General features: G+C 52.8%; 5 protein-coding genes and 1 non-coding gene across 8 annotated transcripts; 2 read left to right on the forward strand and 4 right to left on the reverse strand.

Annotated features, from left to right (window-relative positions):
• The first annotated feature begins 278 nt into the window (after positions 1–278).
• Positions 279–19,114, forward strand: PRODH (proline dehydrogenase 1). Of its 2 annotated transcripts, XM_024557455.3 has the most exons (14): positions 282–590; positions 4,469–4,677; positions 9,089–9,123; positions 9,467–9,616; positions 10,789–10,853; positions 11,045–11,161; positions 11,591–11,670; positions 12,416–12,497; positions 13,832–13,924; positions 14,016–14,162; positions 14,903–15,078; positions 16,148–16,246; positions 18,349–18,437; positions 18,533–19,114. In XM_024557455.3, exons 1-14 carry the CDS (start codon positions 318–320, stop codon positions 18,718–18,720), a joined length of 1,803 nt encoding a protein of 600 aa, XP_024413223.2. In that variant the 5' UTR covers positions 282–317; the 3' UTR covers positions 18,721–19,114. The 2 variants fall into 2 exon arrangements, with proteins under 2 accessions (XP_053784005.1, XP_024413223.2); XM_053928030.2 differs by lacking the exons at positions 18,349–18,437; positions 18,533–19,114 and adding an exon at positions 16,545–16,688 and having other exon boundaries at positions 279–590.
• Positions 17,024–26,681, reverse strand: LOC112301900 (protein DGCR6). The gene is made up of 5 exons (XM_024557463.4): positions 26,384–26,681; positions 26,150–26,310; positions 21,692–21,792; positions 20,746–20,886; positions 17,024–20,238 (listed from the first exon to the last, which is right to left on the reverse strand). The coding sequence occupies exons 1-5, from the start codon at positions 26,491–26,493 to the stop codon at positions 20,155–20,157; spliced, it is 597 nt and encodes a 198-aa protein (XP_024413231.2). The 5' UTR covers positions 26,494–26,681; the 3' UTR covers positions 17,024–20,154.
• Positions 23,420–23,522, forward strand: LOC112301964 (U6 spliceosomal RNA). Its single transcript, XR_002974519.2, has one exon. It is a non-coding gene; the product is annotated as a U6 spliceosomal RNA (small nuclear RNA).
• An 8,367-nt stretch (positions 26,682–35,048) lies between the features above and the next one.
• OR8B4 (olfactory receptor family 8 subfamily B member 4) lies at positions 35,049–38,363 on the reverse strand. The gene is made up of 2 exons (XM_024557444.3): positions 37,984–38,363; positions 35,049–37,039 (listed from the first exon to the last, which is right to left on the reverse strand). The coding sequence occupies exon 2, from the start codon at positions 37,019–37,021 to the stop codon at positions 36,092–36,094; it is 930 nt and encodes a 309-aa protein (XP_024413212.2). The 5' UTR covers positions 37,022–37,039; positions 37,984–38,363; the 3' UTR covers positions 35,049–36,091.
• Positions 38,364–42,704: 4,341 nt separating this feature from the next.
• LOC128781444 (olfactory receptor 8B8) lies at positions 42,705–50,284 on the reverse strand. Of its 2 annotated transcripts, none has more exons than XR_008427421.1 (2): positions 47,052–50,284; positions 42,705–43,907 (listed from the first exon to the last, which is right to left on the reverse strand). XR_008427421.1 is itself a non-coding variant. In XM_053929124.2 (2 exons), the coding sequence occupies exon 2, from the start codon at positions 49,539–49,541 to the stop codon at positions 48,585–48,587; it is 957 nt and encodes a 318-aa protein (XP_053785099.1). In that variant the 5' UTR covers positions 49,542–49,551; positions 50,048–50,284; the 3' UTR covers positions 46,451–48,584. The 2 variants fall into 2 exon arrangements, 1 of the variants encoding a protein (XP_053785099.1); XM_053929124.2 differs by lacking the exon at positions 42,705–43,907 and having other exon boundaries at positions 46,451–49,551; positions 50,048–50,284.
• Positions 50,285–58,453: 8,169 nt separating this feature from the next.
• On the reverse strand, positions 58,454–60,811 carry LOC112301738 (olfactory receptor 8B8). Its single transcript, XM_045192901.2, has 2 exons — positions 60,331–60,811; positions 58,454–60,189 (listed from the first exon to the last, which is right to left on the reverse strand). Exon 2 carries the CDS (start codon positions 60,177–60,179, stop codon positions 59,223–59,225), a length of 957 nt encoding a protein of 318 aa, XP_045048836.2. The 5' UTR covers positions 60,180–60,189; positions 60,331–60,811; the 3' UTR covers positions 58,454–59,222.
• Between the last annotated feature and the right edge of the window lie 5,115 nt (positions 60,812–65,926).

Genomic DNA, 65,926 nt, shown 5'->3' on the forward strand with positions numbered 1-65,926 from the left:
CCCTGGTCACAGGGTCCCTTTTGGGGTTGTGGCTACGGGCTGAGCAGCCGGGTTTCAGGCGTCAGTGGGGCAGCTCGGTGGCCAGGGTCTGCGACAGTACAGCTGGGAACGCCCTGGGGGCGGGGCCTCCACAGGAGTGGGCGAGGCTGCTAGGGCGGGGCGAGGCGGGGAGGGGCGGGGCTTCCCTCGCGAGGCCAGGGGTGCCGCCGCCAGGCGGGGCCTTCCGAGAAGAGGGCGTGGCTGGGCTCGGGGCGGGGCCTGTGGGGAGGCGCGGCGGCTTCTACTTAAGGACTCTGGGCTCCAGCAGACGCTCAGCCATGGCTCTGAAGCGCATCCTTTCCGTGGTGCGCTCCGGCACTCCCCGCCTCTCTCCGCTGTCAACGGCGCCGGCGACCCGCGAGCAGCCTGCCGCGAACCCGGGGGTCGTGCCAGGCCGCGGGGCGGCCGAGCCCGTGCGGCCGCCGGTGCCTACCGTGGACTTCGACAACACACAGGAGGCGTACCGTAGCCGGCGCAGCTGGGAGCTGGCGCGCAGCCTGCTGGTGCTGCGCCTCTGCGCCTCGCCAGTGCTGTTGGCGCACCACGAGCAGGTGCGCGAGTGGGCCGGTGGGTGGGCGGCTGCGCGGGGGCGCGTCCGGGTTCCTCTGCTGGTCCCGGGATGCGTTATGAAGTTTCAGAGTGTAAAGAAGGAGCCTCTTGAGCATCGCTTTTTGCTAGGGAAGTCAGGAAGGGAGGTGTTTCCTGCATTCTTTTTGGGGTCCCTGATTTTGCTACATCTCAGTACCAACTAAAAACAAAGAAAATTTTAATTCTTAAGCTATAGACCACTTGCAGTAATACAAAGTTGTGATGAGACATTTCAATTGAGTGCCCCCCATGTTGCCCAAAGTGAAGTCTGGTGGTATTGGAGGGTTCATAGCTCAGGACCCCCAAGTTCTCAGTGATCCAGGAGCTCCCCTAGACACGGCCACAATGAACAGACAGTGTTGGGGAAAAGCGGGAATCTGCTCAAACATCAAACTCTTAAAACTAACATGGTAACTGAAAAGTGCGAGGGCTTTGGGGAAGTAAGAAGCAGAACATTGTCTTAGCTGCTGGCACTCTGGGGTACAGAGCTGCACTTATTTCAAGGTGCGCCTGGGGGCAGTTTGCAAGGCTCCAGTTGCTGGTGCGAAGGCTCTGGAAGGCTTTTCTTGTGGTTGGTGTGGATTTCTCAGGTGGGACTGCCGAGGGCATGGTGCTGCCTCCCTCGGTCCCCGGGAAGCCTGGATCGAAGGGCACTGAGCCAACCTCAGGCTTAGCTAAGTGAAGGCCAGGCCCCAGCTGGTGGGAAGTGAGGGCGGAGGCCCAGAACGTCTTGGAGTTCGGTGGCTCTGAGGGGACTGTGAGGCCACTGGAGGTGTTGGCCTGGATCCCTCCAGAAACTGCACTGTCAGGTTTGGAGTCTGGGACTGATGGGGGGAGGGAGGGATTTGGAGGGACAAGGAGCTGAACTGGAGAAGTGGAGGCATCCAGGGGATGGCTGGGTGGAACTGGGATGAGTGGGGCAGGAGCTGTGTCTCCTGTGTACATGGAAGGGAGGGGAAGAGAAGGCTTGGAACCAGCGAGGCCAAATTTTGTCTTGGCACAGCACGGACTTTACTTCCCTGGGTTTAAAACCAGCGGTGAAGCCAGCAGAGCGGGGAGCCCTTGGCTACCGTGGGAGGGATGTGTCGTTCCTGTTCTCTCTGTGATGCCTGTTAGGGGCACCTGCTGGAGTGCGGGGACTGAGCTGTGGGTGCCTGGAAGAGGCTGGGTGGCCCACCCAGTCCTTCTCAAATCCTGCGTGTGACCTGGGGACGCCCTCAAGAAGCCCGCGATCAGTGGGAGGTGCTCTGTACGCCCCCCCACCAGGGGACCTGTTCTACCTTTGTCATTGCTGGTGGTCCCACTGGTGATGGTGGCCTTGGTGCCTGTTGCTGGGGGGAAAGGGTCAGAGGCCAGACGGACTGCATGGACTTGTGGGCCTGTCCTCCCTGACCTCTGCCCTGCAGTAAAAATTCCTCTTGCAGGAAATTTTTCCTGCCGAAGGGCGCTGTTTTCTGCAATTCCTGCCGGGGTGGAGGTCATTAGAGTCTGCTCCGAGGGGGGGTCAGAGTGCAGGGACCCAGTTTGAGCTGGAGGCAGTGGCTCAGGACTCAGAGATTAGAGAATCCAGGTCTTCCCTGACAAAGGCTTCTGTGCTTGGGTGTGAGCCACTGCAGAAGAGGGTGAAGGAAGCAATATTGCAGATGGCGGCAGCGGCCCTGCGGGAGGCAGGGAGAGAGAACCCGCTTTACCTGTGCTCTGCAGGCACCTATGTTGCACAATGAAAGCTAGAGTCTGTGTTGTTGGTGCCAGATTCCAAGTCCATGAAGGATGTCCCCACCTGGTGGGGTGGCCCTCACGCCAGGTAGCGCTGCCCAGATGGTTTCAAAGCGGCCACTTTGTTCTGGAGTTGGCTCTAAAACTGTCACCTCTGCCCGGTGTGCTGCCTGGGTGAGAGGGCGAGGGCGGCCACGCCCCCTGAGCTCTGCCTGCCCTTGGAGCGAAGCAGAGAAGGTCAGCGCGGAGCCCAGGGCAGGGTGTGGGCAGCCCAGCCCAGGGCCCTATCCCAGACTTCCTGTGTTTGTCAACACAGTGTCAGCCTTGCTCTCGCTCCTTTGGTGGGTGGTGGCCATGGCGGCTGGCTGCTTTTGCGCTACACCTGCAGAGCTCCGTAGCAGGACAGAGGCAGTTTGGTCTGCTCAGCCTAAGTACACCGTTTACCACGTGGCCCTGGCTGGGAAAGTTTGCTGGTCTACGGGGAGGCACTTCCACACCTGGTGCGTTGGAGCCAACGTGTGCACTGCAGGGTTCTTTTCCAGAGGTACCAGTGGCTATTCTGCCCTGGCTGCCCTGGGGACGGTCTTCGAGTATGTTCAAGACCAGCCTTCCTTCCTGCCAGGTGGCTGAGCCTGGGGGAGAGAGACTTGCCCTGCCCTCCCTTGATAACATTTTGTTTCCATTTCTAATCCTCTGTGTAAAAACTTTCACTTTCCTTTTCTAATCCTCCTTATAAAAACAATGAGACGCAATGAAATTAGACACGGACTGGACAGAAGCTGCAGCCAGGTAGAGGTGATGGCCTGGAAAACCTCGCCCTTGGGACGCCCTGCAGGTGCAGCCCGGAGGCACCTCCACAGAGCTTCATCCTGCATTTCCGGGCCTGTCTGCCTGCGGGCCAATGCGGGCTGCTTGGGGCTGGTTTGCAGACTCGCTCATGCTTTTGCTTAGAGTAGAAATTGTTCCTGGAAACCCTTCCCAAGACATGTTCCCCACAATAAAGGGGATCCTATTATCCCCTGGGTTTGAGAAACCTCAGGCTGGCTCTGTCTTGGAGCTGAGGTAGGGGCAGTGGGCACGTGGGGATTCCCAGACGGGTGGTGGGTGTGCCCCTCCCCAGCAGCCATCCCTCAAAGCCTCAGGCCTCTTGCCCTGACTGTCCCCAGTGCGCCAGCTCTTGGAGTCACCCCTCACTGGGGCCAGCCCCCCTCTCTGCATCTAAGTTTGCAAACACCTCCCGCTCTGTTCTCAATCACCCGTTGGAGTAACCTTGCCCCTCCCTCCTTTGGAGTCTCTCCCCCAGTAGGATGTGAGCACCTCTGTTTTGCGTGGCCTGGAATCGCACTGGGCGTGAAGCAGCTGCTTAGGACATTTGAATGATGATGGCGGAAGTTTGGGATGTGATTGGAGGGGGACGCTGGGTGGTTTGTGGGCAGTTGTTTTCCCCAGGGGCACGTTGGTCCAAGCTGCTGGTGTGCCGTGGTCCTGGATGACTGTGCTGAGTGCCCACTGGTCCCGGAGTGGCCGGTCACCTGGGTGGTCCACGCCTCTCTGCAGCCGAGCTCAGATTCCTGATTTTGCACGTGTTCATTTGTTCAACAGCTCTAGGGGAGCCAGCCCCTTACCAGGCACTGTTTTAAGAACTTGGACTAAGCAGTGAACAAACTATTGAAAAATCTGCCACTCGCCTTCTAGAAAGCTGCACCAAACCTCCTCTTCCCCAGCGTAATCTTCTGAGGCGTGGATGCAGGGAATGTTATGAACACGCCCATAGCTCTCTCAGGGAGACCCGCCATGCACTCCTTTACCCACCAAGTGGTGGTCAGGCGCCTGCTGGGGGCCGCTGGGGTCATCTGTGAGCCTGCAGGGCAGAGAGGGAAAGTGGCCACAGGGGTGGCCCCCGGGACCCGCCCCGTCACAGGAGTGGGTGACTGAGTTGCTGCAAGCAGACAGCAAGCTGCTTTGGATGGTCTCCACTGTAAAATGGGGGCCGTGAGCCAAGTTTGGCCCTGGGGAGAGTGGGTCAAGGCTTTGTGGTTGGGTGAAAGGGGTAGGGAAGCGGGGCGTCTTGCTGGGGACAGGGGAGGCTGCTGGCCCAGGACAGCTTCTTCCCTTTGCCTTTCAGCTGCTCCATCTCACCAGGAGGCTTCTGGGACAATGGCTGTTCAACAAGCTCATGAAGATGACCTTCTACGGACAGTTCGTGGCCGGCGAGGACCAGGAGTCCATCCGGCCTGTGATCCAGCATAACAGGGCGTTTGGTGTGGGCTCCATCCTGGACTACGGAGTGGAGGAGGACCTGAGCACAGAGGAGGCGGAGCGCCAGGAGATGGAGTAAGGCCTGCCTGGCATCCGCTGGTGCCCCAGAGCACCGCTGGGGGGCCGGGGGCTGGCTGAGGCCTGGGCTGGGAGGAGGCCAGGGCTGGGAGAGCTGCATCAGCCTGGTTACTCAAAGCCCTCGGGGGTTCAGCCCGGGGTGCTTGCGCGGGCGAAAGCCCCATGAGGATTACAGCCCTGTGCTTTCCCGGGAGGCCTGCTGTGTGCAAGGTCGGAGGAGCACCGAGAATAGGGTCAGCCCACTGTGCCCCATAGCGGGTCCCACCCACCGCCTGGTTTTGTACTGTCTGCACACTGAGAACGGTTTCTGTGTTTTTAAATGGTTGAAACGAATCAGAGCAAGAATAATAATTTGTGACGTGAAAACTATGTGAGATTCAGATCGCTTTTGCCCAACACGGGCAGAGTTTAGTAGCTGTGACAAACATGCAAAATGGCCCTCAAGGCCCAGAACAGGGCTACCCAGTCACATATAAACGCTGGCCCTGTCCAGCCTCGGAGGCTTCCTGCTCGGCTAAAGCATCACTTCTGGGCCTGTCCCTGCCCTACTGCCGGAGGCCACCGCCCCACCCCTGCCTGGCCCTGAGATGGTTTCCCCATATGCGGGTGGGCTCTGCCTGGTGAGTTTGCAGCCTGCTGGGCTCCGTGGAGAAGGGGAGGAACAGCCAGGAACGGCGTGGCAGGCTGGCCGGGGAGGGGGGGTCTCCCCCGGAGGCCACCACCTCGCTGCAGGGCTTGTTCCCTGGGCAGCGAGTGTGGACACACTCCCCTGAACCACCGTGCTGAGTCAGAATTAGGTCACCCTCTGCTTCCTGGACTAGTGTCCTGAGGGGAAGTACAGACAAGACCACTGAAAAACTGCCGTCTCAGGCTGTGGAGTTTGCTCTGGCCCGGGGAGGGCGGGGCAGGAGGGAAAGGTGTCACGTGAGGCTCCTGGCCTGGGAACAGAATGTCCGAGACTCACAGCAGCCAACTGGTCTGGGGAGCCCAGCTCCTGCCTAGTGATTCGCTGTCTTGGAGGCGGGGTTCTCTGGCTGAGCACCCCCTCTGTTCCCAGTGGCTTCCTGAGGACTAACTAATGAGCTCTGTGTCCCGCTATGTCTGGGTGGGGGCTGGGTGGCTTCACAATGGGACTCTCTCTGGTTTGAGAAGCCTGCTTTCCCAGGGTGGCCTGCCTGGCTTCCTTCCTGCCCTGCCTCGGACCCTGTGCCCTTGCACTGGGTGCTGCCAGTACCCTTCGTCCCAAAGGGGCGCCACTTGTGGGCTCTGGGGTGTGAGTGGCGGACCCTCCCCATCCTAACAGGGTGACCACCATTGCTGCCCGTGGTGTGTGTCAAGGACTCAGGCCCAGCTCTGCTGCCAGAGGGGCCGCGCCTGAGAGGTGGGACCAGGCTTGCAGGCGCTGGTCTGCACCATTCAGATGCCTGCCCGGCTTACTGGGTGTTCCTGGCCAGGGGTGGCTTTAAACATGCCCTTGGACCCTGCTCTCGGCAGTGACGTGGAGGCCATGGCCCCAAATGAAAGTGGCGGGTGGGGATAGCTGGGCCTGCCTCAGGCATCACTGTAAAAGGCACAGAAAGTACAGAAGCATCTGAAGGCATGATGAGTGGACCCACGGGGCCTCTCAGGGTGGGGAGCCAGAGGTGGGGGGACGGTAGCCATCTAGGGAGGCTGCGGGGTGGTGTCTCCCAGAACACGTTGGAAGGAAGAGGCCAGCAGCCGACTCTAGGAGAGGGCCCCACGGGGTGTTCCCAGCAGGCTGGGAGCTATGGGGGTGGTGAAAGGGACTGGGCTATCTTCCTGACGGTAAGCACACCTGGGGACAGTGTGCATGGCAGATGTGTCTGTCCTGTTTGTGCAGTCCCAGGGCTGGCTGGGGGCTGTCTAGGCTCTGGTCCCTGGAGTGGTGGCAGCTGCCCTGGGATGAGTGTGCACAGAATGTCACAGGTGCTGCCTGGAACCGGGCTCGGGGAGGCCTGGGAGGCAGGTGTGCCAGCAGGAGCACCCCTGTAGGCTTGGCCGAGCTCCTCCCCGCCTTGTTGCCCGACCTGTGTCGCACCAGGGAGGCCTGGAATGAGGGGGCTGGCCTGGTCCCCCCTCACTGTCTGCTTTTCTCTGAAAGGTGTTCCGCTGACACATCTCGCTGTGCAGCTGCTGAGAGCTGACCTTGGACTTGGCCAAGGGGCTGCTTGGGTCTTCCTGTCACCTGTGCAGACCCCTGGGTCGCTCTGTTCTCTCTCACCTGCCCCCTGACCGCAGGTGTACTTCGTTCCCTCTTCCAGGTCCTGGCCCATGCACAGGTGTGTGTGTGTGTGTGTACACACTCGTGTGCACAGTAGGAGTTCTCCTCCTTCTCCCCATGGCACTGTGGCCTCCACTCCCCGGGGGGACGGCTGTCTTTGTCTCCTTGTGACCCACGCACCTGACCCGAGGCTGTGCAACCCACCTGACCCCTCTGCTCAGCCCATTTCTGAATTGCTTCCCCTCGAGTCTGTGCCCAGGAGGTTCAGGGATGGAAACAGCCCCGGCCTCTGGCAGCTTTCCTGCCGCTGAGCATGCTAGGCGAGAGAAAGGGAAGAGTCCTCAGAGCCTGGTTATACCAGTCAGGCGGGATCTTGATCTGCTGGCTCAGGCCCCTGGGTGGGGACCTTTCCGCCAGGCAATGGCCCCATCTGACGGGAGGCGTGAGGCTGGAAGGCAGGTAGCTGTGTGGCTAACGCCCAAAGAATGGGGCTGTGTGTCAGGGAGCAGGCTGGGTCCACCGCCTGCCGCCCTTGCTGGCCAGACCCCTGCCTTAGTGCCCACAGTGGGCTCCCATGTCGTGCCTCCACTGTAGCGGATGGCTTTTGCCTGGTTGTACCTGGGCCACAGCTTGGAGGGCAGGGGCTGGTCTCATCGGTGCCCTTGCCCAGGGGCCTCAGGTGGGGGGTGGGGACAGGAGCTCCATGTCCCTGCAGGGAGATCGAATGTGGGACCAACATTGTCACATCCCTCACCCTCTTCTCTTCTGTTACATCAAGCACTTGCTTCTGCTTGGCATGAGGTGGCCAGAGCAGTGGCTGCTGGCCATTCTTGTCCCCAGCCTGTGGCCTCGTGGGCTGTGGTGCTTTGCGGGGAGCCCCTGGCCCCTCTGGGTCCTGACCTAGGCATTCTGTCTCATCACATCTCGGACTCAGGCCCTGGGGTTGCACAGAAGCCAGGCCTGGAGGGACGGCTCCCCGGAGGGTAGATGGGCGCCCGGGACTTGCTCTGGGGGTAACGGGGTGAAAGTTGCTGTAGCCACTTGACTCACGTGAGGCCTCCGCAGGGGCAGGTACCTCTCAGTAGCTTCTCTGGCTTTACCTGGGCCCGGAGTGCCCCTGGGGAAGCTCAGTACCCTTCCCTGGTGGGGTGTGAGCAGGCCGCAGGCGCCCCGCCACACCCCGCGGGTCTGACCGAGGGTTGGGTGGCCGTGGGACAGACACAGGGCTGTGGCTGAGCCCTCTCTGGGTGACTAACAAGGCTTTCAGTACAAATTCTGGTGACAGATGAAGCTGCGGGGGTGCCACCTCTGGGCTGGTGGCAGCAACGGGAGCGTTCTTTCATCTGAAGACCACTTGCTCGCTGTCCCACACTCCATGGCCACTGTGAGGAGGGGGGGCGGGCTAGGCAGGGCGCGGCTGAGGACGGCGGAGAGGCCAGGGTGGCCTCGCATTGGTCAGTGCCCCACTGTCCTGTCCTTACTGTCCCGTCCCCATGAGGCCTGGGGCGGGGGTTATTCAGGTCTGATGGGAGGGTTTTCAGTTTAAAAGAAAACCTCTGGTTGCTGCTAGATCATAAACGCGAGCGACAAGAATGAAGCAGGGTGCCATGTGGCTGGGCGTGGGGGCAGGAGGCCGGCCTCGGGCCCCTGTGGTTGGAGGTACCTGGATGTGGGGGTGGAGGGTGAAGCAAGGGGCCTTGCTTGCCGATTCGGGGAGTTTTGTGCGCTGGTGGCTGCCTGTGTCCGTTCCTTACCAGCCCTGCCTGGCTCCACAGCTGTCTTGTCTTCAGAGGGTGCTCCTTCCCTGACTTGCCTGGGCTGTTCAGAGAACCACCCCCGGCCCCAGAAGGTGGTCTTACTTCTCATCCATGCTCTGGAGGGGCTCCATCCATGGGGAGCCTGAGGCCTCTCTGGGGTGCAGGGCTTGGAGGCCAGGTCGCTGTGGAGGCTGCTGCCCCTCCCAGCTCACAGGAGGTGACCCTGGAGGCCCGGTAGGAGGGGTAGTGAGTCACTCTTATCTGCCCTGGCTCACCCAGCCCTCCTCACACAGCCTCCCAAGGTCAAGTTCAGGGCTCAGCCTCTGGTGTTCTCTCGCCCTGACGGTTGGTACTGTCAGTGGTGCCTGAGGTGCCATGACCCTGACCCTTGTCCTCTCCCTTCCCGCAGGTCCTGCACCTCAGCGGCAGAGCAGAGGGACAGAGGTAAGCGGCGGCCGCTGCCAACAGATGCTTTCACCTCCACCCCGCTGTCCCCCTCCCCATGGCCTGGGGTCTGGATGGGGCACAGCCAGCCTGGGGGACAAGGGGTGGTGCCGAGTTCTGACCCATGTCCCAAGGCACATCCTCATGGTCCTCGGTCAGTCTGGCTCTGCCTGCTGGTCCAGGTCTGCCATGGGCCTAGGACTCATCCAGGGAGCAGTACGGGTCCAGGGCAAGGTGTCAAACAGCGGGCAGCACAGTGTGGGGGAGCTGTAGGGCATCTTGGGTGCTAGGCCTGAGGGTGGAGCCGGGTGCAGAGCCGGGTGAGTGCTCAGGCCATTTACAGGTGCCAGTAAGAGGGAGAAGCAGTACCAGGCCCACCCGGCCTTTGGAGACCGCAGGGACGGTGTCATCAGTGCCCGCACCTACTTCTATGCCAACGAAGCCAAGTGTGACAGCCACATGGAGACGTTCCTGTGCTGCATTGAGGCTTCAGGTGGGGCCTCGCTCTTTGCTGGCTGTCCCCTGGCCAGGCCAGCCTGGGCCGACTGGCGGCAGGTGGACATGTGGCGGATGTGCGGGAGGCCGGACTGGAGCGCTCATTCATGGCTCTCTCTCTGTCTGGGCGGCCCTGGTGGTTTTGCAGAAACCTGGGGTGACCCAGCGTGGGGGTGGGGGAGACAGGGGAGCCACAGGAGAGACTTCGGTCACACTGGGGTCACTCCTGCATCCAGCGCCTCCACGAAGAACCCAGTTGCCTCCAGGAGAGGGCCTCCCACCCCTTTCCTGGGTACCAGGTGCCCGGTGTGGACCTTCGGGAAGGCTTTCGATGGGTTGGCGGCCCCCAGTTCTGTCAGAGGCAAGTCTCTGGTCGCACACGGGTGCGCCGAGGGCTGCACCGTTCAGGGAGCTGGTGCTGGATCCTCTTCAATGGAGAATTCCTCTGCACACAGCCTCGAGGCTGAGCACCTGCCCAGGGACGCGGGTAGCTGGGAGGTCACTGAGGCCTTCATGTCCTGTAGTCTTTTGAAAGCCAGCAGGTCACAGTGTCCCCTCCCCCTACTGTGCATTCTCAGCAACCCCCCTGTGATGGGAAAGTGGGGTCTGCACTTTCTGAACACTTTAAGAAAAGGGAGCGAGTGATGGTCAGGAGCAGCCTTCTGAGAGTGGCGCTGGGGAGGCCCCGTCCAGTCAGGCAGACACTTGGCTGTCCAGTGCCCAGTGCCAGGGGCATCTCGGTGCCTCCCTGCCCGCTGCGCCTGAGGACAAATAGACGGGAGGCTCCCATGGAAGCTGAGCTGCGCTCCGGAAGCCAGAGGGCAGACGCAGATGCAGTGGTTGAGCGACTCCCACGCTCCAGCCTGCTCTCCACTCTGTGTGCCTCTGTGCTGTGAGCCTGCTGGGGCAGCCGGTGCCGATGGCATGGGAGAGGAGACGGAGGCAGGGAGAGGGGTGGTCATCAGGGCTGGGTAGGAATGCGCAGGCCTCCCCACCGCCTTCCTGACCCCTGTGGCAAACGCCAATGAGCCACTGTTCCCACCACCAGGGCAGGTGCGGGGAGCAGCTGTGTGCACTGTGGTTATAAGTGAGCACAGGCTCCTGGCCCTGGACCCCCAACCCCGCCCCCACCACCAGAGCCCTAAGGGCCCTCCCTGTGGCTTCCCACAGGTGGAGCTAGTGATGACGGCTTCACAGCCATTAAGCTCACCGCGCTGGGAAGACCCCAGGTTCTGGTAAGAGTGGAGAGAGTTTGCAGGACCCTGGGCCAGTCGTGAGCAGTAAGTGAAAGCTCACGAGCCGGTACCTTGGGGCTGGGAGCCAGGTACATGGGTGGGCCGGGGCGGGGGCCAGGGGCTCTGCGGGGGTCCTGGGGGCAGGGAGCTGGGCATGCGCCTGAGATGGCAGCCCAGGCCTGCGCTTGCAGCTGCAGTTCTCGGACGTGCTGACCAAGTGGAGACGGTTCTTTCACCAAATGGCTGCCGAGCAAGGGAAGGCCGGGCTGGCCGCCATGGACACCAGGCTGGAGGTGGCAGCACTGCAGGTGGGCAGCCCTTCCCTAGTGGTGTGAGTGGGTGGACCTGGTGGGGCTGGGGAGGCGCCCTGCCTGGGAGGGACTGGCGGGGTTGTATCTGAGGTGGGCTCGCAGGGCTGCTGCAGGGCCTGCGGCCTACCCTGAAGCTGCTAGGGTTTGGCTGGGAAGGAGTCTGACCGGAGGCCGAAGACGTACTGGACAGGAGGGTGGTGGAGGGGCGGGCCCTACAGGGAGCAGGGGGCTGCAGGGACGGGCACGGGGCGTCAGGACCTGTGGGGACGGACTCCGCTGTGGGTCAGCAGCCTAGCCTGAACCGCATCCTGCTCTCACTAACGTGTAATCAGGTCCAAGTGGGTCACAATCCGACAGGCAGGAGAACTAAGTGTTAGTGAACGGGACTCGGGGTGCCAGGGGACCGACACCCTCTCACTTCTCAAGGAAAGCGTGGCAAAGATGGGCATCGCATCCAAGAAGGAGATTGAGAGCTGGTTCACCGCGGAGACCCTGGGCGTGTCCGGGTAAGTGCAGCCTCCGGCTGAGAAGGTGGGGGCGTCGGCCCCTCTTCAGCAGGATTCCAGCTGGGTCCCCGCAGCCTCTCCCAGTCCTGGTCACCCTCCTCAAGTCTGTGGGCCTTGAGGTGACGGCTCCAAGGAAGACGCACCCCTGAGATGCTCGGAGTGGGAGCTGACAGGGAACCTGGAGGCCATGGATGAGGGCCAGGGGCTTGGGCACAGGGCCAGGTGACTGTGCTGCTCGGCAGGAGTGCCAGCTGTCCCTGGGCCCCTCCCGGCAGATAGTTGAAGGGTCAGGGCAGCTGAGACCCGGAGAGCCCCTGGCTTTATCCTTAGGGTGCTGGGGGCTGGGACTGAGGTCCCCGGGGCCCCTGGGCTGACAACAGGAGGCTTCGTGCTCACACGCCATGCCTGCTTCTGCCTGCTTCTCCTGCGTCTGGCTCCCCCGCAGCCCAACATGGCCAGTGGTGGTCTCAGCACAGGCCATGCATTTTCCTAGCTGCTGCCGCCCCTGTGCAGAACATGCACATTTTTTGGTTTTCATTTTTTAAACAGAGGACGACATTTACATTTTATCTGTCTTTTGAGACTGAACACTGGGGCCGGTTCTGTGGGGATTGGGCTTGGGGGTGCTCTTTTCAGGGGATGGGCTGGTTTGGGGTCTAGGCTCCCCAACAGATCCTGGCACCGTGGGTACGGCTGCCTGGCTGGCTGGAGAAGTGGCCGTCTGCTGACCCACCGTCTCCCGCAGCACCCTGGACCTGCTGGACTGGAGCAGCCTCATCAACAGCAGGACCGAGCTCTCCAAGCACCTGGTGGTTCCTAACATGCAGGTGACACCACGCCCCTCGCCACTGAGCCCTGTCTCGGGATGTGGGGCCGGGAGGGGCAGTGTTCCCTGTTGCCTTAGCCTGCTGCCCTCCTGGGCCCCATGAGACCCCGTGGTCTAGGGGGAAGAAGACAGACCCACTAGTGCCCCACAGAGAGGGACAGAGACCCGCGAGGACAGGGGTGCCTGGGGAACCTTCACCACATCATCTGCCCTTGAATGCTGGGTCACCCCAAACCTCACTGGCCTGAAAGGGCAACACATTTTATTCCTCTTCGCGGTTCTGGGTGGCTCTCCGGTTTCCCTGCAGTTGTATTCAGAGGGTGACAGGAGTGGGGCCACTGTGGAGGGTCCCCACCCAAACAGCCAGCTGTCAGCCAGGGCTTCCTCACCACGTGGCCGCTGGGTTCCCAGCATGAGTGTCCCCAGGAGCCAGGCAGAAGCTCTGCCACCTCTTCTAGCCTAGCCCCAGAAGTCCCACAGCATCGCTTCTGCCCGATTCCGCCAGTTAAAAGTCAGTCACCAGGCAGGCCTGTGTTCACGGGGATGGATGAGACTCCACCTGCCCGTGGGAGGGGTGTCCAGGAATTTACAGCCGTGTGGAAACCACCTCCTAAGCTGGGATGCGAACAAGCAGCAGAAGCAAACGCTGCCTTCCACAAGCCTCCAGCCTTGGCCACCAAGGGCCCAGCCCCAACTCTTAGACACTGAGGACCCCTCCCCCTAGAGCGCCCGGGACAGGGTTGGTGGGCAGGAGGGGCAAGCAGAGGGCCCAGGGCTGCAGAGGCCTGCAGAGCGTGTGCTCACCGCCTCCAAGTGCCAGACCATTGCCCGTCTGCCCAGCTCTCTGAAGGCCACCACCAGGGGGTGGTGCCTCCGCCCTGTCAGTCTGTGCTGAACTGAGGCTGTCCCAATCTTCCTGTAGCCGAGGTTCTTTCTCTGAGCCCACTCCCTGCTTGGGGCTGAGACTTCCCCAGTGACTGGATGGGTCAAAGGCCGCTTCCTTAGCTGTCTGGGGCAGAAGGGGGACCCTCAGGTACTGGGGAGGCTGTGGGAGCAGATGCTTTGGGCGCAGGTCTGACTTGAGGCAGATGGCTGGCTGGCTGGGTGGGAGGTTACGCCTCCAAGTGGCCTTGTCGCTGGGGCACCAGTTGGCCTCGGGGCAGGGCACTGACCTTCATGCACAAGGAGGGGCCCAGGTGAGGGGGTCTCCCTGGTCCTGGGGACCAGGCAACAGGTATTGGTAGGCTCTGGGCCAGGGTGGGAGGGCGGGCACTGGCTTCGAGAGAGGTGTGGTCCAGGGCCCCGCTGTGGCCTGACTGCGTGCTGCCCCCCCAGACAGGGCAGCTGGAGCCTCTGCTCTCAGGGTTCACCGAGGAGGAGGAGCAGCAGATGACAAGGATGCTGCAGAGAATGGACATCCTGGCCAAGGTCGAGGGCCTGGGATGCGCCCCGGGGGCTGGGAGGCACCTGCCTCTCCTGAGCCCCCGACAAACCCTCTCTCCCACCCCTGACCTCTAAGAAAGCCTCGGAGGTGGGGGTGCGGCTGATGGTGGATGCTGAGCAGACCTACTTCCAGCCGGCTATCAGCCGCCTGACGCTGGAAATGCAGCGCAGGTTCAACATGGAGAAGCCGCTCATCTTCAACACGTACCAGTGCTACCTCAGGGTGAGGCCCGTCACCTCCCCCACTAGGGTGACTGCGTGGAGGAAAGGCTGGCCCCTGCTGTGGGCCCCTGGTCCCAGACAACAGTGTGGAAGGGGCAGGAAGATGAGGAAGGAGCTTGTTTAGGGCCCACGTGATGTGCTTTCACCCCCAGATGTCAAAGCCTTCACAAGTGACCCTTTTCTCCCATCTCTCGGTCGGGTTCCTCTGAGAAGCTGACAAAGGCTCTGGCCCTTTTCGGGAAGACGACAGGGCTAGAATCGCGCAGGTTCCTCAGTGACGCCTCAGGGCGGGGAGCCCTGTGCCAAATCGAGAATGGGCTGCCGCTGGGGGCCAGTGAGGTGTTCGGAGGCGGTGGGGTGGGGTGGGCGTGGAGGCTGTGGGGGTAGGGGTTCTCCAGGCAGGTGCCCACCCCCAAGTCAGCCTGAGGAGACTGGCATGTACCATGGCAGCCGGCACCTGGCCTATCCCCTCGCAGGACTGTCTCCAGACCGAACCGAAGAAGCTGCAGGGGGCCTCACTGTCACCATTCCATGGGGGCAGAGGTCAAAGGGCCCCCCTCACCCACACCTGCCTCCCAGATCCTGAGCACCCATAGGGCACAGGGCACCTCAGCCAGCTGCTGCTGTCCTGGTGCCCCTGGCGAACTAGGCCCCTGATGCTCTTGGGCCCAGGAAGGCCCTAGGGGGTGCTGGCTGGAGGGGGGCTGACCTAGGTACTGACTTTTGAGCTTGACTCTGCAGGATGCCTATGACAATGTCACCCTGGACGTGGAACTGGCTCGCCGTGAGGGCTGGTGTTTTGGAGCCAAGCTGGTGAGGGGAGCATACATGGCCCAGGAACGGGCCCGTGCCGCGGAGATTGGCTACGAGGACCCCATCAACCCCACGTACGAGGCCACCAACGCCATGTACCACAGGTGTGCTGGGCCTCCTTGGCTCCCAGGGCCTCGGCTACCTGGGGAGGGAGTGAGGAAGTGGTGAGGGAAAGGCCCCTCCTTGGTACTGGAGCTGAGTGGATGGACTGCCACCCACAGGGGGAGCAGCCCTGGAGGTCAGAAGCCGCTGGTAGGGGCAAGGCTTTTGCCCTGAGGCCTGAACTGATTCTTTTCTCTGCTTTTGCTTTGCCTTTTCAAACACATTAAGGGGGCTTTTTAACATAGAAAAGTCGACTGGACCAAACTAAGCTGGCCTGGGTCCCGGCAGCTCCTCCTGGTGCCCGAGTGGCCCTCCCCACACTGCACTCGCCTGCTTCTGGGACCCCCGTTGTGGTGTGCTGGGACAGGCCGACCTCAGGCCGTTCCTCTCGGAGGCTGTGCGGATGGTCATCAATTCAGAGACCCGCAGTGTCTCCTGTCATCGCCTGTCATTTGCTGGTGCGGCCCACGTGGTGGCTGACGTGGTGCTCTCACTCCCGTCCTTCCTTTTCTGGAAAAGGTGTACCTGGACCCCTGGGGTCGGCGGCAGATGACCAGCCAGTGCAGGGTGCCTGTGCTTTTGTCCCCGTGAGCCTTAGGGTGGTTTGGTGCCCTGCTGTCACAAGGGCGGTGGAGGGTGCAGCACCCTGTCTTATGTGCCCGTGGGTGACGGCACAGCCGTTGCTGCCACTGGAGCTGCCGGGTCAGACAGCAAGCACCCGCAGAGCTGTCTCTGCTGCCACAGAGGCGCTGTTCAGTGCTGCCCCAGCACAGGGAGCTCCTCCCTAAGTCTCCTGGAAGACCCTTTCCCGAAACTGAAGCTGCGTCTGTCACAGGCGCACAGGTCACTGTGCCTCAGCTCGGTCCCTCTGAACGTCTAGCCCCTTAGCTGCTCACCTTTCCTCTTACTCACAAGGCGCTGGGGGGGGACAAGTGCTCCTTGCCTCAGTCTTGTCGCCCTCGGAGGGCACCTTTGGGAGGGGTGGGCTTGCTGGACAAGCCTGGGCCTTTGCCGCTGTGGGGTACACTCCAGGCCCAGGCTCATGTGCCACCTGCCCGCCCCCCACCCCAGGTGCCTCAGTTACATCCTGGAGGAGCTGAAGCACAACGCCAAAGCCAAAGTCATGGTGGCCTCCCACAACGAGGACACGGTGCGCTTCACATTGCGCAGGTAAGTGGCCCCCCCCCCCCGCCCCCCATAGCGGTCCAGGTGCTCCCCGGTCAGGGCAGGGCTGGGGCGAGCGGCTGCTGGACACAGTGGGCGTTGGGGGGACCTCTGTGGGGCAAGCCGGAGCGGTGGCTTTGGTGCCTCCTAGGCCCCTGCCCTGCCCCACCAGGGCCGCCTGGGCATCGGCTCTACTGTAGCAAAGGCTATTTGCAGTTAATTTGGTTTTTGAAATTAAAACCTTATTGAAGTTTCAGATTCAAATAAATTTATTAGGTGACTGAAATAGCTCATTAAAATGCAGACAGTGTGAAATGTTGGAACACCTCGGGCCTCTGATGCTTGGCCTCTTCATAAGCAATCCCCCAGCCCGCCTCCCTGCCATGGAGCAAAACCGGCAGAACCCTTACAAGTCAAATACACGAATAAGGTGAAGCAAACCCTTACATATGCCATGTTCTATCTCACGTCCTAGCCCAAGCAGCCCACCCCAGCCAGAGCTTCTAGTTCTCCTGCCTCTCTCCAGCCTCTGCCTTCCTGGGGCTCAGGCCCTGCGCAGGGTCTTGCTGGCCCTCGTTTCCCCGGAGGAAAGCAAGGGCCCTGTCCCACAGCAGGAGCACCCCAAGCCCAGGACTTGCTGCTGAGTGGGGCCTCCCGAAGGAGCAGTGAAGGTGCAGGTGGGGTGAGGGTGCAGCCTGGAGAGCTGACTGGCTGTTCTAAACCCACCCAGCAACATCACCACCTGTGCTTTGCGCAGGGTGGCGCTGCTTTTTCAGTCTGAAGTTGCAACTGAAAACCACCATTTCTAACGCCAGCAGGGGCAGCCACTGCGGTTGGGAACCCGAGTGCTGGGGCTCCCTCTTGAGCATCGCTGCCGGGGTTGGGGGTCTGGCTGTTCCCGGTGGGGAGCAGAGCAGAGTCCTGGCCATCTTCCTCCCCTCATTCCTGGGGACTTCTTAGGCCCTCATTTCCCACCTTGGACGCCCCAGTCTTGTTGCTGGATGTAGGGGGGCCAGCTTTCGTGTGCAGCAAGGATGAGTTCTGGCTTCAACTATTAAAATGAACATGAGGGAGCTGCAAATTTCAAAACGTGTCTCCCCCTTAGGATTAAAAATAGTATTCTGTGGTGGAGCCTTGATCAAGGTTTGAGCCCTCGGGCGCTGGGGTCCTCCTCGGGGCAGCGCCTGTGCGGAGCCTCTGCGCCCCCGCCCAGCGGCGTGCCCGTGGGGCCGGCGGGTGGAAGGTGCCGCTCCATAGGCTTCAATTACTAAGGCAGCGGCCTGTGCCGTGCTCACCTTTACAGCTGGGGTCACGGGCCCGTCTACTCAGAGTCAGAGGCTGGCTAGGCGGAGAACTAGAAACTTCCCCCTGCCCTCTGAGGGGCTCCCTTTCTTCTGAACCTTCCCATTGAGAACACATCCGTCCTCACCATTCTGGGCACAGCAGCCCCCCACCCGATGCCATCTCCCTGCTCCAGAGGGGGCCCACCAGCACCTGAGTGGCGCTAACAGAAGCACGAGCCACATCTCGGAACTCTGTGCGCTGGGGGCCACGTTAAAAGAAAAAAATGAGGTTGATTTCAGTAATGCATTTCAATTAACCCAACACATTCAAGCCATTACCATCTACACATGCATTAGGCGTTTCTGGGAAGCGGCAAGATGCCCTGCATTCTCCTTTCACTGTCTTCACGACCCCTGTGGACCAGAGCAACCAGCAGGGGGTGACAAAGGGCCTGGCGGAGGATGGGGGGGCAGGCCCATGCACTGAAGCAAATGGCAGTGCGAGGAAGGGGCAGTGTGAGGGCTTCGAGCTGCCCTGCGCCCCCTCTCTTGGGCAAGAGCACCAGCAACAGGGGGCCAGGCCAGCAGGAGGGAAGGGGCCACACCATGACCAGGGAGTGAGCACAGCAGGAGGGGAGGCTGGCTGGGGTGGGAGGGCCCTTGGTAGGTGCAGGCTGCGGTGGGAGCAGCAGGGCATAGCTCCTGCCCAGGTTCTGCCCCTCAGGGTGGAGGGGAGAGTGTGTGGGTGGGGGTCTGAGAGTGGCAGAGGGGCTTAGTGCTAGCACAGGGCCCAGGGGGCTCACCTGCTGCCTTGCCCCGTTACAGGATGGAGGAGTTGGGCCTGCACCCTGCGGATTGCCAGGTGTACTTTGGACAGCTGCTGGGCATGTGCGACCAGATCAGCTTTCCGCTGGGTGAGCGAGCGGGCCTCTCTGGGGGAGGGATGGGGTGGGACAGTGTTGCGGGGCGGGGCAGGGCCGGGACTCAAGGCCTCCGCCTGTGCACGCAGGCCAGGCAGGCTTCCCTGTGTACAAGTACGTGCCCTACGGCCCTGTGATGGAGGTGCTGCCCTACCTGTCCCGCCGTGCCTTGGAGAACAGCAGTATCATGAAGGGTGCCAGGCGGGAGCGGCGGCTGCTATGGCAGGAGCTGAAGCGGAGGCTCCGCACAGGCAGCCTCTTCCACTCTCCAGCCTAGTGCCCATGGGCCACCGCCACCGCTACCTGCCACCAGACTTGGCCTCCGCTGGGGCAGGGGTCTGTGGGTCTGGGTGCCCCGGGCCAAGGCTGCACCAGCCCAGCCTCACATGCATTCACCTCTTGACACCTAAGACTATGAGACCTGTTCGAAGTGGGACCTGTGCGACCCCGGCCCCCACCCAGGAAGTGGGCATGCGGGTGTAGCTGAGCCTGACACCTGCCACGGCCAGAGCCGGCCAGGAACCGCCCTTTGAGTAGGCACCGCCCATCTGTCTGCCCCTCTGACACACAGCCCGCCTCCCACCAGGGTCAAACCCACAGCGCTAAGGCCCCCAGGTGGAAGGGGGCCACGCTGAGGAAGGTGGGTTGACCAGTAAACCACTATTTCTGCAGTTAAGAGACTCAGACCCCTTTCCATGGGGGCCCTCAGCAGGAGTCAGCAGCAGGGAGGGGTGGTTCCCACGGCCTGAGAAATCTCACCTCGGTCTCTGCTTCTCCTGAACTGCGTGCCCCTGGGGGCCAGGCCTGCGCCTCCCTTCGGGCGGCACCACAGACCCTGCTGTGCAGGGTGCTGGACACCCCCACCCCCACAGACAACAGCAGGGCCACCAGCCTCGGACCAAGGCAGACAGGATGTTCCCAGGGGTGGGTGCTGTCCCACCCTGGGTCTCTCCCTCCTGCAAACCCTTCCTGCTGCCCCGGGCCCATGACCCGCAGCAGGCTTTTGCTGCTCTGATAGGAGCGAGCCCATGGCTGCCCGCCCCCCCCAAACCCCCACCCCTTCAGCTGCCAGCCCCAAGGAGCAGACTAGACACGGTCCCAGTGCCCCAGGGGAAAGGTGGTGGGCGGGGCCTGGGACGTGTGAGGGAAGCCCCAGGGAGGGGCCTCTGTGGGCAGCATCCTTGGCCAGGCCCTTGCCCTGGCCATGACAGGCACCACAGAGCCGTCACACGAGCCACATGCAGGCCGTACCAAGGCACCTTTATTTCCCTGGGTCCCACAAGGTTTGGGTGGTGGTGCCTCTCCCACTTGGGGGCTGCACCCACCAAGGGTGGGGCTGAGACCAGAACAGGCACGAAGCCTGGGGTGCGGCAGAGGTCCAGACGTGCCTGGTGGAATGAGAAAGTGCCGGCACCTCCAGCCGCACCCTGTGCCCAGCCGGGGGCAGACAGCCAGCAGGCTGGGCCTGCCCCTCTACCACACAGCTCTAGCTGACATGAAGACCCAGACAAAGGTAGGTAGCAGACACAGTCAGGGTCCACCCTGCCTCTCCTCAGAGGGTGAGTGACCCCTGCTGCAGGTACCTGGGAAGGTGGTGGTCAGTTGTCAGGAAGACGAGGTCCTTAGCTTTCTGCTACTTGTGGCAACAGTAGGACAGGGTTGCCTTCCCAACCAGGACGGGCAGTGGGTAACTGGCAGGGACCCCACCTGGTCACAGGGCTGCCTTCCCCGCCTGGCAGCCCCTTTGCTGCAGCTTCCGGATGAGTTCCAACAAGTTCATCTGTAGTGTCAGCTCCTGGGATGCAGAGGGGCCACTGTGAGGCCACAGTGACACCTGGTCCCACCTGGGACAGAGGCCCCAGGCAGAAGCCTCCTTTCCCAGGGGCCCGGAAGCAGGTATCAGGGCCTAGAGTGTGCCAGGCAATGAGCCCAGAGGGCTGACTCCAGTGAAGCCTGGCACAGCCTGCCGGGATTCCACTGCGCAGCAGGGCCCACAGCTGCCCCGGGCTGGTGCACAGAGATGTATGCAGGGGAGCAGCAGCAGAGGGCCCTGCTGGGCGCATCGGAGCGGGGAAGGTGAGCACCTCCCCGGCAGCCTGTCAGCTTGCCCGCCTGTGGGCAGGGGCAGCGGGACCGGCCTCTGCACTGAGCATGGCACAGAAACCCTTCCTGCAGCCTAAGCCCTCTCCCCCCAGACTTGCCCCCACTGCACCCAGGAAACCAGCCCCAAGCCCCAGGTGGAACCTGGCCTTTGGGGATTAGCATCCCCTGGGCTGTGCCCGCACAGGCCCAGGACACTGACCTGTGGGTTGGTGGTCACATAGAAGCCAGCAACCCCTGCCTTCTCCAGTGTGCTCTGCTGGTCTGCCACCTTCCGGTCTAGCTCCAGGATGATCTTCTGGTCCATTGCCCGCTGCTCCTCCCGGATCCGGTGCTCCATTGCCTGCCATGGCGAGGGCCGCTCAGGGGCACGGCGCAGGGGCTCAGCCTGACCCATCAATGCTCCAGATACAGGGTCCTGGCTGGCCACCTCCCACCCTCCCAAAAGCTCAGGCTCCAAGACCACTGACGGCACCCTTAATGTCCCCCCACCGCTGATCACTTCCTGGGCCACAGCAAACCCTTGGGGCCTGGCTGCGCCCCCCAAAGGCTCTTCCCTCCAGGACCTCCTGCCCAGTGTCCTCCCTTGGTGCCCCAGGCCTTGCCTGGTGCCAATAGCTCAGGACCACCATGAACTAGCTAGTCGCCTGTGTCACCTCCGCTCACTATCGAGCTGGCTGCCACCTCTGGCCCTTTGTGTGCACTACTGGGGCCGCCTGAGACTCCAGCTCGGCCCCTCCTCCCTGCACGCCCAATCTTACAGCTGCCTCGGGCCCCTGCATGTCACTGCATGCACCCCCACCACACATGGCTTCTGGGTTTCACGCAGGCTTCCTGGCTGTCCCTGAGTAACCTGGGAGCAGGATGGGCCCCTGCTGACTGTCCCTGTCACTCCACCATTGCCCTTGCACCTCCAAGGTCATGCGCGCAGTGGCCCCTACTCAGCACCTGCCCTGCACAGGCCCAGGCCACCAGGGGCTGCAGTCTCAGGGAACAGGCGGAGGGGACCGCATAGTCTCTGCCTGGTCTTGGCACACCCCAACACCCCAGGTGAAAAGCCACATGCAAGAACTCAATGGGCCTCCAGCAGCCCCCGAGCCACCCTGAGCCCCTCCACCATGCCCTGTCAGCAGAGCCCGCACCCCTACCTCCTGCTCGCGCTGCTGAGCTGCCTGTAGCATGGGCAAGTTGTGGGGCCGGCAGGCCTGCTGGGCTTCCTGGTGCTTCTGCCGCAGGGCCTGCCTGAGCACTGGGTGGGACAAGACCAGGGAGTCCATCAGGAGGCAGCAGGGGCTAGAGGGAGGGGCCCGGGAACTCAGTGCCTACCCCACCTCGGCACCGGGCTGAGGCCCAGGGCAGCCAGGCCAAAGGCGCAGACATGAGGCTCCAACGGACAGCCCCACCTGAAGCCCTGTACCAGAGGCTGGGTGGTGCTCCAGGGGACTCCCAGCCACCCAGCCCCCTTAATCCCACCCTCACCCAGGGCAGGGCCTTTCTCCAGCAGTGGGGCTCCAGGGGACCCAGGATGGTGTAGGGCGCTAGAGGAGGTGAGGCAGGGCAGTGGCGAGGGCGTGGGGCCGGGGCTGCAGCCTGGACTCAAGACCCATGTGGTGGGAGACTTTGGTCTGGAGGCTTCTGGGCTCACACGGCCACAGGCCTGGGTGCAACCTGCTCCTCATCCATGGGACCTCACGGAAATGTCCAGGAGACCGCCCAGGCAAAGGTCTGGGACAGGAGGGTGAGGGGAGGGGCCCCTCCCCTGCCCAAGGGAGGGTGCTGCTCTCTGCTTAGCAGTGCCCTTCAGGTGGGCAGAGCCCCCCACAGCTCCCAGAGGGAGTAGGGTGGACCTGGACCCTGGGAAGCCCCAGGCCGGGAGGAGCTGGCAGTCTGTGTTGCTGGGACAGGGCCTCACCTGGGCCAGCAAAGCCCCATGAGCCCCACTAAATGGTGCCATTAACACAAGCACATGCCCACTGCCAGCAGCACCGAACCTGGCCCCAGAGTTCCGAAGAATGCGCAGCAAAGGGGCTACAGAGTTATCAAAACCCTCCCACCGAATGGAACTGAGCCCGGGCTCGCCTCAGTGGCATGCACACTAAAACTGGAATGATACAGAGACCAGCATGGAGTCCAACAGGACTGGGCAGAGGGGACAGGTATCACGGAATGGAAAGAAACCCATCACCAAACAGAACATACAAGAGCACGCAGCCCAAATCCCAGACCAGTAAGAGTCGAGTGGCTACAGCGCCCATGACGTGGGGTCCCTGACCCTGAGGAAACACCACGCCATCCTAGGCAGGAACCTCACATCACAGCTCTTCTCAGGGGGGCCCCTGAGGTTCCCCCGCCCATAGTTTGGCACCTGCTATGCCCACAGTCCTCTCCAGTCTCCTGCTTCTTGGCATCCCGTGCATGCCTCAACTACGACATTCATCACATTAAATGAGTTTGAAACCAAGGGCCACCCTCGAGACACAGGGACAAGAAAGACGCTTCCTAGTTGATGTGTGAGCCACGTGGAGGCAGGATTTGGGGACACACACAAATGCAGGAAAATGTCATCTCCTTCACTCTGTCTATTGAACGTTGCTACGAACCCTGGGTCAACTCCGATTCCACCGGACGGGCAACCAGAGGTGGGCAGAGAGCTGCACCTGCTGCGGGGGTGGAAGGGCCATGGCCTTAGTAATGACCGAGGAAAGCAACCACAGCCGACTGCCACCTGCTGAATCAGAGGAAAGGAAAAGCAGGAAGTCACGGGGCTCCTGCCCACTGCCAGCCGCAGCAAAACCTGCCCCAACGTTCCGCAGGAAAAATAGCTAAAGGTCTAGAGAGTTATCAAAACCTTCCCACTGAACGGAACCAAGCCCCAGGCTTGCCTCAGCAGCACGTACTAAAACTGGAACGATACAGAGAAGATCAGCGTGGCTCTCGTGCAAGGATAACATGCAAATTCATGAAGCACTCCGTGTCTCTAATAAATAAATAAATACGATGAAGTACAATTTATTAAAAAAGGAACCAGAGCTCCATGGAGAAATGGTGGGCTCCCCCTTCACAATTATTATTCTGAGTGCTTTATTTGCTCCCCAAACTATTAACCACAGTGGAGATAAGCAAATATCACCAAAACCAGAGCAAGTGCAGCTTACTGACAGCAAGAGTGAGCCACCGCCGCCTCCTGCCTTTGGCAGAGACTTGGTCAAAGGCAGAAGGAGTGGAAAAGCTACATGGCGACCAAAGGGGAAAGTCCGTCCCAATAGGAGGCTGGTTAGTCAGGGCGGGAGGGGCGCTGACTAGAAGGGGGCTGAGGTAGGGAAAGACAAGAAAAGATGAGCCTGAACCCTTCCTCTACCAGAAAGCAAGGACGTACTCAAAGAACGATGGGGACACATCAAAAAGACACGGGAGCCAGGCTGATGTTCCCTCACTGGCCACATGTGGCACGATTGGAGCATTACGCAGAATGATGAGCCCCAGCTGGGGGGCTCAGCTGACTGGAGCACCGTCCCACACACCACGAAGGCTGCGCGCTAGTGGCCAGGGCACAGACCGAGCTTGCGGGTTCCACCCCTGGTCGGGGAGCGGACAGGAAGCAACTGATCGCTGTTTCTCTCACATCCATGTTTCTCTCTCTCCCCCTTCCTCTCTCTAAAAATTTTTTAAAAAATCAATCAACATTTCCTTGGGTGAGGATTAAAAAAATGGTAATAATATGCGATATATTTTGGATCTGTATTTGTGAACGCATGAACCTTATACCCCAACAGAAACATCTACAAAGGCAGCCACCCCCAGAGGGAAGAGGTAACACTGATCCCACACAAACGCTTCCGGAAACCTGGAGAGAACACTTCCCAGCTCACCCCAGGAGGCTGGCTGCACCCTGACCCCCAGACCAGGCAAGCACACCACAAGAGAAGTACAGAGTGATGTCCACCTTGGACAGAGGCAAAAATTCCTGAGATTTGAGCAAATCCCATCCAACACAGCCAAAAAGGATATAATACATCATGACCAAGCGGGATTTATTCCAAGAATATAGTTTAGCCCAGAAATTAAAAGCTCAGTGCAATTCACCATAGTAACCAAAAAGCTATTGATCACCTCGATAGATGAATAATAAGAATCTGACAAAACCATCATCCCCTTCTGACAGAAGCACAGGAGTCCTGGGGCGGGAGTACATCGCTGCCCCCTAGAGAGCGGCCTTATTTGCCAGAAGAATTTCGGGCAGGAACGTTTACCCCGTGTACCGTCGGGCCCCACCTGCTGTCCTCTTTATGGGACACGCGGAGGGCGGAGAGACAGGTTAAACGCCAGCCCGAAGCAGCTGTCTGACAGAGCCGGAGTAGGGGCCTGCTGCAGGTGGCAGGCCCTGGAGTCTTCAAAAAGTCAATGCCGCGATAAATGCTGGGGACGGTCCCAGAAGCCGAGAGCCCGAAGTAACCCATTGCAATGCACGAACCTACACTAAACCCTTGTAAAGAACAGACGATTTGAGACAAGTGGGGTAACGTGACCATGCCTGAAGGTCAGAAGACACCCTGGAATGATTAGTTTCTCAGGAGGCTACCCACTGTGGTCACACGGGACAGCGTTACTGTCCTGGACCACTGGCTCTCAATCCCGGGCTAACGCTGACCTCCAAAGGGGTGCGAAGACACTTTTGGTTGTCATGACTCACGGAGGGAGCCCTGTCACCTAGGGACAGAAGCCAGGGATGCTTCTACACGTCCTGCTGTGCACGGGACATAGTCTCGCCATTAACAGCTGTCCAGCCACAAACACCGTCACTGCTGTGGTTGAAAAGCGTGGTCTAGAGGAATTCTGACCACGCCTGGTGAGGCCCTGTGATGCTGCAGAGACTTAGGGGTATAAAGAACTACGGCAGAATGTTAATTATTGAATCTGGCTGGAGCGCATATGGGTATTCATTATACTATTCTTCCAATGTTTCTAAATGCTTTAAGTTTTTTATAAATAAGAAGAGGAACAGTAAAATAATAAAAGTGGGAAATCTGATGGGGCAAGAAGAGGTGCCCCAAATACCTTGCAGGATACCCAGTGAGGATGCCCGAGAGGGGCCGAGGCTCAAGGGGCTTTGGCCCAGTGTGTGGCTAAGTTTTGGGGTCCAAAGGGTGCCACAGGACACAGTGAATGGGAATCCGACGCACAGCGGGCGGCGGGCTCTGCACCACAGGAGAGGAAGCTGACAAGAAAGGGCGCTGCACAGCTGTCAACACTCTGGGGCATCCCTGGGGTCGGTCAAGCGCTCTGCGGACCGCTGCCACCAGGATCTGCCGCTGGGCGTTGGGCCATCCTGCCTGGATGGGGCTGGGAGGACGGGGAAGCCCGAGGAAGAAGTTTCAAGTGTTTTGCTAAAAGGGGACCCGTGCAACTGACAAAATAAAGCTGGCTTGACCCATTTGTCACCAAAAAAGCCCTAGCAAAGCCTCCGCGCCCTTGATCTGGTCAATTTTGGGAACTCCTTCCGAACGACACCCAGGGAAGGGCTCGACCCTCAGAGACCTAGAGCTCCCAGGCCGACCTCCCGCAGGAGGAGCGTGCGTCATCCCACTCCCCAACCCCACCCCGCGCACCTCGGTGCTCGTTCTGCAGCCGCAAGCGCTGGTTGTACAGGCTCTTCTCGGTGAGATGCTGGATCTCCAACAGCCCCTGAACGATCTCGAACACGGTGCCATCCAGAAGCGCCAGGGCCAGGTCGCTGAGCGTGGTGTAGGACAGGCGCTGTTGGAAAGAGCTGCGGGCAGAGGGGCGCGGTGAGCGCTGGCAGGACCTGGAGCGGCCTCACCCGCCGCCCCGCGGCCACGTACCTGGGCAGCTCCTTGACCAGGCTCTGCAGTGCCGACAGCAGCTGATAATGCCGCTCCTGCTGCCGCGTCCCATCCGCCGCCTCCTCGAAGGCGCCCGCGTAGCGATCCATAGCCCCTTCACCCTACGAGTCGCGGACCCGAGCGACGCTCCCCGCTACGTACGTCCCGTGCACGGAGCGTCCCTCCCCCTTTTACGACAGTTCTGGGCACGGCACACCCAGCTTTCTCCGTCAGCCCAAAGCGAGGCTCGCCCCGCCCCTGGGAGGGTCTCGCATTGTCCCCGCCCCTTACCCTGCCGCCCGGCCCACGCAACCACAGGGGCGTGACTCTACAACCTAGAAATCACGAAATTTCCAAGATGATCGCAAGGATGTGTTCCCAGCCTCTGCCCCTCACCCTTCCTTCTCTAGACGGCTTATCGCCTGGCTGGGCTTTGCAGTGCGGCGGCCTCGTCCCGCGCCTGCATGCAACAGTGTGGGTGGCTTGAGAATCCTGCTGCCCCAACCCGGTGGCTCCCTGCCAAAAGTGCTTGAGTCACTAAGCCCCCTCAGCTCCACCAGTTTAAAGTGACGTGACCTTGAGCCGGTTTTGTCCCCATTGGGCTTAGTCTCCCAGTCTTCCACTCTTGGGATGCTTGTCTGGGACCCTTGTCATTCCACTCCCTCTCCTTCCCTCTACAGGTATGGCCTGTGCCTTGGAGGTGATAGGGGAATTCAATAGTTCAAGGCGGTTTTGAAGAGTTCAAGAAGAGTTCAGCTGTAGTTTCCGTCAATAGGCTTAAGGGATTAAAGCGAGTGGGAAGCTGTTTTTCCAGGAACTGGTCACAAGCAATTAGGGCTTGGTGGGTGGGTGGGGTCTGCAAGTGATGCAGATGTTATCTGAGCTATTGTGTTCCAGGGAGGGAAAGTCGGAGAAAGATACAGAATTGTTGATCAGCAGATAGAAAAATACTAGGAAAATGATCCTTGACTGCAGCTGTTATCTGATTAACCTTTTTTTGCAAACCCCATACGTACCCTTTTCTTCTTTATAACCTATGATTTGAGATGAAATGTTAAGACAGTTTTGAGGGTATGTAACCTGCTGTCTTCTCAAATCACCAGCATCTGAATAAAGTGCCCATGAAGATTCAGTCCTTGTCTCTGCTTATTGGTTCTGGTAGTGATGGGCAGCACTAATGTGGTTTCCCTGCCGTCCCCCACCCCCCTTTTCAGAGGCAGTGCCTGGCATTCAGCTGCCATCCTCACCCCTCATCCGCCTCAACCCAGCATTGTCATCGTGGAGAAGAAAACCTAGTCTAGTGCCTCATTCCAACCTTGACAATAAATTACTGGGAACCCGCAATTACGCTTTTTATAAAATATAAAAACCTACCAAAATATTGGACTGCTGAATTTTTTGCTGGGCTCATGGGAGCCGGGGGGGTGGAGGGTAGTGGAGAATTTCCTGCCTTAGAGAGAACAAGCCTTGTCATGGGACAGGGACCAGGTGGAGGGAGGTCCGCCCTCTCAGTCGGGAATGTGTGAGTTCTGGACTTTGTGCAGGAAATAATTCAAGACAGATCCAGGGATTTTGAGAGTATGTTTATTAAAGCTTGGGACAGTGAGACAGAGAACGGGCTTAGGACAGAAGAAGCAAGATCACAGTCACAGTCTAGGCTGTGCTGCCTGGACTCGGGAAAGGAAACCACAGTAACAGGAGTGAGCCTCGTTAAACCTTTTGGGTCTGTGTTTCTATTTAAAAAAATACCTAGTAGAGTTTGGGCTAAAAATTTGCTCTGAAGAAAGAAAAAGAAGTGAAAGGAACCTTGTGAGTAATGCTGGGTCTGATTCAGGGGAGACACTGTTGTACAAACACGTAACTGGTTTTTCGTTGTGCACCGTGGGTGTTTCTGAAGTTAGAAACCTTTCTCTGATGCTCGGGTGTTCACTGTATAAATGATACCTTGCTGGCTGAGCAGATTTTCTTGAAATAAGGTCAGCGGACTCACAGCACTGCCTCCCAAGGGGCAGGCAGAGAACATTTTCTATCTTTTACAAAGTGAAGAAGTTTATTTATGTTCCTGTTGCTAAAGCTGCAACTCCAGCAAAAGTGGACGCATCTGTGTTGTGGAAAATAGGCCACACGCTAGGGGGCCTTGTCCTGCATCTCCGAACAGGTTAACGCTGTTGGACTTTCACTCTCCTGGAGGTTGGCGAGGTCACAATACTCTGGACAAAAGATGGGGGAGACCCTGCAAGCTGGCTGGCCAGATGCAGAGCATAACCCTTTGGGCTGTGGACCTGGTCACTGAAGTGTTTGGTGACAAGGGGCAAGTGGTCTTTGACTGCTGTACCAGAGACCCCTGATAAGTTGCACTGATGGTTAATTAGAGATAAAGCAGGGGACCCCTAAAGCTGAGGGGAGCGCTCCATGGTTGGTGCTCACCCTCCTGCACCATGGGGAAAGTGAAACTGTTTCACTCCAACTGGTAATGAAACTCTTCCTGGGGCTCCAGGGCGTCAACAACATGGATATGTGCTGAGTTCTGCACTTAGAGGCAGCAGGAAAGGAGGGAAACGAGAGGAGGCTTGGCTCCCCTGCAGCAGGGAAGGAGTCTGCGTGTCTGCTGGACGACAAGAAGCGGACCTCACTCGGTCGCCTAATGACCACCCTATTCTCCCTGCCAGCCTGGCCACGAGCACCATGCCAATTACATGGGCTTGGAGGAAGAATCAGCAAAGGCCACGTGGGACTCATCACAAGCGGTCTTTATACCCACAGTGACACCGTGGCCCACTTGCTGCATTTCTATTATCTCCTACAGGCCCGTGGACAGTGGTAGGGGGATGCCTGCCTTTCCAGGGCCACTGAAACCAGGCCCAGCTTTATAACAGAAACACAAGTGCCCAGAAGATGAGCTGGTCACTAGACTAGTGTGCTTGGGCTGTTGTAACAAAGCACTGCACAGGCTGTGTTATTTAAACCACAGAAACTCATTTGCTCACAGGTCTGGAGGCTGTAAGCCCGAGATCAAGGTGTCTGATGGGTTTATTCTCCCGGGGCCTCTCTCCTTGGCCTGCAGATAACCACCTTCTTGCTGTGTCCTCACATGGTCATCCCTCTGTGTCCCGTGTCTGTGTCCTGATCTTTTCTTACAAGGACGCCAGCCACATTGGGTTAGATTCCTCCCTAAGGACTCATTTAAGGTAATCACGTCCTTCAAAAGCCCTGTCTCCAAATACATTCACGTGGGGTTGCTGTAATTTTCCACCAGCCTTGATCCAGGACATGGTTACACTGGGAGATGGCCGAATGGATCTCCTGTGGCCCAGACACACCATTCCTTAGCTCCACTGTTCAGCAGTCTGATATCCTGTTGGTAGGCAGGGTTAGCACTGTAACCCCCTTCTTCGCTTATTGACTCAGAGGTATGAGGAGCCCCAAATGGCCAAGTGGCAGCCTTAACTTCCTGTTCCATAGACTCATTGTGTGGCCACTCGTGGAAGCCTTTCTCCCTCTGTAAGCCAGTCCTTCAGGCAGCAGAACATAGAGTTTGCGAGAAATGGGCGTGGTGCCACTTCTCTTTCCACACTTGATTCCCAGACCCATGAAGCCTGGCTATCAGAAACAGCTCCCCAGACTGGACACGGATTCAGAGCTTGTGCAACCTTCTGGAGAACCTGGCAGCAGCTCCGCAAGGTAGTGCTCCCTGGCTGGTGCTGTAACTGAGTCTTCAGAAGCCCATTCTGCTCCTCCATGAAGCCAGCTGGTGGGGGACATGGCAAGACTAGAGGACTCCATGAGCATGGCTCCATTGCTGCGAGGTGAGTTCTTGACTAGAGACCATGCCGTGGGGAGTAGCAGGGTGGTGAATAAGGCATCCTGCAAGTCCGCGGGCAGTAACTCTGGCAGTAGCGTTGTGTGCAGGGGAGGCAAGTCCACATCCAGAGTAAGTATGTATTCCAGTAAGAATACGACGCTGCCCTTTCCATTTGGAAGGGCTCCAATGCAGTCAACCTGCCACCAGGTAGCTAGCTGGCGATCACCCCAGGGAATGATGCCATACTGGGGACTCAGTGTTGGTCTGAGCCGCGGTGGGTGAAGCCAGGTCGGCCCTGCTGAGTGGAAGTCCATGTTGCTGAGCCCATGCATGACCTCCATCCCTGCCACCGTGACCAATTTGTTCACGAGCCCATTGGGTGATGGCAGTAAGTTACGGGCTAGCATAGTGCCAGTAGTTGATAATAGTGGATTGCATATTTGAAAGTAGATCTTGAAAGTTCTCATCATAAGAAAAACAATTTTGTAACAATGATTCCGCCCTTGCAGATAGCCTCCCAGGCTCTGTCGCCGACACTGGGCCGTATGGGATCCCACTCCCACTTCCACCCGAGCTAGAGGAGAAAGCTACGTAAAGTGGCCGCCAGGTGGCGCGCGGATGCACAGGGAAGTGCCCGGCTCCCCAGGCCGGCCAGAGCACCCCATAGCGCCCTGGGGGCCTGGCCTTCTCGCGGTCCTGCCTCAGAACTAGACGGTGGGAAAGAAGACGAAGAGGCCGTGCGAATTCCCCTGCCGGCCCTATCTTATTGGCCATACTGCCAGGCCGCAGGTCCAGGAAGGGGACTTGGAAATATTTGGGGAAGTTCCGACCACCGAGGACCACTCACACCCACACTTGGGATGGGCGCTCTACACAGATTTATCCATCCAGCCTGCGCTGGTTCCCACCTCCGGGGCGGGACTAGGAAAAATTGGTGGGAGTCCCGTCCTCTGGAGACGCCCTTGCCCCCCACCCGCGGGAAGGAGCAGGTCTTGTCTCTGAAGTGGAACTTGGAAAAACTCCTTGGAGGCGCCTCCCTCCGACGACGGGAGTACCTACGGGAAGGCGTCCGGGAGCGGGAATCCTTTCTCTTTAACCTTTGGCGCCCCAGTCAGTCTCACGGGGTACCGGCTCAGGCATGCTGGGTGACCCGCCCCAGCAGCCTCATAACTTAGCCCAGAAGAACAGCGATAGAAACCCCTGGACATCTAATCTTGGCGAAGAGATGATGCGCCGACGCCCCCGGCACTGCCGGGATGATCCCGCTAGGGTCGCCGGCCTCCTGGAAGCTGACGTCTGGCACCCGGGCCACATCCCATCCACTGCGTATTTCGCTGGAGCTTGGGAGGGAAGATGCTACATAAAAGCGGCCGCCAGATGGCGCTCGACAACTGGCACGAAAGTCAGCAGGATGCATCCCATCCCTCGGGCTGGCCAGGGCGCCCTGCAGGCCACCCAGACACCGGATCTCCTCTGAGTCCACCTAGGATCGGGTCTCCCCGTCCGGGGCAGGTGGCAGGTGGCATATGGCATTCGCCACGAAGCTCCCGGCCGGCAGGGCGCGTCCCTGGCAGCAGAAGGGAAACTTGAAAACGTTTTCTAGGCTGCCGCCAGGAACAGGATAGACTCCCACGCACATCACTCCCAGGCCGGGGCTGGCCTTTTCTGGGCTCTGGAAAGGACTTGTGATTCCCCTAGACACCCAGTTCGGGCCTCCCAGAACCGCTCCCCTGCTCCAGCATGGACTTCATCAATTCCTCAGGGACTTGGAGGGACGGGGCTGTAAAACTGAAAACTCGAAAGTACTCAGAAACACTTGACCAGAGTTAAAAACAAAATTGATCTTTGCTTATACTACAAGCAAAGTCAAATGGCAACAAATGGGGAACATTTGTGCAAATACACGTGCAATATGATTATTGAGTTCAGCATTACTTATTATAACAATAGAACACTGGGGAAAAATAGTCATTAAGAGGGACAAGGTTAAGTAGATTCCAGTACATCAGTACAATGCGACACTATGAATTTGTGTTTTGGTTCATTTTTATTTTTACTCCTAAAAAAATAGATCTATAGGTACTGACATGGAAAGGTGTTGATAATGGGCTGTTAAGTGAAAAAAGTAAATTGTAGAACTTCTCTTAAAAATGAAAATATGCACTTTTCTTTAAAAAATACTTATATGGAAGGACAAAGGAATTAGAATAACAATTTTGCAAAACCAGAATAAAACCTCCCCTATTGTAACAGTTACTATGTAGCCAAGAAGTTCTGTGTGATGTTGGTGGGGGTAAAGACAGGTCGAACAATGGAAGAGCGTGGAGATCCAAACAGAAAAGCCCAGCTGAGTTTTAGCAGATGTGCAAAGCAATTAATAGGAGAAAAGATGTCTTTACATTAAATGGGAGTAGGGCCCTCAGATATCCACAGGCAAACAAAACAAAAAGCCCTTGACCTAAATAAACACCTACACCTCACAGCTCATGAATACATTAACTCCAAATGCATAACACACTTATATGTAGAATGTAAAACACTGGGAAAAAGTCTACGAGAAAAACAGGGGCTCTAGGGCCAGACAAAGGGACTTCAGACTTGACCCTCCAAATGTGATCTATCTAGAAAGAAATGAATAAATAATTTACTAAAATTGAAAACCCAGGCTCTGTGACAAATGAAATGACAAAGCGCACACTGGACGGAAATATTTGCAAACCACATATCCAGTCAAGGGGCAGTATCCAAACATATAAACCCCATCAAAATGCATCAGAGAAAACAAACAACCCTTTTACAAAACAGGTCGTGGACGTGAACAGGCGTTTCACTGAAGAGGATATACAGATGGCAAAGAAACGGATGGAAAAATTAAAAGCATAGTGAGCTAGTCTGACACACACATCAGAACCCCTTGAAGTAAATGTGTGTAAGAACAGTCCTGCGTGCTGGTGAGGATGTGGAGAAACCAGTCCCTTCACGCGCTGACGGTGGCGATGTAAGATGCTATAGCTGCTCTGGAAAACGGCATGGCATTCCAAAAAGAAAAGAAAAGCAATCAAGCAAGCAAGCAACAATAACAAAAGCACGGCATTATTACACGTCCCAGCAATGCAACCCCCGGGGCATTTATCCCAGAGAAATGAAGCCGGGCCATGCAGAGTTGACTCAGCAGGTCTGGGACGTTCAGCACTTGCACATTACAAAGAAAGGTCTGACCGGCTTGGCTCCAGAAGGAAACCTGCAAGCGCTTGGAACGTCCTACCTGGTAGGTGTCTCAGGTTAGCCAGGCCTTGGGGAGTTCAGGCCAACAATATGATATGTGGTGGGGTGGGGTGGGGTGGGGCTGGGGGTCTGCAGGCCCTGTGGCGGTGTTGGCTCGACCTCCAGGAAGTCAGCTCAGTGGAGTCCTGTGAGTCCCCCCAGGGAGTGCGGCATCACACTCTGGAGGATGCCCCACGGGGCCTGACACCACTTATGTTCACTCAAAGAGTCTCAGGCAGAAAGTTCTTAGCAGCTCTGTTTTCCACAGCTCAAACCTGGGAAACAAACCCAAAACCAAGTGGTGTAAGGGGTGAGGGGATGTTGTCTGTCTTGGAAAAGGAGAGACGTGTTTGGAGGTGCGTGCCAGGGGAAGAATAATGAACAGGTCCTGGCAGTGGGTCCTCTGTGACATGGGGAGACACGCAGTGAGAAAATGCTTCCGGAGCAGGGAACGGGGTCGCTAGGCAAACAGTGGCACAGTCCTTTCTGGTGTTATGTGCGGGGCCTGGCCAAGGTGAACAAGAAGGAGACGGAGATTTTAGAGCTGGACCTTTCGTACTACATCAGGTCTATGAGGCATCCAGGTCAGAAAAGAAAACCAGTGAGGGGGTGGGGATCTAATTCCGGATGGAGAAGAAATCTGGCGTGTATAAGCTTTGAGTTCATCATGAATGCCGTAGGAATCGGTAAAGACTAATTGGAACTGTAGAGAATCATAATCAGTTGGGAGGGTCTGTAGGAAGCTACCGGACTTTAATGGAAGCTCTCGCACTCTGCCTAATTCTCCGGTGAAAATGCTACACTGGAGAACCAAACAGGAAGAACTCTGTATTTCTAACTAAGCTCCACGGTTCCAATGTCCCCTTGCCTCAACACCCATTTCCCCCCATGTAAATACCCCTCCAGCTTGGCACGCAGGCGAGAGGGTACACGTGGCTTGCCATGTCTGCACGCCCTGGGTTGCTCCCTTTCTTTTCCCCATATAAGTCCTTTCTGGTGATGAAACCCCTTCCTTACAGTAGCCTTGGAACCCTTGAACGATCTCTCTCTTCAGTATGATGTTGCTCCTTCCACATGCGTGTCAGCAAGGCGGTAAACGTGAGGAAGCCGAACTTCCCTTTGCTGCCCGTTTCTGGTACCGAGACACACTTGGAAACTATCCAATTTTAGGGAAGAGTTGGAGAAATAGAAGCAAAGCAACGTGTATAAACTCAGTACTTTACACAAGTCTCCCCCAAATCCAAAAAAACTATGAATACTCTAGACAGAGGGTTTCCTCAAGGACACCCCACGTTCTAGCCTCTACTCAGAGAGGACCCCGTTCTTCTGACCACACCACGAGTCTTCATGCCCCTCCTCTCCACATGGGTTGGCCTAGTCCCAGGTTCACCTTCCTGCCTACGCAAGGGGCAGTTTATGGGGATGTATCCCTCAAAATCAGAGCTGTTCCACACAGAACACACAGAAGAGCAGCACCTTCGGCAGGGCAGTTCGGAGTGACCCACGGCACTCAAAATCTGGGTCCCTTCCAAGTCTCCCTGCCAGTAGGGAGTGTAGTGTGATTCCTCTTTCTTTCTGATTCTTCTGTAACGCGGGCATACGCGCGCACACACACACACACACACAGAGACGGTAAAGTCTACATTTACTATGAAGAATAGAAGGATTTCCCCAAATACCCCATAGTGTATCTTCAGAGCAGAACAGAGGCAGCAGGTGACACACTCATGTACATCCCCGGAGCTTCTTGGTTCTCCTTTTGCTTTCAGCCTTAGTATCCAGAGCCCCTAACTTGACCCACGTACAAGACTGCTTACCCCATGACTACTATCCCAAGGCCAACGAGTTCTAAAATTGGAAATGAGATATTTTAGCTTTGATGTATCTTAACATTTACATTTCAGACCAGGACCCTGGCTGGGTTGCTCAGGTGGTTGAAGCATCACCCCGGGCACCAAAAGGTTGCAGGGCACATACCTAGGTTGTGGGTTTGATGCCCAACTGGGGCAAGTACAGGGGGCAACTGGTCAATGCTTCTCTCTCACATCAATGTTTCTCTCTGTTTCTGTCTGTCTGTCTATCTCTCCCTCTAAAATCAATAAAAAAAATTTTCAGACCACATAAGGGGCTCTTGGGTGAAGCCTTCTCTTTTGTGTACATTTATATACATGAAAGAGGTGATTTATGATCTTTCCAGACAAGCAATCTCTCTGGGAACCAGGAGACAATCTCACCTATGGCCCAAGGCGACTCCCATAACTGAAGAAAACCACGTTTACTCTCGTGGGCCTTCACATCGCCACTTGTCCCACCTCCCAGCCAGATAGGTCGCTTGGAAGAACCCATTTACCAAGAAAAGGATGGAAGGCATGGGGCCTTGCCTTACTCATCTCTTGGGCCCACATTAGAGTCAAGTAAATAATAGGCACCTAATTGATGCAAATTGCATATGCAACGAACCCATTTACATAGTACAAAATATATACTATTATACATACATCCTCAAGAAGAGTATTAACAAGAGACTTCTAAGTTTTAAAGTGGAGAGAAGACCCTAGTAGAGAGAAAAATGAAAATCCCCCATCTGTAGACAAAAAGATACGATGATGCTTCCCAGCAGTTAACTGATACAAACAGAGCCATCAGAAAAGCACTCTTTTCAGGGTTTTACTCAGGGCAAGTTTAACGTCCTTATTCCTCAAGCTGTAGATCAAAGGGTTGAGCATGGGAACAACGTTGGTGTAGAAGACGGACACATACTTGCTGTGGTCCACAGACCCCGGGAGAGAGGTTGTCAGGTAGGTAAATGCCCCTGACCCAAAAAACAGAGCCACAGCAAGGACGTGGGAGCCGCATGTGCTAAAGGCTTTGGCCCTCCCCTCAGCAGAAGGAATGCGGAGGACACTGGAGAGAATCAAAGCATAAGAGATGAAGATGCTGACACTGGATGTCGCGATGACCCCTCCAACAACAACAACAAACACCAGCCTGTTGGCCCGGGGGCTGGTGCAGGAGAGCTGCAAGAGGGGGAGCACTTCGCAGAGATAATGGTCGATGACGTTGGAGTCACAGAAGCTCAGTGTCAGCATGCTTCCAGTGTGGGCCGTGGCCCCGGCGAACCCTACCACGTAGGAACTGAACATCAGCAGAGCACACACCTGGGGGGACATGGTGACCGTGTACAGCAGAGGCTTGCAGATAGCCACATAGCGGTCATAGGCCATGGCTACCAGCACGTAGCACTCAGAATTGACAAAGAAACAGAAGAAGAATAGTTGAGTCATGCACCCCATGAAAGAGATGATATTTTCGGACACAAAATCATTCAGCATTTTGGGGGTAAAGACGCAAGAATAACAGAGATCTATAAAAGACAAGTTGCAAAGGAAAAAGTACATTGGAGTGTGAAGGCTGGAATTCAGCCCAATTAGGGTGATCAAGCCCAGGTTGCCCACCACGGTAAACACATAGATCCCTAAGAACAGGAGGAACAGGGGGACACGAAGCTCTGACTGTTCCGAGAAACCCACCAAAATAAATTCGGTAACCGAGGAGCTGTTTCTCAGGGTCATTCTCTTCTGAGGGGTGCTCTGTGGAAACAAGGGATAAAATACATCGATTGATCATGGGCAGAAGCGTGGATGATAAGAGAGATGAGCAGGAGCTGGCTGCCCTCCCTTGCACCTTGCCACCACAGAACCAGCTCAAAATCGTTCTCCCCCGTTTGATGAGGTGCTCAGTTGTTATTCAGAGACCACAGACCAAAACCGCAAGTCATGCAGCTGGAACATGCGCAGATGGGAGAACTCTGGCCTCCCGCTGTACCTGGAACCAAAGTCTCCACCCCTGCTCCCTTTGAACTGAAGGACCAGGACATAACTGGAGCTTGGTCTGTTGTCCAGGAAGATCTGGTGTTGACGTCCCTTCACCACATGTGGCCAAGTTCCAAGGTCCTCCAGTGAACACTTGTCCCACCAGCACTGCTGCACACCTGTTCCCCTTAGCCCCTTAACAACCCTTTGCTTAGTCTGTCAATCAAGATGGATTTGAGGCACCACTAAGTCTCCCATCTGCTTGCTTGGTACTTTTTGATCAATAAACCCTTACTTACGTCAAACCCTGATGTTTTGATTTTTGGCCTTTGGAAGCATAGGGCACACAGACTCTGGTTCAGTAACAGTTTTTGATGCACTCAGCTGAGCATTGCCTAGTGCCTGTGACTGAGTCTCAGTGCCCCTGGGCTGACCATGAATCTAGGCTAGAGTCCGTGAGCATGTGTGGCAAGAATTCTGCCCCTTCTTGAGAGATGAGTCAATTGAATACCTGCATTGGCTGCTCAAGGACTCTCAGAAAGACACCCCAAGAGCCAGGAGTACAACCCGAAGCCCACTGCCTCAGGATGTACTGAGGGCTCTCACATACCCCACTATCTCCACCCACCCTCTGCCTCCCTCTCCCAGCCAGGTACAGGGTCCTCTCCCCCGACCCTGGGGAGAAAGCCAGCAGTGTCCCCCGCTGTCTCTGCTCATCCTACCTTCTTCCTCTGAGCCCCTTCATTCCATCTCTCCAGAGTCAGTGTTGAGAGCAGAGGGGGGATCAATATACCCCAGACCTCTTGGTTGTGGGTTTACAAGAAACTCCTCTGAGAAAATGGGATTCAGACATTCACCTCCTTTCTCCCTGGCCCCCTCAGTGCTGGGCCACCTGCATCTCCTCTTCCATCAGCCCGAAGGAGGGAATGGTGTGAGTGCGTGGAGCAGGCAGCCTAGTGTCGACGCTTCTGACTCCCCTGGTGCTGAGGACCAGAGCTTCTGCAGACCCCGGTCTCCAGGAGCTCTAGGAGCAGACAGAATAGGAGTATCCTGTCTGCGGGTATTCTCAGATGGTCTGCATCGACTTCACGAGAAACAATAGCACCGCTCATTTTCCCCAGAACCCCAGCTCGCATATCATGAAGAACTTGATGCTCTTTGGTGATCTCGGGGACCTCATTAGGCACCATTTCCCCTAGGAATTTTTCAGACTGTCCCTGCAGGGAAGAAATTGCACTCTTTGCTTAGGGCGAGGCTGATGATTCTTACCCAGCATCTTGGGACTCTGGTGCGCCATTCAAACTTTCCTGTTACTCCAGGGATTTCAGGACTTCCTGTGTGAGGTTGGGGACCTCATTTTTCCTCTCCTTCATTAACTGGGGCACGTAAGCTTGACTTTAAGGAAGAGTGGCCCCAAACTTATTTTGGCCACCATTCCAAAGTTTTCAAAGGGAGATTTGAGAATAACCCCCCCAAAAAGTTAGATCAAAGTTGTAGGTGTTACAGAAAGAGCACCCCAGACAACAGGCTTCTAGCAGCTCGAGCTGCTCAGAGCAGTGGAGACACCCTCCCCTCCCCTCCATCTGCTCTCAGCTCTGCCAAGGGCCACAGACAGGTCTTCGCTATATGAGAAGATGAAAATACGACATCGATATGTAAGAAAGCACACACACTCAGCTGCATCTACTTTATAGATGTGTGCAGGCTTCAGGGGTAACAGGGGTTGTACCTGAAGTTTTCAGTCCTGGGATTCTCCAGTGACAAAGCTGCTCTCTCTACGATCTGCTACGTGAATATTCTAAGAAACATTCAAAGACATATGAGCAACTGCATTTATAAGTTTCCACTGAGGCTGATTTTCATCCCCTATCATTATAATTATTAGTAGCACACCCTATCACTCTCAAGCATCTGGGTTTGGATAACAAGTTATGTAGTTACCTTCCTGGAACTAGTGTAAGTCGCTATTCAGACTCTGGCTTCTGCTATTTCCTAGACCCGTTGACCTCCATTCCAGTTCCGATCACGGGAATCTCTCTCTGTCTTTACCTGCCCGGCCCTCCGAGTTCTCGTTAACTGAACCTACTCTCCCTGGCCAACCAATATTATCTCGTCAGTAAATTAGGCTTTAGAAACGGGTAGGGCATTAACGGCAAGCTGTTTCTGGTTTATCCTTAGCCCAAAACCTTGAAGCAAAGATTTTACAAACGCTAGATACCTGCCTAAAACAGGTGGAAGAGGAATAAAGGAAGAGTAATTACATTGGTACGAAGAATAAATACTGGTAAAGTTTTACATTGTAGCCATTGATACAATAGTACAACATTATTGTATATCACTGTATATTGTATAATAAATTATTAGTAGTAGTATTTATCAAACTTGGGCATATGCATATTTTAACCCAGCAATTTTTACTTCTCGGTAATATACCCAATAAAAATAAGTACATGGGCTTTACCTAAAGACATACCGAGAAGGTTCCTAGCACCATTATAGATAACAGTTCCGAACTAAAAACAATCCATGCTTCAATCGACTAGAGACTGGATGATAAATTGTAGGATATTCAGAAAATAGAGTTCCATGTAGCTATGACAATTAATAGCATAGATAAATGTCACAAACCTATTATGGAACAAAAGAAGCCAACCACAAAAATCATACTTAATGATCTCATCTATATGACGTTCACAAACCAGGAAACCAGTTTTTGGTGTCAGAAGTCAGACAGCCGTTATTTGTGGTTGGGCAGTTGTTTCCAGCAATCTTGCAAATTTTGTATTCAGAAAATCTCCACTGAAAGAACAAAACTGAGAATTCTGGATAAGATATAAAAGTCATTTATTTGTCAGTGTTTGAGCTGGCAGAAACAAAGTGAATTCTCATGAGAGAAAAAGAGAAAAGATGAAAAAGTAAGAATCCAGAGGGAAGCACAAGCACTGAACTTGGGTTTGCCCTTGGGGAACTAGTGGAGTCCCTGTGGCTCAAAGTCAGGGTTTAATTGGGCTGCCTATGCAGGACATGAGAGAGAAAGCCTGGGACTCCAAAGGTTGGGGGTTTGGAACCATTACTGACTCAACGTATTGAATCCCAAAGGGCTAAATTAGAGGAAGAAAAAAACCCACAGAAGAAGGCAAAGATAAGCGTCTAACTTGGCATTGGCTGTAGAAGGGCAGGAAAAGAAAAAATATCCCTTATGAATTTCTAACCACCTCTGTGTTTCAGGAAAAAAAAATCATGTTATACATGTAACAAAAAAAAAAAAAAAAGGAAAAGAAAAAAAAAAAAACCCAACTCCTCTCTGGAGAATAAAATCTAAATCCAGATACCAAATAATTTTTTCCAGGTAAGTATTCAAGGATCATGAGCTCTTTTTTGTCTTTTTTTAAATTCTCACCTGAGTATATGTTTTTAAATTGATTTTAGACAGAGAGGAAGGGGTGGGGAGAGAGAGAGAGAAGCACTGATCGGTATGCATCCCGACAGGGAAACCAGCAACCTATATATGTGCCCTGATCGAGGATCAGACTGGCAACCTTCTGGGGCACAGGACAATGTTCAACCAACTGAGCTGCCCAGCCAGGGTGAGTCATGAGCTCTTAATGGAAACCACTAGACAAGCACAAAATAAAGTGCTAGGAAAGAGAATCACCATGAAAGATGAACCACGAGCTATAGAACCAGACCTGCAAAATTACTAGGCTTATCAGGGACAGAATACAAAATGAAGGTACTTAATGTGTTCAAAGAAAAAAACAAGAATAACTCAAAAGTACAAAAAAGACCCCCAATAAAATTAAGAAGGCAGATTTAAAAAAAATCAAATATAACTTTTAGAAGTAAAAACATAATAGTTGAAATTAAAACTCTCTGAATATGTTAAACAGCCTATTAGACGCAGGTGAAGAGAAACTAAGTAAACGGGAGGGTAGATCTAAAGGAAGGATCCAGAAGTCAGTATCAGCTTAAGGGGGGTGGGGAGAGACTGGAAATTAGAAATATCAGAAATATAGAGACAGAGAAGGTCAAACAGATATGGAGAATGCCTTTACCACATTCTAGGTCCTGTGCTTTGCTTTGGGAATAAAGCAACAGTCACAACTAACATAGCTCCTCACCTTTCAAATGTATAACCCAGGTGGAGAAGCTTAGACTAAGCAGATGCTTACAGATAACTCATTAGGAATACAGTAAGTGTGCCAGAAGAAGTTCTGGGGTACTATGAAACCATTTGACAGGGTGTCCTACTGAGTCTGGAAAGTCAGGGAAGGGCTCCCTGAGGAAGTGAAATTCAGGTTTAAAACTAACAAGTAAGCAGGGGTAATACTTGTTCAAACTAAAATGTAAGTAGGTATAACAAGAGATGCTTGTTTGTGACTGTCCAGCATTGAACCTCCATCTGTGCTGGGGAAGGACTGAACCTCCCTGGGAATCTGCTCTTGTAGGAGCCTCAGTTGGAGCCAGGACTTGGCCTCCTCCTGTGAACTCTCTCTGACATGAGACCCGAGCTCAGCCAGCCGAGTTCCCGTGCAGGACCCTGAGTGTGGGACAAGTGGCACAAAGAAACAGAAACAATTTCTGCTCATTTTGCAAAGACAAAGAAAGACAGAGGACATACCAGTCGATGACACATGTTGGGTGGGTGTTGGTGGGGCCAGCAGGAGTGGGCAGCACAGCCTGGCCAGCTGGCTCCGTGGTGCAACTTGGCTGCAATTCCACCACCTGGCTTTCTCTAAATCCTTCCTGGCTCGGAGAGCTGGTTCTTCCTGCTCTAAGAGTCTATGAACTAAGAGTGCCATTTCTTGCTAATTAACATTTTTTTTTGTCCAAAATTAGCCAGAATCAACTCCTGCTGTTTGCAGTCAACAGCCCTGGATGGTGGAATAGAGACTGGAGATGCAGGGGGCTGTGGGCAGGGAGTGGAGACGGGGAATCATTCCAGCCTGTAGGGCAACTTTCTCATACCTATTTATTATTTATTTTTAGAGAGGAGAAAGGAAGGAGAAAGAGAGGGACAGAAACATCAATGTGTGGCTGCCTCTTGCGCACCTCTCCCTCAGGGACCTGGCCTGCAACCCAGGCATGTGCCCTGACTGGGAATCAAACTGGCAACCCTTTGATTTACAGGCTGCCATTCAATCCACTGAGCTACAGCAGCAAGGGCTAGGGTTCTATTTTTCATGGGCTCTATAGTCTCTTTATTATCTTTGAGATTCCTAATAAAATCAATACATGGAATAGCTTAAAAAAATTACCACCACCACCATGATTTAACACATGGAATAGCTTTGTAAAACTTGGAAAATAAGTTTACTCTTAAAAACTATGTATAGAACATTATAGAAAGTGTATATTTTATTTTATAACAGGTTATTTCATGCTAGATCTTTACTCAGAAAGAGTCTGATTATTACATTGTTATTATAGAAATGGACAATATGTTTTAGGATGTGGTTTTAGAAATGCATTTGCTTTTAATCTTGATGATAAGTAGAGGTTTACCAGTGGAGAAAATCAGGACGTTCTGAGCAAAGGGAACTACAAAGGAAATAGAAAAGGTCACGGGGGAACAAGCACTGCAGATCTGGGGGACGGCAAGTGACAGGGAGACTCGAATCACTGTCTGCGTGGCAGAGAGGGGTAGGGGGGGCTGTGGTGAGTTAACAGGGACAATAAATCATATCACTATTTTTTTCCGTGTTCAGAATCAGTTGAGAACTTAGACACAGAAGAGAAGTCATACAGAAAAAAATGCCAGCTTTACTGCTGATAAAGTTGATTGGAGGACCTGGTTTGGATGTGCATCCACAATGGGACGTTGGAATTCCCTACAGTGCACGACATAGACGGGACTTACTAATCCAGATCTACACTGAGCTGGGCAACGGTTGGTCTTCTCTACAAAGGGAAAAGGTTGCAAAAGGAAGAGATGGGTGGGGACCCAACAAAGTGCCTGTCCTGGCTCAAACTGCGGAGAGGGCCATAGCAGGGGGCTGGACCACACTGAGCTACATAATACATTCATGCTCCCAATTTCTCATCAGCCCATTTGCAGGGTACTTTGGAGAATAAGAGGGAAGAGAAAGGGCTGCTCCTTAATTTACCTGTCTGGGACCTAGGAAGGCTTCTCCCCTGCTATGGAACGCAAAGCGCAAAGCAAACATGGAGCTAGAATCACAGTGTGAGCACAGACTGGTTGGCTCCAGAGTCCGGACTTGATTGTAGTCCATGGTGGGCAAAACACAAGAGGATTTACATCTCCAGACTTGCCTTTGGAATTTCCGTAACACAGAAAAGAAGGATGAACTAGAAACAAGGAAATCTGAATTAAGGTGGTGGGAGGGATATGCAAAATTTGACACCTAAGAATAAATCAAAGAGAAAGCCACTCAGAATATAGAAAGGAATTTAGGATCATCACAACAAATCACTGTTGAAAAGCTTTTTAAAAAGAAGGAAGTAGCTGAGGCTAGTGTGGCTCAGTGGGTTGGAGCATCATCCCGTAACTGAAAGGTTGTGGGTTTGATTCCGGACAGGGCACGTGAACATGTTGTGAGTTTGATCCCCAGTCTGGGCGCATCCAAGAGGCGACTGATCAATGTTTCTCCCTCACACTGATGTTTCTCTGTTTCCCTTCTTCTCTCTGTATAAGCAATGAAAAAATGTCCTCGGGTGAGATAAAAAAATAAAATAAAAGAGAAGGAAACTGTGTTGTCCTTCTGTACAGCAAACAAAACGTGTAACATCATTCCACTGATCTTCCAGGATTAAACACAATAAGTGTGGTCATTAAAAGATCGTGATTTCCATATGCATTTAATGACATGGAAAGCTGTTCACAGCGTGTTACAGAATGAAAAGTAGAGTTACGAACTCCTACTAAACATGATCACACCGTCTGTGCAGAACCACCTCTGTCATGTTGAGAGAACACACACACACACACACACACCTATGCACACAGTTTCCACCCCCCTGTCTAAGCCATCACAACAACACACACAGAAAAATACACCAAAACAACATACACAAAAATCCTAAGTAGTTACCTCTAGGTGGCAGGATTATGGATTTTCAAAATACATTTTGCTTCTCTTTCCTTTTACACATTCTTACAACACTCGAGCCTTTTGAGGTCGGACATGAGTGAAGGACACAAGTGGGACAAAGGTCATATCATTAAGGGGTCCAGAATGAACCATATCTACAAGCAAACCCTGGGCACCAGAGCCTGGGGCTCTACTTCCTCCAACCGCAGCCCATTTCTTCCTTCCCTGTGGTCTCCCCAGGCTCTGATGGGAACTGTCACCTGAACAGGTAGAGGGAGGTGAGAAGAGGACCACAGGGGACACTTAGGAATCACCATCAGCTTCAGGTCACAGAGCACTGGCCCAGTCACAGAGAGAAGGGTTATCACTCGTTACAAATAGGCATCTTCAAAGGAGAAACCTGAGAGTGAGTGCTTTACAACTACGGATTACTCTGCCATGAATAAATGGCTGCTTGCAGAGTTACACTTAATACAGCTCATCCCACCCAGCATTTACACCCCAGTTTGTAACACCATTTGTCCCCACGTAGAACTAGCAAAGGGGCAGGGAAAGTGCAGGATGCGCCTGAAACGTGTTTTGCCAAAGGGAGCAAAGTGTGCAAGAGCAATTGTGATCCTTTAAAAGGAGATAGGAACCAATGTACAGAGGCTGTCAGTTGTCAAATCAGGGACAAATCAAGCACCAAAGTAAATAATGACAATGATGAGTCATAACCCATTGGATAAAATTAGAATGCATGAGTTGACAGTGATTTAAATAAATAAGTAAATAAGTAAGTAAATACATGCAGAAGAAGTAAAGGTTCTTCTGGACAGAATGCCAAGTAACAAATAAGCAAGGATTGATGGGGTTACAAAACCTCCATTTTTCAACCTTCAGAGTAATCATTGATTCCGGCAAAAATCTTCAGTGGATGCTAAAACTAGAGTGTGAAAGATTGAAAAGGAACAAGACCTTTCATAGTCTCAAAATATGTCCTCACGATTTCCTTTTAATTATAAAGAAAGAAACCCTAATCTTCCCCAATCAATTACTAAGCAACTTGCAAAAGTCCAAAAACTGTGTTCCCAAACGCCCGTAGCAGTAGTTCTGATATAAAATATAACCATTTGTCAGGGGAAAGAAAGAGAAAGTTTGCTCTAGGAAAAAGGAAGGCTCACTGTCCTGTGCCCTGGGCAGCCAGCAAAGAAGCAGCAGACTATGGTCTTGGTGACTGACTTCTAAGCGCATCTATATTTTGGACGCCATCACGCAGGCGCACAGTCTTCTGGTACTTGGGGAAAACGGGAACTGCATATGTGAATGATGCACTTTTCCACTGTACCAGGTTTCCTTCCCTGTGCCATCACGGGAATGTCAGTTAAAATAGGGAGAACAAAAGGGATGCTCAATGGCTGGGGTTTTATAAGCTTCCTTCGAAGCCCTATGTTCAGTTGGATAGCAACTTAGAGCGTGAACAAGTTAACCGTTTTATCTAACACTGTATACAGTTTAGCATATGAAGGAGTGGAAAGTTGGGGTTTACAAATCGAAGACAGGATCTGCTTCCTGCTACAGCCACCAGGAGACATGTGCCTAGAATTGGGGATCACAGATGAAACATAGGAAGACTCTACTCAAGGCATCAGGGCAATGGGATAGTAGGGACCAAGCACGTGTCCATCCAAGGTCTAGGGAAAAAACAGCATGTTGCCAGAAGAATAAGAACAGGGAAGTCCCTGAGCAGGTCAGCCCTTAAACTGCGAGGTGCTTCCTTCTTGCAGCCAACAGCTGTGTGTCCCTACCCACCCACCCTACCAGAGTCAGGTACGGTGCTGCGTGGGGGGGATGCATCAAGATGGACTCTGTTTGCAGGAAACTTAGTTTAATTGGAGGTGTGGATGGACGTAGAAAAGTACATGAGCACTCGGTAGGTTAAGGGCAGTGTGCTGTGAGAGCACAGAGCCAGGAAAGATATTCCAGAAAGGCATCTCAGAAAGGACTGTCACAGAGGTAAGGGCTGCCTGATATCGTCCCTTCCCAGATGAAAATGTTTACCAGAAATCGGATTAAACCAAGGAAAGTGATTTAAGAAATAAGGGGGGTATGTAAGGAAGGAAAAGGAGGAAGAAAATGTTTTCATTTTTGCTGTAACTTTTCTCTTTTTTACCCATTTAGATTCACATACTTGTGATGTAGTCATTTTTATAAAGCAGAGGAAAACAAAGATATAAAAGGAGGAGACGACATGGACACCAGAATGAAAGGTAGTAACTTGACTTGAGTCCTGGCCTAGAGCTGACCTTCTGCATATCTGAATTAGGCAAAAAATGGAAAGATTTATTAAGTGTATCAATCAGGTATAATTCATAATATGAAAAATAAAATTACATAGAGTAGTAAAACATATGAATTAGATATAATACATCCATATGGAGAACTTTACAGTCATAAAAATCAAGCTGGAGGCAAGAGATCAGAAAAACCAATTCTTGCATGAGCCACGTTCTGGGCTGCAGAGCAAGAGCTCAGAACCACATCGGACGGCTCCTTGGTTTCCCAGTATTCCTTTATCTCCCCCTCTTCTGGGCTACCCACCACCATTCACAACATCTTTCCTGCTTTGTTATTCATTTCTTCATTGCAGTAACCCTCCCCATTCCCTCCTCACCTAATTAATTTTCAATAACAGACACATTTTAAAGCAGCTTTCTAAGACTTTGAAAACGAGGACCAGATCCTATGTATGTACGTACAGGTGCCAGACTTGCAAGGGCTGTCTGCAAATGCACAGGTTACAAGCACCCATGATGGACCCAGCGGAAGGCAGAGGAGGACCCAGAAACCTGGAATAAAGGGAGATTTTTCTTTCACCGATTATTCTTTGGGAATAATTTTTTTAAATCCTTACCTGAGAACATTTATTCATTGCTTTTAGAGTGAGAGGGAGGAGAGAGAGGAAGGGAGAGAGAGAAACATCAATTGGTTGCCTCTCGAATATGCCTGGATTGAAGAGGAAGCCTGCAACCTCCATGTGTGCCCTGGATGGTAATCAAACTGGCAATATTTCCAGTATGGGACGACACCCCAACAAAGGGAGCCATACCAGCCAGGACTCTTGGGTAACAGTTTCAAATGACCATGTACTACGTGGTCAATATACAAATACAGGTATTAGATGGAATGCAGAAACAATCTGATTGAGCATAATCATTTTTCATAGGAGCAGGCGGAGCACAGAGAACCGAAACCATTATCCCAGGTTCATAGGATAAATTCGTGGAAGTGCTCATATGCTCGGTGGCAGAAGATCTAGCACACATGAAAAGAAAACTTACTGAGCGCTTAGCACTTAATTGCTTTAATAATTCTTCAACAAAGTGTTAAAAGCATCAATGCTGAGAGACATCAAGCAATTGGCTAAGGGCACAGAGCTGCACAGTAAAAACTAAGAGCTCAGAGTTGATCCCACCCTCCAGTTCCCTCGTCTCTGCTCTCTCTGGGCATTCCTGCTGCTCTGTTCCTGCCCCTTCCACAGCCACGCCAGCTCAGTGCTGTCCATCTATCTTGTGCCGTCTAAAGCACAGTTCTCTCATTTCACTCTCGTTCTTTTGAATTCACTTTTACTGATCTGTACCATCCCAAAGGCAAAACTATGTATCCATCCAAACTTCATTGTTCAAAATAGAACACGATTTTCCCAAAGACAATCTTGTTCAGTCAGAAGTCTTTTCATAGCATCTCACATATTGTTGCTTCACAAAAATATTCACACTCACAGTTTTCTTTTAAAGCAAAAGGCAACTCACCTGCCTTGACCCAGTACCGTGACGCTGTGCATTTACACACCTGAGGCACAGAAGTCTTCCACCCCTCACTGGAAAACGTATCAGTCAGGGCCCCAGCAGAAAACAGATGACTCACTGACACAAAGTAATTGAAACACACACCCCTGACTGGTGTGGCTCAGTGTGTTGGGCGTTGCCCACCAAACCCAAAGGTTGCTGGTTTGATTCCCGGTCAGGACACACGCCTGGATTGCAGGTTCTGTCCCTGGTCAAGATGCAAACGAGAGGGAACCAGTGGATGTTTCTCTTGCACATCGGTGTTTCTCTCCCTCTCTTTCTCCCTCCCTTCCCCACTCTCTAAAAATAAATGAAATCTTTAAAAAAATAAAAAATAAAAGGTGCTTAAAATGAGAAGGATAAACTAGTTTGAGAAAGACTTAATACTCCCTCCATGCAACCACTGGAAGCGCATCTCCTATGGAAGGAAGAATGTCCCCCTCCCTAAGTGTTGCCCCTTTCCTGGGAGAACAACGTTCTGCTCAAGGTTTTCTTCAGAGCAGCTTTGACATCCTTGTTCCTCAGGCTGTAGATTAAGGGGTTCAGCATGGGCACCACAGTGGTGTAGAACAAGGAGGACACTTTCCCCTGGCTCATCGGTAAAACAGAGGAAGGCTTGAGATACATGAATGCCCCTGACCCAAAAAAGAAAGAAACGGCAATTATGTGGGAGCCACAGGTGCTGAAGGCTTTGAACCTGCCCTCAGTGGAACGAATGTGCAGAATGCTGGAGAGGATGAGCGCATAAGAAATGAAGACGGTAACAGCGGGCACAGTGATATTGATGCCCGCATCCACGAAAACTACCAGCACATTGACACGGGTGCTGGTGCAAGAGAGCTCCAGAAGGGGCAGGATGTCACACATGTAGTGGTCAATCAGGCGGGCAGCACAGAAGGTCAGCCTCACCATGCACACCGTGTGGGCCACAGCCCCCGCAAACCCCATCCCATAGACAGCCAGCAAGAGACCCAAGCACACCAGGGGAGACATGGTGGCCGTGTACACCAGTGGGTGACAGATGGCGACATAGCGGTCATATGCCATCGCTGACAGGACAAAGCACTCAGAGATAACAAAAAAAAGGAGGAAGAACAGCTGAGTCATACACCCTGTGTAGGAGATGATGTTCTTCTCACAGACAAACCCCATCAGCATTTTGGGGGTGATAACAGTGGAATAGCAGAAATCTATGAGGGACAAGTTGAAGAGGAAGAAGTACATGGGCGTGTGCAGCTGAGAGTTCAGCCCAATCAGTGTTATCAAGCCCAGGTTCCCTGCCACGGTGACCACGTAGAAGCCTAGAAACAGGAAGAAGAGGGGGAGCTGGAGTCCTGGCTGGTTGGTTAAGCCTGCGAGGATAAACTCTGTCACAGAGGAGTTCTCAGCTACCATCCTCATTTAGGGTGTTCTGTGGGAACAAAGGAAAAGGGTCACTGAGACAGAGAGAGAAAGAGATAAAGAGAGAGAGAGAGGGAGGGAGAGAGAGAGGCAGCTGCCCTCTGTCACCTCCCTGTCCTTGAGAATTAGACCCACACAGGCAGGCACTGGACCTCGGCAGAGAGGCTCGCTGGATGCCCTGGGCCTGCTCTCACTGCACGCTGGAGCGGCCTCGGAGGCTGTGCAGTGAGAGCAGGTGCAGCCTGAGGAGGAGCTGAGGAGTCTCCCAGATCTTCACTCTGGTCCATTTACTGTGTCCTTCCGACTCTGGTTTCTGCTCAAGGTCCCCCAGGCTGGGAGTGGTCTCTGGAGAAAGCCCCCTCACAGGCTGGATGCAGCCCAGCTGTGCCTGGGGTGTCACTTCATGGTCCAGAGAGACAGAGTGGAAAGGTGAGGTGACCTTTGTCAAAGCCTCTCCCACCCGAGCTTGATGACAGAGAAAGCTCATTCCAGACCCAGTCACTCACCCTCCTTCCACCTGATGGGCCTTTGGGTCTGACTCTTCCCAGCTGTTCAGAGAGCTAACTGCTTGTGCTGCTGACACGGATGAAGGAACTGAAAGCAGGTGCATCTGGTGTCTGTTATGTCTGCAGGACCAGGGCTTGGGTGGCTTTGGAATTCTCCCTGAGCTGAAGAACCTGAGAGCTGTTGGAGGCACTGGCCCGACGCTCTGTTCCCAGCTGGCATGAGGGAGACAATGCTCTTGCCTGTGATGGGTGCCAGCCGGGGCCAGGAGGCTGAGCAGATTTATTCTGGGTTCAGAGACCTGGGGACCTGATTACAGGTAGAAAGCCAGAGGTTCCCTTGGGAACACAGCCCTGGAAATTAATTAACTTTTAAAAGGAGGAAGTTTTCTTATACCCTTGATAATATTGGAATGGGGTTTGAAAACCTTATTTGTTCAGTGAACATTGCTCAGGAAAATGAAAAGCATTGTGCAAACATAATAATTTCTCATTCGTTTTGTACTCGTGATGAATGCCCAGCACACTTCCTGACCTCTCGCCTGTATCCTGACCCCAGCATGCCCAGGGCTATACCCTCTTACAGACAAAACGTTCTTGCAATTCTCCCCTGAGTACTGGGAACAGGATTTTGTCTGTCCCATTTTATGTTACTTGTTTAAAGATTTTATTTTTAGAGAGAGAGGAAGGGAGGGAGAAAGAGAGGGAGAGAAGCATTGATGTGTGAGAGAAACATCGGTTGGCATCGAACCAGCAACCCTTCACACTGTGGAAGGACGTCCAACCACTCCGAGCTAACTGCTTGCAGTGCTGACATGACGGCCCACAGGTCAGGGTACCACTCCCATTGCAGAGATGGAATTTAACAGATGTCAAAGTTACAAAGGATGTAGGAAATCTAAGAGATTCTGACTGCAAATCTGGTGTCCTCAACAATTGCATTTAATACCTCCTCGTGAGTAATAACCCAATGTATAAAGTTTTGCCTTCAAGCCTCTGACATTCTCTTGGAAAAGATGATAGAACTCATGTACCTGAATATGAACCTGAATATAAAACAAAGGGGTAAGATCTCGAAAGGGTAGAAACTAAATGGTATGTGAGTTCAGAGGAGGGCATGCTACACACCACTTACACAGCCAGCACAATGTCTCGACCAGGGAGAAGCAAACCTTCTCAGTTGTCTCTTGGAATTTGAGATTGACAGTAAAAACAATCCCTATTAATTGAGAACGTTTTTTTTCCCAAAACTGCTAAGTTGTTGGGCTTCTCCTTGATGGCTCCTATCTTCTGCCCTCCCAGCTGTCCACTGGCTCCAGTGCCCTCACAGTGGCCCCAATGGCCATTCACCCCACTGGACCCACCAAGCTTGGCCTCCGTGTTTGGCTTCTTATGATCTTTTACTAGCTACTCTCTCCCATAACAAAACTTATCCCTCTCTGGCCCTGTCTTTCAGAGCTCACTGGAGCTCAGTAATAGACAGTTCACACTTCGGGGGCCTAGATTTGAGGTCATATTAAAAAACCATGTAGCCGGTGGTTTGCAGTGTGACTGTGCAATGGAATAGGGAAGTGTGTATATATTACTAAAAGGACATATTATTGCTGCTCCTTTCAGTCACAATACATCAGAATCACCAGGGGTGAGACTTTATCATCAGTCTTCTCATCTGTTCAGCCCGGTGATCTGGATCTTTCACCAGGTTTGGGGTTCACCCATCTGAGCCTGTGTCTGTACGCTGCAGACAAGAAATCCGGACTGAGCACACAGCTGGGTGGTGGCAGAGACCAGAATGAAACCTGGGCCAACCTGCCCAGGTGAAGAGGTCTCCCAAACCACCCATAGAAGCCCACCTGGCTTTCAGTTGGGCTGAAATGGGGTACAGTAAAAGACAGAATTGCACAGCAGGCCTGGAAGAGCACAGCAGGGTCATACTGGGGAGTGACTTGGATGTCGCATGGAAAACTGTACACAGTATGACTCCGAGAGGCATTTCCAACCGGGCATGGCTGGCCCGGGCCTCATGAGGAAGACCAGCTGGTCTAATGGTGCCCAGGTGTCAGTGACTTGAGGCCCCAGTCCCTCTAGGCACGATGTTTTCTCTTGTAATTCAGACAAATCCACTGGACAGAGAGCAATGAGAGAAGGGCCTAGGGCTGCACTTTCAACACAAGTAGCAGCTAAATGGATCGATAGGCCTCCCGAAATTTGTAGCACAATACAAATCACAGCGCGCGGGCCTTGTCTCAGCCCTGGGTGCCCCCTGTCCTCCACTCTGAACTTTCTCACGAGGCCCTGAGTTCTGGCCCATTACCAAGCTCTCTGTGCGGGATAGCGTTTCTGCCTCACTTTATGTTATTCAGCCTCTCTTTTCAGTTTGTCCTGTTGCTGCGGCAGCTGGTTGCAGGCAGTTAGTGCCAAACAACACGGCTCCTCAGCTGTACTGGTGCGCCCTGCTTCCTGCTGTAGGACGCCGTCTCTGTCACCACATGTGGAACGTCTGTGGGAATCCACTCAGACATTCTCTTACCTGTGGGGATGGTAACCCACCCCATCAATCTTTTGCCGTTGTTTCTGGAAGTGCTGACTCTGACTAATGCGTAGCTTATAGATGAACAGGGTGCAGGGAACTAACTTCAAAAGATACAGAATCTGACCCTCAGCCACCCCAGCTCCAGGAGGTTTCCTGACCTCCAAAAGTGAAGCCAGGATGACGCTAAGGCGGGATGACTAAACCAGGATGATGCACGGGGACTGTCACTTGCCTTATTAGACTGGACTGTGCTTGTGTGCACACAGAGCACTTTTCTGCCCCTCCCTTGGTCTCTTTGCTCTGTTCCCATCCTCCTCCTTACAACAACCCCTACCTGCACTGAGAGGTGAAGATGGGCTTTGACACCTGAGTCTCCTTGTTCCAGGGAGGTGGGCTGAGAGATATGGGTTCCCTATCTTCCAGATGACTGGCATCTGAATAAACCACTTTCCTTACACCAGCACCTGCCTGTCCAGGACTGCTTTGGAAGTGGCAGGCAGACGGACCCGCATTCGGTTACATTCCGGCACTTGTACAAACCTAGAAGTGGGCAGGTGTTAATGCCCCAAGGAGCCCGTGGCTAAGTGCTCCCTTCTTGTGCATCTTTCATGGTTCATTTTTCATGACGTGCCCAAGGGCCTCAGAGGATGGATCTTAAATTTTCCAGTCTAGTAAGCAGCTCATGAACCCACCCAGCTTGGCCTTAGTTTCTCCCCTTTCCTGTTAATCTTCCTCTTCCCTGAGATCACTCCACCAATAAGGTACCTGCACACTGGTGTCTGTCTCCAGCATGGCTTGTTGTGGGGAACCCCCACTAAGACCCTGCTGAAACACTGTGTAAAGCAGGTCTGAGCAAAATGTGTCTCACTCCAGCTGGAAGGAAGCAGCCTTCCCTTGTTTGATTCCAGGCGAGAAAATCAATATGTATCAGTAACTTTATCAAGTACCGGAAACTCCATGTTGCTGAGAATTTCTGTGTCTTAAACATGCCCTATCTGAACTCCCAAATGACACAAGGAGTAGGGTCTCAAACTCTCAGCAGCTCACACTGCCGGGGATCAGCAAAAACCCTGCAGCACCTTGTCCTCAGAGCCACTGCAGCTCCCCTCTCAGCACAGCGCTATCTCGTTTCCGTCCCCACGGCCCATAAGCCGTGACCGATGGGAACTGGGCTTAGTCATTTTTATGCCCTTAGAACCCAGCACAGAACTGGGTCTGCAGCAGCTCACAGGATGTTTATGGGTCCCTTGTGCTCCATCTCATCATGTGCAAAATGGGGCCAATAGTTATATTTGACAGGGTTGTTGTGAGGATTAAATCAGAAGAAGGAACAGCCTAGGAAAGGGGCTGACATGTGGAACGGCTGTGATCAAGTTATAGGAAATACACAGAGAACATACGTAAAATATGGATAGTTTAGGGAGGGAGTGAGGGAGAGGTAAAGATTGCTGAGAGCAGGATCACCCTGAAAGGGGAGAGGGAGGTATTTCCCTAGGGTGGGAGAGCTCATAGAAGTCCGGGGAGCTCTGAAGGATGCTTTTCCTTCAAAACTCTATCTAGGGCCCATCCCAACCACATCATCTGCAGACAGGATCAAGGCCCTTGATCATTTACCTTGTCCCTACTTCCTCTCCCATTGCCAATGCCCTAGTTTTCAAATACCCTCACTCTTCCATACACCAAAGGCCCCATTGCAACGTCAGGTGAGGTTTCCTTTACAGTCTGCAATCTCCTCTTTCTGTACCTCTTTCTAACCTCCATCAAAGCTCCTCTGTCCCAATTACTCAAGGTGCTCCTACTGGCTCTGCCTTTGATTTTCTGGTAAAACCCAGTCTTGGGAAAGAGCTCACAAATTCATCAACACAGCCTAGTGTAAAGAGTTGTGGAGGGCCATCTACATGCCAGGCCTTCACCCAGACATATAAAAAATTGAAGAAAAACTTTTACCCCCAAATAGATCTTTAATTATGAAATTTCACACAGTGCTCAATTGATGACAGGTATATTTTGGTCAGGATGGGGCAGCTCTCTCTCACATCGATATTTCTCTGTTTCCCCTCCTCTCTCTGTAAAAGCAATGAAAAAATTTACTGCAGTGGGGATAAAAAATAAAATAAAATATAATATAATATAATAGAAGGAAACAGTGTTGTCTTTCTGTGCAGCAAACAGAACGTGTCACATCATTCCACGGATCTTCCAGGATTAAACACAATAAGAGTGGTCATTAAAAGATTGTGATTTTCATATACATTTAATGACACGGAAAGCTGTTCACAGCGTGTTACAGAATGAAAGTAGAGTTACGAACTCCTACTAAACATGATCACACCGTCTGTGCAGAACCACCTCTGTCATGTTGAGAGAACACACACACACACACACACCTATGCACACAGTTTCCACCCCCCTGTCTAAGCCATCACAACAACACACACACAAAATACACCAAAACAACATACAAAAAATCCTAAGTAGTTACCTCTAGGTGGCAGGATTATGGATTTTCAAAATACATTTTGCTTCTCTTTCCTTTTACACATTCTTACAACACTCAAGCCTTTCGAGGTAGGACATGAGTGAAGGACACAAGTGGGACAAAGGTCATATCTTTAAGGGGTCCAGGATGAACCGTGTCTACAAGCAAACCCTGGGCACCAGAGCCTGGGGCTTTACTTCCTCCAACCGCAGCCCATTTCTTCCCTCCCTGTGGTCTCCCCAGGCTCTGATGGGAACTGTCACCTGAACAGGTAGAGGGAGGTGAGAAGAGGACCACAGGGGACACTTAGGAATCACCATCAGCTTCAGGCCACAGAGCACTGGCCAGTCACAGAGAGAAGGGTTATCACTAGTTACAAATAGGCATCTTCAAAGGAGAAACCTGAGAGTGAGAGCTTTACAACTACGGATTACTCTCCCATTGAATAAATGGCTGCTTGCAGAGTTACACTTAATACAGCTCATCCCACCCAGCATTTACACCCCAATGTGTAACACCATTTGTCCGCACATAGAACTAGCAAAGGGGCAGGGAAAGTGCAGGATGTGCTTGAAACCTTTTTCCCCAAAAGGAGCAAAGTGTGAAAGAGCTATTGTGATCTTTAAAAGGAGATAGGAACCAATGTGCAGAGGCTGTCAGTGGACAAATCAGGGATAAATCAAGCAACAAACTAAATAATGACAATGACAAGTCATAACCCATTGGATAAAATTAGAATGCATGAGTTGACAGTGATTTAAATAAATAAGTAAATAAGTAAGTAAATACATGCAGAAGAAGTAAAGGTTCTTCCGGACAGAATGCCAAGTAACAAATAAGCAAGGATTGATGGGGTTACAAAACCTTCATTTTTCAACCTTCAGAGTAATCATTGATTCCGGCAAAAATCTTCAGTGGACGCTAAAACTAGAGTGTAAAAGACTGAAAAGGAACAAGACCTTTCATAGTCTCAGAATATATCCGCATGATATCCTTTGAATTATAAAGAAAGAAACCCTAATCTTCCCCAATCAATTACTAAGCAACTTGGAAAAGTCCAAAAACTGTGTTCCCAAACGTCCGTAGCAGCAGTTCTGATATAAAATATAACCATTTGTCAGGGGAAAGAAAGAGAAAGTTTGCTCTGGGAAAAAGGAAGGCTCACTGTCCTGTGCCCTGGGCAGCCAGCAAAGAAGCAGCAGACCATGGTCTTGGTGACTGACTTCTAAGCGCATCTATGTTTTGGACGCCATCATGCAGGCGCACAGTCTCTGATACTCGGGAAAAATGGGAACTGCATACGTGAATGGTTCACTTGTTCACTCTACAAGGTTTCCTTCCCTGTGCCATCACGGGAATGTCAGTTAAAATAGGAAGAACAAAAGGGATGCTCAATGGCTGGGGTTTTATAAGCTTCCTTCGAAGCCCTATGTTCAGTTGGATAGCAACTTAGAGCGTGAACAGGTTAATCGTTTTATCTAACACTGTATACAGTTTAGCATATGAAGGAGTGGAAAGTTGGGGTTTACAAAACAAAGATAGGATCTGCTTCCTGCTACTGCTACCTGGAGACATGGGTCTAGAATTGGGGATCACGGATGAAACATAGGAAGACTCTACTCAAGGCATCAGGGCAATGGGATAGTAGGGACCAAGCACGTGTCCATCCAAGGTCTGGGGAAAAAACAGCATGTTGCCAGAAGAATAAGAACAGGGAAGTCCCTTCAGCAGGTCAGCCCTTAAACTGTGAGGTGCTTCCTTCTTGCAGCCAACACCTGTATGTCCCCACCCACCCAGCCTACACAGGTAAGGTACTGTGCTGGGTGGGGGTGATGCATCAAGATGGACTCTGCTTGCAGGAAACTTAGTCTAATTGGAGGTGTGGATGGACGCGGAAAAGTACGTGAGCACTTAGTAGGTTAAGGGCAGTGTGCTGTGAGAGCACAGAGCCAGGAAAGATATTCCAGAAAGGCATCTCAGAAAGGACCGTCACAGAGGTAAGGGCTGCCCGGTATCGTCCCTTCCCAGATGAAAATGTTTACCGGAAGTCGGATGAAACCAAGGAAAGTCATTTAAGAAATAAAGGGGGTATATAAGGAAGGAAAAGGAGGAAGAAAATGTTTTCAATTTTCCTGCTAGTTTTCTTTTTTTTACCCATTTAGATTCACACACTTGTGATGTAGTCTTTTTTATGAAATAGAGGAAAACAAGGATATAAAAGGAGGAGACGACACGGACACCAAAATGAAAGGTAGTAACTTGACCTGAGTGCTGGCTTAGAGCTGACCTTCTGCATATGTTTATGCTGCCAGTGAGAGGGCCAATGCACCTTCTAGAAGGAAGTGGCAATAAAATTCAAGAATCTTGTGTTAGTCCGTGATTCCCTGTCTAAGGTCCATTTTTCCCTAATAAGTTTCCCAGTATTCCTTCATCTCTCCCTCTTCTGGGCTGCCCACCACCATTCACATACATCTTGCCTGCTTTTTTATTCATTTCCTTATGGCAGTAACCCTCCCCATTCCCTCCTCATCTAATTGATTGTCAATAACAGATACATTTTGAAGCAGCTTTTCTAAGACTTTGAAAACAAGGACAATATCATATGTATGTAAGTACAGGCACCGCACATGCAAAGACTGTCTAAAAATACACAAGTTACAAGCAACCGTGATGGACCCAGTGGGAGGTATAGGAGGACCCAGAAAACTGGAGTAGAGGCAGATTTTTCTTTCACTGATTATTCTATTGGAGTGATTTTTTAAAAATCCTGAACTGAAAATATATATGCATTGCTTTTAGAGTGAGAAGGAGGAGAGAGAGGAAGGAACAGAGGAAACTTTGATGTGAAGACAAACATAGATTGGTGGTTTCCTATATGTTTCTGGACCACAGATCAGCCGGCAACTGAGGTATGTGCCCCGATCAGGAATCGAACCAGTGAACTTTTGTTTATACGACGATACTCCAACCAACTTAGCCACACTGGCCAGGGCTCTTGGGTAACAGTTTCAAATGACCATGTACTACGTGGTCAATATACAAATACAGGTATTGGATGGAATGCAGAAACAATCTGATTGAGCATAATCATTTTTCATAGGAGCAGGCAGAGCACAGAGAACTGAAACCATTATCCCAGGTTCATAGGATAAATTCATTCATAGGATATTCTCGGTGGCAGAAGATCTAGCAGACATGAAAAGAAAACTTACTGAGCGCTTAGCACTTAATTGCTTTAATAATTCTTCAACAAAGTGTTAAAGATAAAAGCATCAGTGGTGAGAGACATCAAGCAATTGGCTAAGGGCACAGAGCTGCACAGTAAAACCTAAGAGCTCAGAGTTGATCCCACCCTCCAGTTCCCTCGTCTCTGCTCTCTCTGGGCATCTGCTGCTCTGTTCCTGCCCCTTCCACAGCCACGCCAGCTCAGTGCTGTCCATCTATCTTGTGCCATCTAAAGCACAGTTCTCTCATTTCACTCTCGTTCTTTTGAATTCACTTTTACTGATCTGTACCATCCCAAAGGCAAAACTATGTATCCATCCAAACTTCATTGTTCAAAATAGAACACGATTTTCCCAAAGACAATCTTGTTCAGTCAGAAGTCTTTTCACAGTATCTCACATATTGTTGCTTCACAAAAATATTCACACTCACAGTTTTCTTTTAAAGCAAAAGGCAACTCTACCTGCCTTGACCCAGTACCGTGACGCTGTGCATTTACACACCTGAGGCACAGAAGTCTTCCACCCCTCACTGGAAAACCTATCAGTCATGGCCCCAGCAGAAAACAGATGACTCACTGACACAAAGTAATTGAAACACACACCCCTGACTGGTGTGGCTCAGTGTGTTGGGCGTTGCCCACCAAACCCAAAGGTTGCAGGTTTCATTCCCGGTCAGGACACACGCCTGGATTGCAGGTTCTGTCCCTGTCAAGATGCAAACGAGAGGGAACCAGTGGATGTTTCTCTTGCACATCGGTGTTTCTCTCCCTCTCTTTCTCCCTCCCTTCCCCACTCTCTAAAAATAAATGAAATCTTTTAAAAAATAAAAATTAAAAGGTGCTTAAAATGGGAGGGATAAACTTGTTTGAGAAAGAGTTAACGCTCCCTCCATGCAACCACTGGAAGCTCATCTCCTATGGGAGGAAGAGTTTCCCCCCGCTATGTGTTGTCCCTTTCATGGGAAAACAAGGTTCTGCTCAAGGTTTTCTTCAGAGCAGCTTTGACATCCTTGTTCCTCAGGCTGTAGATTACGGGGTTCAGCATGGGCACCACAGTGGTGTAGAACAAGGAGGACACTTTCCCCTGGCTCATCGGCAAAAGGGAAGAAGGTTTGAGATACATGAATGCCCCTGACCCAAAGAAGAGAGAAACTGCAATAATGTGGGAGCCACAGGTGCTGAAGGCTTTGAACCTGCCCTCAGTGGAACGAATGTGCAGAATGCTGGAGAGGATGAGCGCATAAGAAGTAAAGATGGTAACAGTGGGCCCAGCGATATTGATGCCCACATCCACGAAAACTATCAGCACATTGACACGGGTGCTGGTGCAAGAGAGCTCCAGAAGGGGCGGGATGTCACACATGTAGTGGTCAATCAGGCGGGCAGCACAGAAGGTCAGCCTCACCATGCACACCGTGTGGGCCACTGCCCCCAAGAACCCCTTCCCATAGACAGCCAGCAAGAGACGCAAGCACACTGGGGGAGACATGGTGGCCGTGTACACCAGTGGGTGACAGATGGCGACATAGCGGTCATATGCCATCGCTGACAGGATAAAGCACTCAGAAATAACAAAAAAAAGGAAGAAGAAGAGCTGAGTCATACACCCTGTGTAGGAGATGATGTTCTTCTCACAGACAAACCCCATCAGCATTTTGGGGGTGATAACAGTGGAATAGCAGAAATCTATGAGGGACAAGTTGAAGAGGAAGAAGTACATGGGCATGTGCAGCTGAGAGTTCAGCCCAATCAGTGTTATCAAGCCCAGGTTCCCTGCCACGGTGACCACATAGAAGCTTAGAAACAGGAAGAAGAGGAGGAGCTGGAGTCCTGGACTGTTGGTTAAGCCTGCGAGGATAAACTCTGTCACAGAGGAGTTCTCAGCTACCATCCTCATTTAGGGTGTTCTGTGGGAACAAAGGAAAAGGGTCAGTGAGAGAGAGAGAGAGAGACAGAAAGAGAGAGAGAGAGAGACAGAGAGAGAGAGAGAGAGAGAGAGAGGCAGCTGCCTTTTGTCACCTCCCTGTTCTTGAGAAGTAGACACACACAGGCAGGCGCTGGACCTCGGCAGAGAGGCTCACTGGATGCCCTGGGCCTGCTCTCACTGCACGCTGGAGCGGCTTCGGAGGCTGTGCAGTGAGAGCAGGTGCAGCCCGAGGAGGAGCTGAGGAGTCTCCCAGATCTTCACTCTGGTCCATTTACTGTGTCCTTCCAACTCTGGTTTCTGTTCAAGGTCCCCCAGGCTGGGAGTGGTCTCTGGAGAAAGCCCCCTCACAGGCTGGAGGCAGCCCAGCTGTGCCCGGAGTGTCACTTCATGGTCCAGAGAGACAGAGTGGAAAGGTGAGGTGACCTTTGTCAAAGCCTCTCCTACCCGAGCTTGATGACAGAGAAAGCTCATTCCAGACCCAGTCACTCACCCTCCTTCCACCTGATGGGCCTTTGGGTCTGACTCTTCCCAGCTATTCAGAGAGCTAACTGCTTGCGGTGCTGACACAGATGAAGGAACTGAAATCAGATGCATCTGGTGTCTGTACTGCCTGCAGGACCAAGGCTCGGGTGGCCTTCAAATTCTCCCTGAGCTGAAGAACCTGAGAACTGTTGGAGGCTCTGGCCCAAGGCTCCGTTCCCAGCTGGCAGGAGGGAGACAGTGTTCTTGCCTGTGATGGGTGCCAGCCTGGTCCAGGAGGCTGAGCAGTTTTATTCTGGGTTCAGAGACCTGGGGACCTGATTACAGGTAGAAAGCCAGAGGTTCCCCTGGGAACACAGCCCTGGAAATTAACTTTAAAAAGGAGGAAGTTTTCTTATGCCCTTGATAATACTGGAATGGGGTTTGAAAACATTATTTGTTCAGTGAACATTGCTCAGGAAAATGAAAAGTTGTGCAAACATAATAATTTCTCGTTTGTTTCGTACTCATGATGAATGCCCGACACACTTCTTGACCTCTCGCCCGTATCCATACCCCAGCATGCCCAGGGCTATACCCTCTTACAGAAAAAACGTTCTTGCAATTCTCCCCTGAGTCCTGAAACAGGATTTTATCTGTGCCATTTTATGTTACTTGTTTAAAGATTTTATTTTTAGAGAAAGATGTAGGTAGGGAGAAAAAGAAGGAGAGAAGCATTGATGTGTGAGAGAAACATCGGTTGGCATCGAACCAGCAACCCTTCACACTGTGGAAGGAAGTCCAACTACTGCGAGCTAACTGCTTGCAGTGCTGACACGGCCCACAGGTCAGGGTACCACTCCCATTGTAGAGATGGAATTTAACAGATGTCAAAGCTACAAAGGATGTAGGAAATCTAAGTGACTCTGACTGCAAAGCTGATGTCTTCAACAATTGCATTTAATACCTCCCCATGAGTAATAACCCAATGTATAAAGTTTTGCCTTCAAGCCTCTGACGTTCTCTTGGAAAAGATGATAGAACTCATGTACTTGAATATGAATGGAATATAAAACACAGGGTAAGATCTAGAAAGGGTAGAAACTAAATGGTATGTGAGTTCAGAGGAGGGCATGCTTCACACCACTTACATGTCCAGCACAATGTCTCCACCAGGGAGAAGCAAATCTTCTCAGTTGTCTCTTGGAATTTGAGCTTGACAGTAAAAACAATCCCTATTAATTGAGAACGTTTTTTTCCCAAAACTGCTAAATTGTTGGTCTTCTCCTTGATGACTCCTATCCTCTGCCCTCCCAGCTGTCCTCTGGCTCCAGTGCCCTCACAGTGGCCCCAATGGCCATTCACCCCACTGGACCCACCAAGCTTGGCCTCCATGTTTGGCTTCTTATGATCTTTTTCTAGCTACTCTCTCCCATAACAAAACTTGTACCTCTGTGGCCCCGTTTTTCAGAACTCTGCTTGAGGTCAGTGACAGCCAGTTCACACTTCGGGGGCCTAGATTTGAGGTCATATTAAAAAACCATGTAGCCGGTGGTTTGCAGTGCGACTGTGCAATGGAATAGGGAAGTGTGTATATATTACTAAAAAGACATATTATTGCTGCTCCTTTCAGTCACAATACATCAGAATCACCAGGGGTGAGACTTTATCATCAGTCTTCTCATCTGTTCAGCCCGGTGATCTGGATCTTTCACCAGGTTTGGGGTTCACCCATCTGAGCCTGTGCCTTTCCCTGCAGACAGGAAATCTGGACTGAGCACACAGCTGGTTGGTGGTAGAGACCAGAATGAAACGTGGGCCAACCTGCCCAGGTGAAGAGGTTTCCCAATCCACCCATAGAAGCCCACCTGGCTTTCAGTTGGGCTGAAATGGGGTACAGTAAAAGACAGAATTGCACAGCAGGCCTGGAAGAGCACAGCAGGGTCATACTGGGGAGTGACTTGGATGTCGAATGGGCAAACTATACACAGTGTGACTCCGAGGAGCATTTCCAACAGGGCATGGCTGGCCCGGGCCTCATGAGGTAGACCAGCTGGTCTAATGGTGCCCAGGTGTCAGTGACTTGAGGCCCCAGTCCCTCTAGGCACGATGTTTTCCCTTGTAATTCAGACAAATCCACTGGATGGAGAGCAATGAGAGAAGGGCCAAGGGCTGCACTTTCAACACAAGTAGCAGCTAAATGGATCGATAGGCCTCCCGAAATTTGGTAGCACAATACAAATCACAGCGCGCGGGCCTTGTCTCAGCCCTGGGTGCCCCCTGTCCTCCACTCTGAACTTTCTCACGAGGCCCCGAGTTCTGGCCCATTACCAAGCTCTCTGTGCTGGATAGCGTTTCTGCCTCACTTTATGTTATTCAGCCTCTCTTTTCAGTTTGTCCTGTTGCTGCGGCAGCTGGTTGCAGGCAGTTAGTGCCAAACAACACGGCTCCTCAGCTGTACCTGTGCGCCCTGCTTCCTGCTGTAGGATGCCGTCTCTGTCACCACATGTGGAACGTCTGTGGGGATCCACTCAGACATTCTCGTACCTGTGGGGATGGTAACCCACCCCACCAATCTTTTGCCATTGTTTCTGGAAGTTCTGACTCTGACTTATGCGTAGCTTATAGATGAACAGGGTGCAGGGAACTTACTTCAAAAGATACAGAATCTGACCCACAGCCACCCCAGCTCCAGGAGGTTTGCTGACCTCCAATAGTGAAGCCAGGATGACGCTAAGGCGGGATGACTAAACCAGGATGATGCACGGGGACTGTCACTTGCCTTATGGGATTCGACTGTGCTTGTGTGCACACTGTACTTGTGCACAGAGTACTTTTCTACCCCTCCTTTGGTTTGTTTCTTCTGTTCCCCTGCCCCTCCTTACAACAACCTCTACCTGCACTGAGAGGTGAAGATGGGCTTTGAGACAAGAGTCCCCTACCTCTGGGAGGTGGGCTTAGAGATATGGGTCCCCCATCTTCCAGATGACTGGCATCTGAATAAACCACTTTCCTTACACCAGCACCTGCCTCTTGAGGATTGCTTTCGAAGAGGCAGGCAGACAGACCTGCATTCGGTTATATTCCGGCACTTGTACAAACCTAGAAGTGGGCAGGCGTAACACACCTGGGAGCCTGTGGCTAAGTGCTCCCTTCTTGTGCATCTTTCGTGGTTCATTCTTCATGACGTGCCCAAGGGCCTCAGAGGATGGATCCTAAATTTTCCAGTCTAGTAAGCAGCTCATGAACCCACCCAGCTTGGCCTTAGTTTCTCCCCTTTCCTGTTAATCTTCCTCTTCCCTGAGATCACTCCACCAATAAGGTACCTGCACATTGGTGTCTGTCTCCAGCATGGCTTGTTGTGGGGAACCCCCACTAAGACCCTGCTGAAACACTGTGTAAAGCAGGTCTGAGCAAATTGTGCCTCACTCCAAATGGAAGGAAGCTGCCTTCCCTGTTTGATTCCAGGAGAGAAAATCAAATATGTGTCAGTAACTTTATCAAGTACCGGAAAGTCCATGTTGCTGAGAGTTTCTGTGTCTTAAACATGCCCTATCTGAACTCCCAAATGCCACAAGGAGTAGGGTCTCAAACTCTCAGCAGCTCACACTGCGGGGGATCTGCCGAAACACCCTTCAGCACCTTGTCCTCAGAGCCGCTGCAGCTCCCCTCTCAGCACAGCGCTGTCTCATTACCATCCCCACGGCCCATAAGCCGTGACCGATGGGAGCTGGGCTTAGTCACTTTTATGCCCTTAGAACCCAGCACAGAACTGGGTCTGCAGCAGCTCACAGGATGTTTATTGGTCCCTTGTGCTCCATCTCATCATGTGCAAAATGGGGCCAATAGTTATATTTGACAGGGTTGTTGTGAGGATTAAATCAGAAGAAGGAACAGCCTAGGAAAGGGGCTGACATGTGGAACGGCTGTGATCATGTTACAGGAAGTACACAGAGAATATACGTAAAATATGGATTATTTAGGGAGGGAGTGAGGGAGAGGTAGATTGCTGAGAGCAAGTTCACCCTGAAAGGGGTGAGACAGGTATTTCCCTAGGGTGGGAGAGCTCATAGAAGTCCGGGGAGCTCCGAAGGATGCTTTTCCTTCAAAACTCTATCTAGGGCCCATCCCAACCACATCATCTGCAGACAGGATCGAGGCCCTTGATCAATTACCTTGTCCCTACTTCCTCTCCCATTGCCAATGCCCTAGTTTTCAAATACCCCCACTTTTCCATACACCAAAGGCCCCATTGCAACGTCAGGTGAGGTTTCCTTTACAGTCTGCAATCTCCTCTTTCTGTACCTCTTTCTAATCTCCGTCAAAGCTCCTCTGTCCCAATTACTCAAGGAGCTCCTACTGGCTCTGCCTTTGATTTTCTGGTAAAACCCAGTCTTTGGAAAGATCTCAAAAATTCATCAACACAGCCTAGTGTAAAGAGTTGCTGAGGGCCATCCTCATTCCAGGCCTTCTTGCAGACATATAAGAAAATGAAGACAAAACTTTTACCCCCAAATAGATCTTTAATTATGAAATTTCACACAGTCCTCAATTGATGACAGTTATATTTTGGTCTGGCATGGAGAGCTCTCTCTCACATGGATATTTCTGTGTTTCCCTCCTCTCTCTGTAAAAGCGATGAAAAAATGACCTCTGGTGGGGATAAAAAAATACAATACAATACAATAAAATACAATACAATATAATATAATATAATAGAAGGAAACAGTGTTGTCTTTCTGTGCAGCAAACAGAACGTGTCACATCATTCCACTGATCTTCCAAAATTAAACACAATAAGTGTGGTCATTAAAAGATCATGATTTCCATATACATTTAATGATACAGAAAGCTGTTCACAGCGTGTTACACAATGAAAAATAGAGTTACGAACTTCTACTTAACATGATCACACCATCTGTGCAGAAACACCTCTGTGATGTTGAAAGAGCACACACACACACACAACTATGCACACAGTTTCCACCCTCCTGTCTAAGCCATCACAATGACACACACAGAAAAATACACCAAAACAACATACACAAAAATCCTAAGTAGTTACCTAAGGTGGCAGGATTATCGATTTTCAAAATACATTTTGCTTCTCTTTCCTTTTACATACTCTTACAACACTCGAGCCTTTTGAGGTCGGACATGAGCGAAGGACGCACGTGGGACAAACGTCATATCTTTGCGAGTTTTAGGCTGAATATTGTCTATAAGCAAACCCTGGGCAGGAGAGCCTGGGGCTTTAT

This window comes from Desmodus rotundus, chromosome 7 (assembly GCF_022682495.2).
Source record: "Desmodus rotundus isolate HL8 chromosome 7, HLdesRot8A.1, whole genome shotgun sequence".
NCBI lineage: Eukaryota > Metazoa > Chordata > Mammalia > Chiroptera > Phyllostomidae > Desmodus > Desmodus rotundus.

Coding starts and splice junctions, on each gene's coding strand:
- PRODH (XM_024557455.3), top strand. CDS start 318: ATGGCTCTGAAGCGCATCCTTTCCGTGGTGCGCTCCGGCACTCCCCGC. Junction 10,854..11,044: donor TGGGAAGACCCCAGGTTCTG/GTAAGAGTGGAG, acceptor CTGCGCTTGCAG/CTGCAGTTCTCGGACGTGCT. Junction 18,438..18,532: donor CCAGATCAGCTTTCCGCTGG/GTGAGCGAGCGG, acceptor CTGTGCACGCAG/GCCAGGCAGGCTTCCCTGTG.
- LOC112301900 (XM_024557463.4), bottom strand. CDS start 26,493: ATGGATCGCTACGCGGGCGCCTTCGAGGAGGCGGCGGATGGGACGCGG. Junction 26,311..26,383: donor CTGGTCAAGGAGCTGCCCAG/GTACGTGGCCGC, acceptor CTCTGCCCGCAG/CTCTTTCCAACAGCGCCTGT. Junction 21,793..26,149: donor GCTGCAGAACGAGCACCGAG/GTGCGCGGGGTG, acceptor TGTCCCACCCAG/TGCTCAGGCAGGCCCTGCGG.
- OR8B4 (XM_024557444.3), bottom strand. CDS start 37,021: ATGACCCTGAGAAACAGCTCCTCGGTTACCGAATTTATTTTGGTGGGT.
- LOC128781444 (XM_053929124.2), bottom strand. CDS start 49,541: ATGAGGATGGTAGCTGAGAACTCCTCTGTGACAGAGTTTATCCTCGCA.
- LOC112301738 (XM_045192901.2), bottom strand. CDS start 60,179: ATGAGGATGGTAGCTGAGAACTCCTCTGTGACAGAGTTTATCCTCGCA.